The sequence below is a fragment of the Mustela erminea genome, chromosome 5, assembly GCF_009829155.1.
Source record: "Mustela erminea isolate mMusErm1 chromosome 5, mMusErm1.Pri, whole genome shotgun sequence".
Taxonomy (NCBI): Eukaryota; Metazoa; Chordata; class Mammalia; order Carnivora; family Mustelidae; genus Mustela; species Mustela erminea.
In genome coordinates this window covers 65,594,420-65,655,367 of record NC_045618.1, presented here as the reverse complement: position 1 = coordinate 65,655,367, position 60,948 = coordinate 65,594,420, and the positions used below count along the sequence as shown (strand labels likewise).

General features: G+C 40.2%; 2 protein-coding genes, 1 long non-coding RNA gene and 1 pseudogene across 7 annotated transcripts; 1 reads left to right on the top strand and 3 right to left on the bottom strand.

Annotated features, from left to right (window-relative positions):
• Window positions 1-5,108: 5,108 nt before the first annotated feature.
• On the bottom strand, window positions 5,109-18,222 carry LOC116590160 (annotated as a pseudogene).
• A 69-nt stretch (window positions 18,223-18,291) lies between these two features.
• On the bottom strand, window positions 18,292-23,136 carry LOC116590159 (elastin-like). Its single transcript, XM_032341804.1, has 3 exons — window positions 23,051-23,136; window positions 22,399-22,957; window positions 18,292-18,610 (listed from the first exon to the last, which is right to left on the bottom strand). Exons 1-3 carry the CDS (start codon window positions 23,134-23,136, stop codon window positions 18,329-18,331), a joined length of 927 nt encoding a protein of 308 aa, XP_032197695.1. The 3' UTR covers window positions 18,292-18,328.
• SLC30A4 (solute carrier family 30 member 4) lies at window positions 22,697-49,848 on the top strand. 5 transcript variants are annotated; one of them, XM_032343601.1, is made up of 8 exons: window positions 22,702-22,882; window positions 23,012-23,525; window positions 30,721-30,867; window positions 43,331-43,484; window positions 45,580-45,778; window positions 46,494-46,599; window positions 47,385-47,519; window positions 48,475-49,848. In XM_032343601.1, exons 2-8 carry the CDS (start codon window positions 23,135-23,137, stop codon window positions 48,627-48,629), a joined length of 1,287 nt encoding a protein of 428 aa, XP_032199492.1. In that variant the 5' UTR covers window positions 22,702-22,882; window positions 23,012-23,134; the 3' UTR covers window positions 48,630-49,848. The 5 variants fall into 5 exon arrangements, with proteins under 5 accessions (XP_032199494.1, XP_032199495.1, XP_032199496.1 ...); XM_032343602.1 differs by lacking the exon at window positions 22,702-22,882 and having other exon boundaries at window positions 22,891-23,525; XM_032343603.1 differs by lacking the exons at window positions 45,580-45,778; window positions 48,475-49,848 and having other exon boundaries at window positions 22,697-22,882; window positions 47,385-47,484.
• LOC116591023 lies at window positions 23,522-29,168 on the bottom strand. Its single transcript, XR_004285806.1, has 3 exons — window positions 29,028-29,168; window positions 24,426-24,568; window positions 23,522-23,766 (listed from the first exon to the last, which is right to left on the bottom strand). It is a non-coding gene; the product is annotated as an uncharacterized LOC116591023 (long non-coding RNA).
• Window positions 49,849-60,948: the final 11,100 nt, after the last annotated feature.

Here is a 60,948-nt window from a genome sequence, read left to right as displayed (position 1 = left end):
TCCTTTGGCCTAGGGATTGAGTCTCTTTATTTTAGATGTGTTACTTGCCAATGCCCCAGATAAATACGATGGATGAATGAATGAATAATTGGGTCTTCAAATTACAAAGACTCCTATAATTTATAGGACTCTTACACCTTTATAAAGCTCCTATAACTGTATAGGAGACAGATTAAACATTAGAGAAAAGTATGGTCTATAAATATGTGCACAGAGCTGTGGGTATAGGGGAAGCCCAAATGTAGGTACGTGAGGTGTAGATATCAAGATATGTTCATGGAAGGAAACTCCGAGGTGCTGCGGGGGAATCTTGGGGTAGGTATGTGCGTGAGGAGGTGGAGAAAAATGTGGAGATAAAAGATCTGAAATAGTTGATATACCAGGAAATGGAAGGGCAGGTGTGGGACATTGAGAAGCAGTGAGTGTACCTGTGGGTAGTCCTGGCCTTTTGACTGCCCAACTTCACCTCACAGATACTTAGCTATTTTTATTTTATTATTGTTTTACTCCTATGGTTCTTGAAGATTTCTTTGTAAAATGAAAATAGCCCTGAGAAGCTCCATCAGTTAACATTTTAGTTACCAATAAACCAGTATTTAAAAGCAAGAGGGTGTGGTGGTCAGTTTTATATGTTGACTTGGTTAGACAATGGTTTCGCCAGTTACACAATCAAACACTAATTTAGGTGTTACAGTGAAGGCGTTTTGTAGATATGAATTAAATCCATAATCAGTAGATTTCAGGTAAGTAAGAGAGATTATTCTAGATGATCTGAGTGGGCTTGATTCAATCAGTTAAAGGGTTTTAAGAGAAGAACTGAAGTTTCTCTGAAGAGGAAATTTCTCTGTACATTTTAGCTGCTGGCAGGAGTCTCAGTCCTGCCCTACCAGTGTTCCTTGCCAGCTATCACAGTCCTAGAAGCTAGTTCTGTGCAATAAAGGTCTTAATAGCTATCACCTATTGGTTGGCTTTCTGACTGGGGTCTGGGGGCTAGGAGAGGCAAGGAAGGAAGAGGAGGAATAGCAAAGGGAGGGCTGACATAGTAGCTGATAATTCTACCTAAGGCAGGGTATATTCAGGGAAAATAAAGGGTCAAAAAGGACAGGAGCCAGAGGACACTGTGAGTTCAAAGTGAAGAAAGATAAGAAGGGTAGGGACACTGCGCCACCAACTCACTCTTCCGTGGCAGCTTTAATTATTGGCGGCAATAGGGGTGGAGAGGGAGCACTGACCTAATGGAACCCAGCCTCTGCAGATTGCATAAGTTATTCCTCACTTATTCCTCACTTTTGCTACTTTGTGCATTTCTAATCTTTCGTGTAACAAGAGAGGTTCGTGCATACCTTTGCAGCTAATGCTTCCAGACTCATCTGCAAAGTCAAAAGCTCCTGAAAAAGAAAAAGAAGGAAAGAAAAAAAGGAAGGAAGGAAGGAAGGGAGGAAGAAAACAGAGGAGAGAGGGAATTGAGTTCCTTCTATATCTAGAGTGTTTCCCTAAACACCATGAATAATTCCAAGTTTCCAGAAATTTGCCAAGTTTCCAGAAACTAGGTACATATTTGAATAACTTAATAGCAAGAATATAACCTCAAGTAGGTTATTTGGGTAAATAAACTTAAATAAGCAAGTTAGTAAAAAGATAGCAATGTATATAAGCTTTGAAAGAAAGAAAATCACCTTTGACTATAGTACAATCGTCAAGGGACTTTAAAGAGGCAACTACATAGGCATGACAAAAAAAAAGAGGAATAAACAAAAAGTCAGATATCCCAAACTGGACCGACTTAAACTTGTACCAAATATTAAAGGAATTCGCAATTGGATAAGAAATGTAACTTGTATTCATTTGAGAGAGAGAGAGCATACGAGCAAGAGAGCGCAAACAGGGGGAGCAGCAGATGGGGAGGGAGCCACAGACTCCCCACTGAGCAGGGAGCCGGATATGGAACTCGATCATATGGGGCGCCATCCCAGGACCCTGAGATCATGACGAGACTGAGGCAGCTGTTTAACTGACTGAGCCACCCAGGTGCACATCAAAAACACCATGTTTAATGAAAGAAGCCTACGCTAAACAACGTATATTATGTGATTCCTTTTATATAAAGTTCTAGAACAGGAAGTATGGATCTATGATATAAACTTATCAAAGCAATGGTTAATTCTAGGGGATAAGGAAAGGGTTCAACTGGAATGAGCAAGCAGAAACTTTTCAGGGCAATTATTTGCCATCAGGAAAACACATATTAAATGCAAGTTAGAACTACAATGAATTATTCCAATGAAATGATGCACAAGGGTAGGCATATAAATCAATGGAATAGAACTGAGAGTCCAAAAATAAACCCATACATTTGTGGTCAATTGTTTTTCTACAAAATGACCAAGACAATTCAATGAAAAGAGAATAGCCTTTTCAACAAATGATACTGGGACATCTGGATATCCATATGCAAAAGAATCAGTTTGAACCCTTCCTTCACACAATACACAAAAATTAACTCAAAGTGGATTATAGATTTATATGTAAAAGCTAAAACTATAAAACTCCTAGGAGGAAAAAGAAGTCTAAATATTTGTAGCTTTGGATTAGGCAATAGTTTCTTTTAATTTTTTTTTTTTAATCAGATAGAGAGAGTGAGTGAGCACAAGCAAGGGGAGAGGCAGGCAGAGGGAGAAGCAGTCTCCCCGCTGAGCAAGGAGCCTTGTATGGGACTGGATCCCAAGACTCTGGATCATGACCTGAGCCAAAGGCAGATGCTTAACCGACAAAGCCACCCAGGCATCCCAGGCAATAATTTCTTAGCTATCACACCAAAAACACAAGGGAAAAAAAAAGGAAAGAAAGAAATAAAAAGAAAAATACATAAGTTAGAATTCATCAAAATTAAATGAAAAAAACTGACAATACCACATGTTGGTGAGGATTAGCAGTAACTTCTCATACTCTCCTAATGGAGGTATAAAATGGTATAAGCTCTTTGGAAAACCGGCAGTTTCTTATCAAGTTATACATATACCTATCCCATAACCCAGAAATTCTACTGTTAGGTATTTACCTAAAAGAAATGATGGATTAGGGCACCTAGGTGGCTCAGTGGGTTAAGCCGCTGCCTTCGGCTCAGGTCATGATCTCAGAGTCCTGAGATCGAGTCCCGCATCGGGCACTCTGCTCAGCAGGGAGCCTGCTTCCTCCTCTCTCTCTGCCTGCCTCTATGCCTACTTGTGATCTCTCTCTGTCAAATAAATAAATAAAATCTTAAAAAAAAGAAATGATGGATTATCTATGAATGTTAACAAAATTCTTTTTGTGGAGAACGTTGTCAATCAGTAGCCCCAATGCATGGAAAGCCCTCAGGAAGATGACAGCAAGGAAAGTTCTCGTGCTATATGGGGGAAGAGTTAAACTAAGGATCCCTACTTGGAAATCTTTGTCTTTAACAACTTAACTACCAAGATAGGTGAGTAAGCTTTAAAAAAAAGGAGGGGGGCAAACTGATATTTATTGAGCACTTAGTATACGATGGACACTGTGTTACATGGTATGGTTAATCTCATTTAGTTTCCACTGGAACCCTAGTAGTGAATATTACAGTGATGTTGCCTTCATTTTACAAATGGAGTATCCAAAGAGAGTGTGCCCATGGTCAACCAGGTAAATTCATAATTATACACATCATGGCTTAAAGAAGTGAATCTGTCTCATTTATGTTTGGGTTACCAATATCTAGCACAAATTGATTACATAAATGACTGAATGAATCATCTAATGAATGGTAGAAGCACTTGACTGATCTCAGAGAATACACACCAGTGGCTCTATGCTAACTCTAACAGCCCTCTTTTTAAGACCCAAATGTATAATTCAAGGTTTTCTTTTGTTTTACACATAGATACTATAAGAGCTCTAGTGTTGACAAACCAGTGAACTTTATCTTTCAAAATTCTAAATGTTAGCAAGACCCTTGAAATTAAGTTACTGAAAATAAACAAAATGGGGGCACCTGGGTGGCTAAGTTGTTAAGCATCTGCCTTTGGTTCAGGTCATGATCCCAGGGTCCTGGGATCGAGCCCCACATCAAGCTCCCTGCTTAGCGGGAAGCCTGATTCTCCCTCTCCCATTCCCCCTTGCTTGTGTTCCATTTCTTGCCTTGTCTCTGTCAAATAAATAAAAACAATCTTTCAGTAATTAATTAGTTAATTTTAAAAAATCTTAGTAAGTTCTAGAGACCGACTCTACAACATTGTACCTACAGTCAACAATAATATATCAACACTTAAAAATTTTTTGGTAGGAGGGTAAATCTTATGTTAACTATTCTTTCCACGATAAAATAAAATACAAGAAAATGAATCGTCAAAAGGATTATTTTGTGTGCAAAACTACTGTATTTACAAAAATGGCACAAAACTGAATTCAACAGTCAATGCACATGCGTACTTCCTTCACATCTTCAACAAAAGATATTCTGACACTATGGAATGGAATAAGAATACTGGCCTCAAAGGCAGCTGTTAAGCATGAGAGTCATGTAAATTATAGCAGAATGGGCATATGTTGCCCAAGTAAAATTCTAATGTTAAAGTTGAAAGACATTTAGGGCCATTCAAGTTCAAGCACAAAGAAACAAATCTATCAGAGCCTCATCTATTTTTGTTGGAAGAATGTGACCTTCCTTCCATCTGGTTGTCTTAAATTTCTGTTTTACGAAATCCAAAAAGAAAATACAGAAGAAATCAATACAATAGAGGTTATATTAAATAAGAGTAACATACAAAGCTATAATTAAGATGAATTAAAGAAAGCCAAAAGATTACAATTTTAAAACTTGCTTTTAACTTGTTCAATCAGTCCTACACTAGGAGTTAGGTAATATATACAATCATGTTCAAGTAGATTACTTTATGTTGCTCTAACATGTTCTCTTTATCAGCGCACTGTTAAAACTAATCAAAACTCTGCACACGTATATTCCCTTAAAATAGCAGCACACACTACCGCTACCTGCAAAGCTGTCATTCTCAAATGACTTAGTGAGTGAAAGGAAATAAAAAGCAGAGAAGTAACATATTAAGGAGAAATAATGGGAATTAGAAGATTCATGCAGTTCAGCTCTTTTGATCAGCCAGCCACTTGCTAGCCACAAGGGATGGTTTCTGTTGAGGAAGGTCCTATGGAGTGGGAATGTGGTCACCAGTGACTTCTGTCTTATCTAGAACTACAGTAGGAAGCTGCTTGTTCTTCATTTTTGTTGTTATTGTTGTTGTTGTTGTTGTCGTTGTGTGTGTGTGTGTTTAGGTAGGCTCCATGCCCAGTGTGGGACTTGAACTCAAAACCTTGATTCATTTTTGCTTTAACCATGTTATAATCCCCAAAATCAAGATATTTTTCCCTTTCTGCAATTGTTTCCTTAAGAAATCTGAACCTTGGGGGCTCCTGGGTGGCTCAGTGGGTTAAGCCGCTGCCTTCGGCTCAGGTCATGATCTCGGGGTCCTGGGATCGAGTCCCGCATCGGGCTCTCTGCTCAGCAGGGAGTCTGCTTCCTCCTCTCTCTCTCTGCCTGCCTCTCTGCCTACTTGTGATCTCTCTCTGTCAAATAAATAAATAAAATCTTTAAAAAAAAAAAAAAGAAAGAAATCTGAACCTCGATGCTTTTGTCCCAGATGAGGACACCTTGTTTTTAATGTTGCTTCTTCAGCTTTCTCTACACTAATTACTGTATCTTCTATTTCCTTCTGCTCCTCTGTGGAGGCTGCCTCTAGGACTGCACAGACATACTGCTCAAGTCTTAACCTGGCTTCTCCTTGCCAAAAGGATTCAATCAAGTATCAGGCTTAGTCAAGAACCCCAAATCCAGGACTCCAAAGTGTGGGGTGGATACCTTGTTACAATCACAAGATACTGAATTTGGAGATTTAAATCTCACACAACCTTGGTCAAAAAAAAGCAAAGGAAGGAAATCTAACACAAAAAGAAACATGAATCAGACTTGGTCAGCTCTGTTGTGACGTTAACACATGAGAGTGGAATGATTCCATTCACAGACTTCCCCTTTTCTAACGATATTAAGGAACAGTGAATTTCTTCACCACAGTCAGTGTAAGATCCTGACCCTCATACATAACACAGTGCAATCACACTCAGCTCTCCTTTGACAAAAGGAAAAGGGAGAGTAGTCAGAACCACTGTAGCTTTGAAGGTGCAAAACAGTCCATTCATGTTCATGTTCAATACTTGCCCCTTGAAAAAAACCAAACTGTAACCAGAAGTGAAGAGAGGTAATCCTATCACAATCTTTCTCTCCTCCCCACCCCTCATCCTTACACTTTTGCGTCACTTTGATATGTGTCCTCCTAGTTTGGTGTGCACATACACCTGCACACAATATATTTATGCTTAGGTATTTCCTTAACCATGACATGCCGCCATCTGCCTTTTCTACTTAAGATCTGTATAGGTGAACCTCGTGGTTTGTTTTTTGTTTTTTGTTTTTCCCTATTGGCTGCCAAGTATTACATACAACTACTTAAAAATCGCTCATTGAGGGGACACTTTTCATTCTATTTCATTTCTTTTTTTCTACTTTTAAATGACTTTTTTAATTTGTTGAAGTAAAACTTACCCATATTTTTAAAAATTCAGACTGTATTGGGGCACCTGGGTGGCTGTTGGTTAATCATCCAACTCCTAATTTTGGCTCAGGTCATGATCTCAGGGTTGTGACATTGAACCCCACATTGGGCTCCACACTCAGCACAGAATCTGCTTAAGATTCTCTCCCTCTCCCTCTGCCCTCCCCGCCCCCAATCCACTCACACCCTCCCCACCCAAAAAAATTCACATGGTATAGACATGTCTAAAATGAGAAAGAAAAAGTCTCCTTCCTCCCATCCCCACCAACCACATCTCTGCCACACCCATTACTCAGGTTCCAACAAGTTTCTGTTTTAAGTTCTCTCAATTACCACTGAAACTGTATGTGAAACATTTATACCCCTTTTGCTTGACTTATCAACTATATATATTATTTATCAACTCCTCATAATGAAACATTAGGAATGTCTTGTTTAAATTAGTAAATGCAGGGGTGCCTGGGTGGCTCAGTCTGTTAAACATCTGCCTTTGGCTCAGGTCCTCGGATCAAGTCCTGCATTGGGCTCCCCTCTCAGTGGGGTGCCTGCTTCTCCCTCTGCCTGCTGCTCTGCCTGCTTGTGCTGTCCATTTGTCTGTCTCTCTGTCAAATAAATAAACAAAATCTTAGAAAAAAATTAATAAATTCGTAACACACAGATGAAAAGGAAGTAAGGCATTTCGCTATTAGCCTGCTCTAATAATGACTCATCATTTGTGGTAATTCAGCTTGGTTACTACAAATAATAGTTTAATTAGGGAATTATACTAGTTTAGTAATTACTTGGATTTAGATACAGATAAACTCTTCCAGGAATACCTAAGTTCCCATCAGGGTCCTGCTGCTAGTTAACTCTATGGCTATAAACACATGACCTCACCTTGCAGCGTCCTAGTTTCCTATCTCTTTAAATAGGAATGATAACTTTCTCACAGATCTGAATGAGGATTGAATTAATAAATCATGCCCTTGAACACGATTTGTAAAACACAGAGGTATCCTCAGCACCTTTCCCTTTAGCCATCTGTGTCCTTCCTGGGGTGGGTGCCAGGCAAACAAGGCATAAAGTGGGCCGACTGATCAGGCAGCAAGGTCAGGAATCCTCACTGCACCATGCCTCGCTGCTTTGCAGGTTTCAAGCCTCTACAAGATCTGATAGAATGGTGGTTCAGCAGGAGTGGAAGCTGAAGCAGCACTTGAGTCAGCAGGGTCTCTCATGTATCCCAGGAATGAGAAGTCCTAAAGCAAAATGAGAAGCTGGAAGTAGGAGAACCAGATGCCTGTTGCCAGTGGCAACCCACTCAGTCTGGAGCAGGCACCAACCCACTCAGTCTGGAGCAGGATTTAAGTGTCTGACCCAGGACAGGGCGTAAAACTGGAGAAGCCTGTGGATGTCAAAATCAGATGCCTTAGTCTCTGAGACAGAACCCAGAACTAGATCCTGAGGTAGAAGAGCAGAAGGGGAGAATGAGCTCCTAGCTGCAGACAAGAATACGTCACCATCTTGGGTGACCCAGTAGTCTTACATTGAATTAGCTTTCTACATTGTATTCCTGGTTAAGGTAACTTGAACACCAAGGTAACCTGATTTTTAATTTTTCTGGAAATTACCGTCATTTTCTTTATATGTTTAATTTTTTAAAGATTTATCTATTTATTTTTTATTTGACAGACAGAGACCATAAGTAGGCAGAGAGGCAGGCAGAGAGAGAGAGGGAAGCAGGCTCCCTGCTGAGCAGAGAGCCCAGTGCGGGGCTCGATCCCAGGACTCTGGGATCATGACCTGAGCTGAAGGCAGAGGATCTAACCCACTGAGCCACCCAAGTGCCCCTATATGTTTAATTTTTATATTAAGAAAAATTCCAAACACAGAAGTACAGATATAGTAATAATGAGATTATAACATACAAAACATACAGATAGTATAAAATACCCATTACCCAGATTCAATCATTATCAAGATTTTCCCACACTTGCTTCACTTTCTTGCATTTTGAAAAACTAAAATAGTTTAAAGCAAATAATAGACCCAGGTCATTGCATCCCCACTCACTTCAGTATGGCTCTCTAGAACATATGTACATTTTCCCACATACCCTCAATAGTCTGTTTTGTATTTATTAGTTTCTGTGAGCCAAGTTAATGGGAAATGACTATTTTCTTAGGGTGCCAACAAAATCAAGCTTCTGACTCTGATGCACAGGGGTGAATGCCACCGTGATCCAGGTCACCAGGATCCTTCTGTTTGAAATGGACTGTAAGGACTGAACTACAACAGTCCAGGTCCCCTTACTTCTCTTTTGTGTACACATGCACCCATTATGCATACACACACACACACACACACACACACACACACACACACACCTGAGGGGAAAAGGAAGTAGATCATACATAGTATGTACATAGTATGTACATACATACATACATACATTCATACAAATGAAGTAGAACTTTCATACAGTAGAACAGCCAGTCACTGCAGCAATTCTGGTAGGCTTTCAAGATAAATGGGGATGCTACAGAGAACACAATTGCAAAGGTGTCCTCTCTGCTGGCTCAGGAAAAAATAAACAGGAACATCAGAAAGCTAGGAAAGTACTGGCTGTTGGAAAGGGAACTGAAAACCATAAGGCACACCAACAGAGACAGTATGTCATGTCAGGGCGAAATTCTGCTGGTTCCTCCTCACCACTTCTAGTGTATAAGAATCTCTCTCGTTCATCTTCTCTTGCCTTCCTCATTATATTCAATGGCCTCCTCCTGACCTGTGGGCCCCTAAGGCAGTGACTTCTCTTTCTTATCCTTTCTCCCCATCTTTCCTATCTCCACACCCTCCTCCCCAAGTGCCTCTTCCATTAACTCCCCCATGTCTTAATTTAAAACACTAGGGACACATTTTAAACACGAGGGACCCATTTCTTCAGCCTACGGCATGTTCAGCACATAGCACTGAGTCTGGTATACAGCCTCTGCCATGATCTGAATGTTTGTGTCCTCCCAAAATTCACGTGTTGGAATCCTAATGCCCAGTGTGATGGTGGTAGAAGATGGAGCCTTTGGGAGGAGATTAGGTCATGAGGGTGGGGCCCTCATGAATGGGGTTCTTGTTCTTACAAAGGACATCCCACAGAGCTCCCTCCCCTTTCCCACTCTGTGAGGACACAGTGAAAAAGCACTGGCTATGACCCAGGAAGAGGGTCCTCACCAGAACATGACCCTGCTAATGCCTTGATCTTGGACATCCAAGCCTCTGGAACTGTGAGAAGCAGATTTCTGTGAGAAGCAGATTTCTGCTGTTGATATGCCACCCAGCCTGTGGTATTTTGGTATAGCAGCCCAAACAGACTAAGATAGCCTGTTAAGAAATATTGGTTGGATAGATGTATGGATGGTTGGATGGATGGATGGATGGATGGATGGATGGATGGACAGACAGATGGTTTTAAGTGAAAGGGTACAACTTTAAAACCTACATGAGTTCTGATAGAACTTTACTATGACATTGAGGGATCATTTGCCAAAATGGTACCAGTCATGATAGCCGGCTGCTCCCCAGGAGGTTAGAAAAGTGGGAATGTGATACAAATGGCCCCCCCCCCAGTACCACCAACAACCACTAAGCATAAGAAGGGAAGAAAATGTCAGAATGGAATGATGATAGGCACTGGGCTATGACAAACCTGAATGCAAGTCTTGACTCCACCATCTTCTAGTTGTGTGACTTTGAACAAAGTATTTAAAAAATTTCATCTATCCCATGTATAAAATGGGGATAATCATATCTACTATACAAGGTTGTTATAAGGTTAAATTAAAGAACATATTTAACTAAGGGTCTTAGCACAGTGCTTGACACATACTGGGCTCAAAATATTATAATTTTTATTATATGAAAATATGTATTATCATTAAGAAATTTCTGGAGAGAACCCAGGAAGTTATGGTTTACTTGTGAAATAGGCAAGCTAAATACTTAAAATTAACTTAAGAGAAGGATGACAAAATGGTATTTCTCTCTTTTTTTAAATTTGAGAGAGAGAATGAGTGGGAGGAGGAGCAGAGGGAGAAGCAGACTCCCTGCTGAACAGTGAGCACAACACGGGGCTCCATCCCAAGACCCTGGGATCATGACCTGAGCAGAAGGCAGACAACCGACTGAGCCACCCAGGCGCACCAGACAAAATGGTATCTGTAAGGGCCTACTTAGCCAGAGCGAGCCATTTTGTCATTTATGCAGTAAACTTAGATTGGACCTGCCCCTTCCCCCCAAGAGAAAAGGGCTTAGAAACAGAACTGGTGAAATAGGACTGACCAGCGCCTGTTAACGGAGCCCACATACAAGGACAAGTCTGGCCAGGTGGAAACGTCCAATCAGTAAAAGTGCATGTATTACCTTCCTATCCGCCAAGGATGAACCAGGCCAGGTGGAAACGTCCAATCAAGGGAAAGCGCACGTATTACCCACCAAGGAGTGTGAGCCCCGCCTTTTGGGCACCAGACAAAGGCTCCAATTCTAGCCAAGGTCATAGGCTGAATTAGATGACTATCATGGGGTAGAATGTAATTCATTTGGCCACCTGTGTGTGGCCAGGCTCAACCACATGGCCTTTACTCTATAAAAGTTAGTCTGTGAGACTGGGAGGGTCTCACAAGAGACGGCCCTGGCCAGTCAGCTTGATTCTCGATGCTTGGCGCAATATAAAGCTTTGCTTGACCTTCACTTTGTATCAGTCTCATCCTTTTGTCTACGGACCCTTTCAGTATCTTTAAAGGGAAAACTTCCTAAATTAATTTACTTAATTTTTGAGGAAGTAAATCACATATAGGTAAAAGAGAACTGCTTGATATTATCTACCTGAACACCTTAAGAAAACCTTGGACAGGGGCACCTGGGTGGCTCAGTGGGTTAAAGCCTCTGCCTTTTGGCTTAGGTCATGATCCCAGGGTCCTGGAATCAAGCCTCGCATGGGGTTCTCTGCTTAGCAGGGGGCCTGCTTCCTCCTCTCTCTGCCTGCTTGTGATCTCTGTCTGTCAAATAAATAAAATCTTTAAAAAAAAAGAGAGAAAAGAAAACCTTGGACAGATTTCCAAAGGAAAGCCTGAGATAAAAGTCCTGGAAAACTGGAATGTTTCATGAGGCAATGAGGAACTAAGCTCAGAAACAAAAACAATGGGTGGTACCTCCTGATTCCAGCCAGGGGAGGGAACTACAGGGCCCAAGTGACAGATGCTGGAAAGGCCTCTGATGTATGGCGGGCATAGTAGTTACATTTCTAATTCTGGCTTTCTCAAAGGAAACAGTGCAGTCTTCCTCAGGAAGGCGGAGTCCTGTGCACTGAGGGGATCTGACGTAGAGGCATCAGACAACTGTGGGGTTGACATCCATGAGAGGAAGTGGGGCAGGGGCCCATTAATCTAATAGTAACCAAAGCAAGCCAGGTGCCAGTCACATTATCTCATTTATATCACCACAACCCACTGATGGTAACTGTTGTCTCCATTTTACAGAGAAGGAAACTGAAGCTCAAGGAGATCTTATAATTCAAGTTCTCTCTGCTAGTAAGGGAAGGGGCCTGTTATCAAGAACAGTGCCTGCCTAATAAGCTAAGGTCTGCTGTGGCTCTGGTTCCTCTGTTTAACAGATGCTTACTAAGCACCAACTATGTGCCAGGCACAGAGTCAGGTGCAGGAGATAAGACCCCCCCTACGCAAGTCTCACGGAGCAGAGTCTAATAAGAGAGTTGGAAGCAGCCATTAGTCAAATAGTGCCACTAATGAAGATAAAATTGCAAAGTGAGACATGAAGACACATCATAGATGTGTCTAGACTTGGGATGGGAGGGGTGCCATGGGGAAAAGTGGTTCTAGACTTCATCTAGAACTAATGAGGTAAATGAGTGGTGAAGAAAAGCATTCCATTTAAGACTATTGCCTATCATAACTATGGTCTGAGCCCCCAAACAATGCAACTTCAGTGTGGCTACAGCTCAGAGGGGCTGAACTGAGGGTGTGGGGAAGTGTGGGCATGCGATCCAATTTCCATTCTGTAAAGTCCAAGGTATTTAAACAAAAGCCACTGGCACGCTTGGGCAGCCCCAAACAGACCTCTCTAATGGGTTCTGGGACCCCAGCTACATTCCACCTGTATGAAGACAGTTGGAATGTCCAAACGTTGCTGCCTTAATAGTACATTGCGAAGCAGAGATTGATGGACCCAAGTAAAGAGACTGACTCCTCAAGCATCTTTGCTAGCAAGGGGCTCTCTAAGATATGTATATGTGATCAGGAGGAGGCAGCGAGCAGTAAAATCTCTAACAACACTTCTATCTAGTGATGGGTTAGATCAGGGTCAGCAAACTACAGCCCACAAGCCAAATCCAGCCTGTGCCTATTTCTGGGCAGACCTAGAGCTAAGAATGGTTTCTATATTTTTAAATGATTTTATTTTTTAAAGGAAAAGACAACCAATATTTTGTGACATGTGAAAAGCATATGAAATTCACATTTCAGCGCCCATAATTAAAGTCATACTCATTCATTTGTTATCATTTGTGCTGCCTTCACAAGAGCAGAGTTGAACAAATGCGACCAGCACCAAGGTATGCTGCAAAGCTGAAATTATTTATTATCTGGTCCTTTATAGAAGAAGTTTGCCAATCCCTGGGCTAGTCAGAAGAGCCTATAAATCTGACCATGTGGTCAGACAACTGACAAATGAGCTTTAGTGGGAACGAGTGCAAAGTAATGCACTTTGGGATAAAAATATCCTAACTATTTATAAAATGAAGACAAGGCTCTGAGCTATGAGGTCACAACTCAGAAGTCAGCACAACTGGAAGATAAAGGCAGCAACAGTAATATTAAGTGAACTTCCTGCCCTAGATGATAAAAATCAAACACAATGGCTAGAGTTGGTTATCTGAAGACTTCACCAGATGGGGGCCTGGGGAATGATTTCAGAAAGACTAAACTGAAATTCAACTAAGAAGAAAGCTTTTTATTTTTCACTTTCACTTAGAAATTACATATAGATATTGATGAGGGAATACAGGCAAGCCAAGGACAAAGCAGAAGCTGACACCCCACAACTCTGTTCCCACCCCCATAGATGTGACATTCCTCAGATACACCTGGCTTCCCTAAAGCTAAGGAAAGGAAAAACAAATAGTTAATTTATAGAGATCACAATCCTACAAGAGTTGAGTCTTCCTCCGCTTACAAAAAAGTCTTAGCAATTTACAAGAACAAAGCATCTCTATGAATAACTGAGGAGTCAGAAGGAAATGTAGACACAATTAAATGTCCTTATGAACTGTGGCCCTGACAGATCCTAGGAGCAGACCGGGCAGTGTTCCTCCAAGAAAGCTCCCAGCTATCTTCATGTTAATGCCTTGCTAGAGGGAAAACAACCTTAACTTGACAAGGGCAAGGCCTCCAGTAGCCTGTGGGTCGTCTTTAGCATTTGAAAGTCCTGTTGGACATTTGCTTTTTCCTTACCTCCTCCAACTCCCAAGTACATAATCAGCCACCCCTCACAACCCCAAGCAAGCAGCTTTTTCTGCCCCTGGGTCCTGTCCCCGTGCTTTAATAAAACCACCTTTTGCACCAAAGACATCTCAAGAGTTCTTTCTCCGCCATTGGCTTCGGACCCCACCCCACCAAATCTTACCTCTATCCCCAAACCACACCAGATATCAACAGTCTATATGTAATCTGGGGAAAATTAATAATAAAGAATTAGAATGTGTGCTGTGTATACAGGACTAATCTAGGATGGGTTATCATCTAGACTTTGTCTATTTAATTCTATAGTTCCAGTGCCTACTTTAGTGACTAGCATATGATAAACAATACTTGTGGAAGGCAGATAGGAAACAAAGAAAGAAGGGAAGGGGGGAGGCAGGAGGAGGGAAAGGAAGAGGGAAACTGGGCAGAATCTATGGGGTTTGAAAGCTAGATAGCATTTAGCCAGATACCAAGAATCAAGAGGAACATCCCAGCAGGGAACCAGGAGTACAAAAGGCCAGGAAAGGTCCTGAGGCCTATAAATAATGTCATTAAGATCCGCAGTCACCTTTGTTCTAGCTGTAAGGTAACTTGGTTTCTCATATTCATTGGTTTTGTGAAGAGGACATCCAGGGCAGTAAGAGAGTTGTAGCCCCAGGAGATTTAAGTAATCAACCTCACAGTAATTTTGTCAGTCTCCCGGGGCAGTTGGGTATGCAATGATTTCCCCAGCCTCATCCTCAGGCATCATTTCCATACCTGCGAAGCTACGAACTGATTTGGGGCCTCCGTGGCTCTAACAGGTTCTGGTGTCTTGGGGCCTCTGCCTGGCTGTGGCTGGTCTCTCTCTTGGACACCTCTGACCTCTTCCATTTCACTGTGACAGGAATCACACCCAGAGAATTCTGGAGAACAACCAGCCCAGTGTGCCACTGAGCCCAAAAGGAACAAGGTATCCTTCCCAGGGAAGATACTCTCCCTGCCCAGCAATATCACGGTTACAGAATCTATTCTTGCCACAAGGTAAACTCATCCCAGTACACCAAAAGTTCTAGGTCTTGGGAATCCCTTCCATCCCAAGTAAACTGGGACAGTTGGTCACCTGCCAGCTGGGTTTCTCATTTACAATGGGCTTCTTGTCCTGCTCTTCCCCAGACTCCACTTGGGCCGGCTCCACTGTTTCTGCTACCATAAGGCCACTGTGAAGTCCACTTTTAGGCAACAGGCTTGAGCAATGGAAACCTAGGTCAGGTAAAAGGGCCCACAGGGACCACCAAGCTGAATGCAAATAGGCCCATCAGGGGACCCACCTCCAAACAGCCATAAACCCTAGCTGACTTAAAGAGAATTCTATCTGTTCCCACACCTCCTCACCTTCCCCCCTTAACTACAGCCCCGAACCACAGCCCCCTGGGCAGACAGTCTTTCCTTTGCTGTCCTGCCCATTTGTATTCAATGAACTTCTATCTCCTCTGTTCTGCCATGGGTGAATTCTTTCACAGCCCCCACCTCCAGCTTCTACCCAATTAGGTGGCCCCACACCCACCAATCAATATTCAGAGAGCTCCTTCTGGGTCAGGGATGGGAGGAGTAGGGGCTGGGTGGGTCAGTGGGAACAGGATTAAGATCATAGATCTGGAGACACAGCAGAAGGGGTTCCCCGGGAACCTCGGAGATGGGGGAAACAAAGGCAGAAGGAAATGTAGGTACAATTAAATGTCCTCAGATCCTGCAACCCATTGACAAATACTTGATGAAGGGAGAGTACACGGTTCCTCCAGGAGCCTCCCAACCGTTAAGGCCTCTCTAGTCCGGAAAACAACCTTAATGTGACAATAATAGCAAGATATCCCTTCAGTCTTCTTTAGCATATGAAAGTCCTTTTGGATGCCTCCTCACTTTTACCCCTCCCAATCCCAAAGTATGTAATCACAATCCCAGGGTACTAGGCCGCGGCGGTAGCAGCCCTTCCCTCTTTCTGCCAAGGTTTCTGTCCCCGTGCTTTAATAAAATCACTTCTAGGGTTCGTGGGTGGCTTGGTTGGCTAAGGGATGGCCTTTGGCTCAGGTAATGATCCCAGAGGATTGAGTTCTGCATCGGCTCTCTGCTCAGTGGGGAGTCAGCTTCTCCCTCTGCCCCTCATCCCCTCCCGCGCATGCTCTCTGGCTCTCTGTCTCTCCGATGAAATCTTTTTTTAAAAAAATCACTTTAAAATTATTTTGTTTTATTTTATTTATGAGAAAGACTGTATGTGAGAGAGAGCACAAGCAGGGGAGCTGCAGAGGGAGAGGGACCCCCTGCAGAGGGAGAGGGAGAAATAGGCTCTAAGCCTGCAAAATCTGAGCAGGCGGCCAGATTGGGGGGGGGGGCTTGATCCCCGGACCCTGAGATCATGACCCCAGCCAAAGGCTGACGCTTAACCAACTGAGGCACCAGGCACCCCAATAAAATCACTTCTTTTGCACCAAAGATGTCTCAAGAATAATTTCTTGAAAAAAAAAAATTCCTTCTTGGCAGTCGACTGGCTCTGGACCTTACCTACATTCCAATAGGACATCATCAGCTGCTGGAGAGTTGGTCGTTAAGACTCCTGTCTTTCATCGGTGTCTGTGTGTTTCCGTACATACAAGGAAGATTAGACTGTACCTAGTAGGAAAATCCCTCATCATTTCCAGAGTTTGGAGGTGAGGAAGACCTACTAAAGGGAAGGCTGCCTTAAACCCCATCTGTAAGTAAGCAGAATGTGAGTTAGTAAAATATAAATAACAAAAAGGAGGGTAAAACTTTGTGGGTCAGTATTAAATAGCTGTAATAATTATAGTAATTTATATCTAATTACCATGGGGCATCGTGATTAGGAGGCATTATTGTGTCATGTAAATCATACACCAAGATCTTTGTGATTAGGGTACTAAAATCTGCTCATCCATGTGTGCTCCCACAGTCAGTTTAAAACCATTAGAGGATCATCTAGGTTGGCTTAGTCATGGTTTTTTTTTGCTTCAGGGAATACAGGGAGTTAAATAGCAGGTGAATTTGCTACATTTGATTCTGGGAGGACCCATATAAGGATACTTAAAAAAAAATTAATAACATCTTTATTTATAAGGAGTTCTGGGAAAAACTCAAAACACTTTGCAGATTTTAATCTAATTAATCCTCACAATAACCCTAGGAGGGAGCTCTTACACAATGGCCTTCATTGTTTAAAGCCACCAGTTGTTAGAGACCACAGAAGAGTCACTTGTCTGCAGTTGCTTCTCTTAGTTTTAATTCATAAACGTTATAGTGTTCTTTGAAATAAGTCTTGTATAAATATAAACTGAGTATTAGTGTATTAATCATCTCCCGATCAGTATGAGACAGACTAAGCTCACCACTAAGAATTTCTTAGAAACTATAGACCAGCTTCAAGAAATAAGAATGTTTGAGTGGAATTTAAAGTTATGAATGAACTCTCTATGATTAAGACATTTTTGCATATAAATCCACATGAATTTACAAGGCTTCTGCTCTGAGCACAATGTTAGGTGCCCTGGACACAAAAACAACCTAGGATACAAATGAAGTAATAGTAACAGTAATGTGTGTGGTTGTGATCCAGAGATCTAACAAAGTCATAATATGCCTTTCACAAACCAAGGAGTTTCTGGAGTTTCACTCTCCTAGGAAGGGACAGATACCAGTGGAGGCTTCTGAACAATCAGCATTTGTCTGTACCCATGTTTTGCATTTTGGTTCGGATGGCATGGCCTTTAAGAGCTGTAAAGTAGGTAAGGTAAGGGAATGTTTTCACATGCGAAATCTCACTGGATTCTTACAGTGTTCTAGGAAATAGGTACGACAAGTACTATTTTCCACTTTGCAGACAGAAAGTGAGTCTTGAAACAGTATGCTGCAAGGGATCATAGTGAAAGGATGGCAAAATTAGAGATGCCGAACAAGCTTCTCTTGTCTGAGGAAGGATTCCTGAAGCACATCCAAAGTCAGCCTTCCACGCTCACACCATCAGCTCCTGGAGCTTCGCTGCCACCTCCAGGTTCCAGGGCTGGTGTGCTTATGTCTTTAACCTGTTCTAGCATCTATTACCTTTAGTTTTAGCCAGACAGGGTCAGAGAAATTCACAGGTGCATTTACTTCCAAAACTAAGGGAAGATAAAAACAAAGGTGTGAAAACAATGAACTTGTTTAGTGTAGGTTTTGGCTCACATGTTGGTTTGCCTGGCGGGATATATTGACATGGCTCTCTCCTTTATGTCCTCTTTGTCCAAGAAGGAAACGTCCCTCTCCTTGGGCAATTCTCTTACTACTCTGTGTTCTTCCCCTCCCCTTGGAAGAGGGGTTAAACAGAATCTCCAGCTTCTCTGTTACCAGAGCAATCCACAAAAAGAAGAGATTATTAGACTCCCTGTAGTTGTGTGTCACATCACCAACCCTTGTCCATATGAAGCTGACAGCTTTCATCCCCTCCTGAAAAAGATGAGGGGTCACATTCCAAAAACATCCTTTGATAATCTCCTACAATCACCTATTCCAATGGCGAAAGGAGTTCTCAGGAAGAAGAATATGCAACATTTGAGCCTGTCAGTTAAGTGGCAACTTTTCCCATATTTTCATTAAAAAAATTTTTTTTAAGATTTAATTTGAGAAGGAGAGAGAGAGCAGAGTAGGAAGGAGGGGCAGAGAGAGGCAGGCTCCCCGCTGAGCAGAGACCCCCCCCCCCAAAACAGAGCTTGATCCTGGAACTCTGGGATCATGACCTGAGCAGAAGGCAGATCCTTAACTGACTGAGCCACCCAGGCACCACCCTCTCATATTTCCATTTTTGAAAACTTTTCCACTCCCACCCCCTTCCTTTCCAAGGATTTCACAGGGTGATGCTGAAGTCTGGAGGTGATGGCAAATCTTTGGTGTATGGAATGGGAATTTCTTCTAGTGTACTTCAAGGAGTCCAAGTACATTTCTGTTGATCATTCCATTTGTGTGTGGAAACAGACTGAGAGGATAATGTAGGCTAATGGTTGCCAGCATGAGTGGGGAGGAGGGGGAGAAGCAGGTTCTCTGGGATCGTGACTTGAGCCAAAGGCAGATACTTACTCAACTGAGCCACCCAGGTGTCCCTCTACTTTAAAAATATTAATAGTTGGCATTGATGGATCACTTACTATGTGCCAGGAACCATATATGCTATGTTGTTTTTTTAAAAAATATTTTATTTATTTATTTATTTGTCAGAGAGAGAGAGAGAGAGAGAGAGGGAGCACAAGCAGGGAGAGCAGCAGGCAGAGGGAGAGGGAGAAGCAGGTTCCCTGCTGAGCAGGGAGCCTGATGTAGGACTCCACCCCAGGGCCCTGGGATCATGACCTGAGCTGAAAGCAAACGCTTAACTGACTGAGCCACCCAGGCATTTCTGTATATGCTGTTTTACATACTTTATGTGCATGATCTCACTGAATCCTTCCGATAGCCCTGGGAAGTGGGTACTCTCATCAAGCGCCTTTTATAGGTAAGAAAATTGAAGCACAAATTGCTTAAATGGTTTGCCAGAGATTATAGGACTAAATGGTGAAACCAGCACGCACACACATGCAGTCAGACTTCAAGACCCATGCTTTGAATCATTAACTTCCTCATAGTTATGGTCTAAGGATTAAATGAGCCGATATAAATCACGTCTCTTGCAGACGTGCTTGGCACATAAAAAAAGCCTCAAGTAAATGTTAGATATGGTATTATTTTCAGCATTGTCATTTGTTCTGAAAAAGGTCTGGGCCAGAAAACAGGTTTTGACATGGGATATTGGGGCTACTCTAGTTGACTGCCAGAGGTAAGTGTCTTTTAAACGTCAGACATCTACTATTACCTAAACAATTTGTGTATTATGAGTTGCCTGGTTAAGAGACGGGACAAATGGTTAGCAACTTTATCTATTTGCTCATGCAGGAAAGTCCTCCGTACTGGAAAGAACTATGAAGTCTCATAAAAGAATGGCATGTTGAGCAATAGCTGAATTGTAGGCAGGACCAGATTATAAATGATTATATTTCAAAAGTTCATTTGTCTATTGTCATAAATTCTGAATACATAGAAATAAGGTTGCAAATGGTGGTTACATGCCAAGACTATTCACAGAAGTCTATTCAGCCCATTTTAAAGTTCAATGCTAGAAATCATGCCACTAGCTCAAGGCCAAACCTAGGAACAAGGGCCCATGTGATAAAATAAAAAGTCTATTTCCTGGTACAGAGCCAAGTTGAGATTGAGTGTATTAGTTATCTATTGCTCTGTAACAAATTATCCCTAAACTTACTGCATTAAAACAATAAACAATATCTCACAGTCTCTGTGGGTCATCTGGGAGCAGCTTAGTTGGCTGGTTCTGTTCAGGATCTCTCTGGGGTTTCAGTCCACATCTCCTGGGCTACAATCTGAAGGTTTAACTGGAGGATCTACTTCCAATGTGGCTCATTCACATGGCTCTTGGCAGGAGCTCTCCATTTCTCATCACCTGGGCTTTTCTTTGGGGCTGCTGAGTTCCCTGTGACATGGTAACCCTGACTTCCTCAGCACAGCTGATCCGAGAGAGAACAAGCAGGTAGCTGCAGTGCCTTTTATGACCTAGTCTTTTAAGTCACACATTGTCACTATTGTCATATTCTATTCATTCTAGGCCACATGGTATTCATTAAGAGAAGCTCACATTCAGTGGGAGGGAGATTAAGCTTTATTTCTGGATCAGATGAGTATCAGAATTTGTGGACATACATTAAAATCACTATCCAGTTTTTTATCTCCTATCACTCTGTTTAGATATCCAGTGATATAAAATAGTAAAAATAAATTGGGAGGCAGAACTGCAGCCCTTCCCAACAAGGCTTGCCGTAAGTATCCAAAACAAACCATGTTCTGCCTCAACTTTTCTTGAAAACGTCTATCCCCTTTCCTTGAATGGAATTTTATTTGAACAATTTACACCAAAGAAAGAGCAATCACATTCCTGACATATTTGCTTTATTTAAGTGTATTTCTCATTAGCAGAATTTCAGCCAATGAAACAAACTGAAATGAAAAATAAAAATAATTTACTCCTGAGTTGGATGGATTAAGATAGTTGGGGTTAGGAAAGCAAGGCTTAGTAAGCACTGTCCCTTCAGCTGATAATGACCTGAGCTCTCTGGTTATTGAATATCCTAGGCAAGGCTGCCCTCCTTGGTCATGGGAACCATGGCATCTCTGATCCAGGTTTCCTGATCTGACTCCCATGGCTGCAGCTCTGTAGGAGTATGGGTTGAATTCAAGACTGATGGATTACTTGGGGAGTCCAAAAACATTTGATACTCTGGCACCCGTGGGATGCAAGACTTGACAGTACCGTCTGAATCTTCAGAGGAAAAGGATGCTCCATGTGACTTTTTATTGTGTATTTTGTAACCTGAAACTTGGTAATCCATGTAGACTACTGTCAAAATACAACATCCATTAACACAGGGTAACTAGGAGTTTCACTACAATTCAACTCCAAGTGTTAGCTAGGGACTTGCTCTATGTTCCCCTGACAATGTTGCGGTTTTAAATCTTAAAATTTGAGTCTTAAACCCTTTTGAGAATATGATAAAAGCTAAGGGACTTAATTCAAGAAAATACATATAAGCTACGATATTTTGCACAGGAGTTTAAGGCCTCCAGAAGCCCCTAAAACCTATCCAAGGAATCTGGATTAAGAATCTCTTAAGACGTCAAGGGAGAAGAGGAGTGGGGAGGCTTATTGTCATTCCATTACAGCTTAGATCTAAATCGGCAACTACTACTCAGAACTCAGTTCTAAATTTGTAGTTGTTAATAGGACCAAAGGCCAAAACGGAAACCCCTTTTAGATTTTGTGCTTGGGTTTTGTCCATGTTATAAATGGAGGGAAAAGGAACATGGCAGCGAACACCACACAGGACAAGACATATCTGATGAAAAGCAATCGTAAATACAAAGGAGTTAGAATTGCCGACGACCTTGAGAGGGCCTTGCCCTCTCGAAGTTGACCTGACGGTGCAGCAAATTTTGCCAACTTGCCAGAGAAGCAGCAACTCGAGGAGAGAAAGCCGGTTGGTTTCTCACTTGGCAAGAAAGCGCTAAAATCGTTTTCTGCTGCGGACCCGCAACCGAGGTCCTGACCCAAGATTCCAGAGGTCCTCCTCGGGTGGAGCGAGCGAGCTCCGGCAGCAACGCCCAGCCCCGGGCGGGCGGGACCGTTCGAATCTACCCACTTTGTCCGCAGGCCCGGCTTCATCCGCTCCTGCTTCTCCGCCTGGGGTGGCAAGGCTGCGCCGGAGACAGGGGTGTATCCCTGTGAGTGCCCCTCCGGCAGAGGCAGGCGCGCGGGGCTCCGCCGCCGGGACTGGGGAGGCACGGGCGGGGGCTGCGGCGTGCGCGCCCCTGCCCCTCCCCTCGCGGGCGCCGCAGCCCTGCGCAGCGGGCCTGCGTGTGCTCCTGCCGACCCCTCCTTCGCGCTCCTCGCCTGCGGCCGCTCCGGCGCACGCGCGCGGCCTCGCGCAGGGCGGGGAGAGGCGGTGGCCCCCGGCGCCCGGCCCCAAACCTGTCAGACCCGGGTAGCCGGCCTGGAGCTGCGGGCGTGGCCGGCGCGAGGACGGCGCCGCTCCCCGCGCGGCCCCGACCCGAGCTGCGCGAGTCGGCCCCGCCGAGCCGCCCGGGGGCGGGGAGATGAGCGGCGGCCCCGCGGCAGCGCCCCAGGTAGACGCGCCGCCCTCTCGCGGAGCTCCGGAGCCTCCGGGCCAGCCTGCGCCCCCGCCGCCCGGGGCTTCGGAACTTGGGGGCAGTGTTGGGGCGCCTTTAATTTATAACGTGTTTCGTTTTCCGCAGCATGGGGAGGGACGCGCGGCTGTGCCATCAGGAACTGGCGCTCCGGTGAAGTAGGGGCCGCTGGAGCCGCCGGCCGGCCGCCTGCACCGAGCCGTTCCGTGCGGCGGCCGCTCAGCCTCTGCCATGGCCGGATCCAGCGCGTGGAAGCGCCTCAAATCTCTGCTACGGAAGGACGACGCGCCGCTGTTTCTAAATGACACCAGCGCCTTCGACTTCTCGGACGAGGTGGGGGACGAGGGGCTTCCTCGGTTTAACAAACTTCGAGTTGTGGTGGCCGACGATGGTTCTGAAATCCCAGAAAGGCCTGTTAACGGGGCGCACCCGGCCCTGCAGGCCGACGACGATTCCTTACTGGACCAGGACTTACCTTTGACCAACAGTCAGCTGAGTCTGAAGGTGGACCCCTGTGACAACTGCAGCAGACAGCGAGAGTTACTGAAGCAGAGAAAGGTGAAAACCAGATTGACCATTGCTGCCGTTCTTTACTTGCTTTTCATGATTGGAGAACTTGTAGGTGAGTTGTGTTGCCAACTCACTTTCCATTTACCTTGTCCCGAGGGTTTTTGTCCAGCTTTAGTTACACATGATTTGAGGTTGAAACTTTCTTTTCGGGAAGTTTGTTGTTTATCGAGATATTGATCCCGTGATAGGAGGAATCCACACAGTTCCAAAGTGCAGGTCAACATAAGTAAGACAGAAACTTTCAGAGATAACTTGGACTTTTTCATCTGGTTCTCCAAACACTGTGACACCTACTGTAAAGTTAAGGACATTAGCTTCACTGTTTATCACGTAACTTCCTCTTTAAAAAGTTCTGATAAAACAACCAGGTTAGTTTTTGCATCGTTTAAAATAGTAAATGATCTAAGCGTAGAATCATAAAATTTTACAGTGTGAAGTGACCTTACTGAACACCTGCTCTTCCTTCTTTTTCACACAGAAGGAATCTGAGGGACACTTAGCTGGTTAGTGGAAGAGCCACATCCACAGTCTCCAGCTGCTTACTTTTTTCTCTGCATTTGACTTAAGTGGTCTCTTCATACTATTTCTTTTTGCATTTACATCCAAGAGATTTGCAAAATTAAATACTACTGACTGACTTTTAAAGTTTTTCATTATAGTAAGGATCTGAAAGGAACCAGAGGGCTCCCCCAGGGTTCATGAACTTGTTTTCACTTTTTAATTATTCAAGTAATACATTGTCACTCTAAATACATTCTTAGAGGTTAATTTCACAGTCACATTAGTGTAACTGCTAACTTCTCTTAATAACAGTTTACAAAAGTGACAATAAAGCAGGGAGATAATTCTGCCTTGTTGTTTCTTAATGATGAACCATTAGAAACAGAGGTGCCAGTCCAGAATAAGATACTGGCCAGAGGTTATATGTAGGAAAATTATATACATTTCCTACCTCATTTTATACATCTCTTCCCCAGTGCGCACTTCCGCCATGCTGGCCGCCTTTCTCCCTATGACTCACAAAGCTCTCTCCAGTCCATGAGGCCTTCTAACTGGCTGGTTCCTCCACCTCAGTGGCTTTTAAATTTTCTTGACCTAATTATAGTAAAAACTACGCTTAACATTGTGACCCGGGTAGGCATGCATACATACATATGTATGGATGGATGTACACACACATACATATATGTGTAAATATATGTATAACTAAAACAAAAGTCCCATTTCTTGTGTTGCATTCTAGTATTTTTTCGGTACGGCCCCAGCCCACTTAATTGATTTTGTGTTCCACAAGTAGATCAGGGCCTGCAGTTTGAAAAACACTGCTTAACCTGGAGTGCCTTTTCCCAAATATTCTCTTGGCTGGTTTCTTGACATTCATATCTTACCCCAAAAGATACCTCTGAGAGACCTTTTCTGACGGACTGAAGTAAGTATCTCATTTCCCCTATTCTCTCCCCAACTTTAAAATCCCTCAGCATCTTGAAATCATCTTGTATATTCACTTGTTTGATACCTGTCTTCTTCCACTAAAATAAAAGCTACATTCCCAGGAACAGAATAGACCTCCAGTAAACTTTTGTTGAATTAATTTTTATTGTGATAGAGAATTATAAATGCTTAAGCTATAAAGAAAGTAAAAGGCAGGTGTGAAATTGTGGCCAGGTAAGACATAGCCTCTATAAGAGACTAAGATTCAATGACTTGCTCAAATTCACATAGCTAGAATATTGAGTCAGTCAGACTTAGTGATTTTTTTTTTTTAAGATTTATTTATTTGAGAGAAAGAGAGCACGTGCACACACATGAAGTAGGAGGGAGCAGAGGGAGAGGAAGAGAAGCAGACTCCCTGGTGAGCAGGGAGCCCTACCCTTGGCATCTCCATCCCACAGTGGCTGGCTGACTCACCCAGGTGCCCCAGACTTGGTAGTTCTTGAAGTTAATATTTTGTATTTGAAGTTAAAAATCATATTAATCACAATTGTCCCCCTTAAAATAGATTTACTTTATTTTACCTAAGGAAAAATTATTAAGATAAAATTGTCCCAACATACCATTTTTGAAATCTCTTACTTGGTAAATGTTGTTTTGTGAAAGCCAAACTAAGTATTTTATTTAAAATATTGATTTTATTTTCAAAGATAAGAATCTTTCGTTAAATAATACAGAAAAGCTAATGGGGGCACCTGGATGGCTCAGTCTTTAAGCCTCTCCTTTCAGCTCAGGTCATGATTCCAGAGTCCTGGGATCAAGCCCCCATATCACACATCCCATTGGGCTCCCTGCTCAGCGGAAGGCCTGCTTCTCCCTCTCCTGCTCCCCCTGCTTGTGTTCCTGCCTTCCCTGTCTCTCTCTCTCTCTGTCAAATAAATAAATAAAATCTTTTAAACAAAATGCTAATAGGATAAGCATTAACAAATATTCAGGATGTTACATAGAATTAAATTGTATATAGTAGAGCATATATTAAAGTGTATCAAAAGCACTTAGAAAAAAGGCATCTTATGTAGAAAGTATGGAGTAATTTTTAAAAGGAAATAATTTAAAGATCTGAAAGGGAATACTTGATTTTGAATTTTGGCTTTGTGAGACTTGAGATAGGTCCATTCTTTTCTTCCTTTCATTCAGCAAGTATTTTTTGTGTACTTGCTCTATGCCAGGCACTATATTAAGTATTTGGGCTATATAATTGCAGACAAAACTATTATGAAATCTACTGTCTGATGCACTTAGTTTAATGGAGGGCACAGATGTTAAACATATAGACAAATAAATTTAAAATCCATATGGCCTTAAGTGTTATGAAACAGAAGAATAAGGTACTATAAGGTAGAGTAACTAGTGGCACATAGTTTATGTGTGAGCCAGGTGCAATTAAACCAAAAGGTAAGAGTTACTCAAGTAGAGGAGTGGAAGAGTTTTCCAAGTGAAGAGAACAGCATGTGCAAAGGTCCTAAAAACCTTCAATTCTTTAAAAGGACCTAAAAAGAAGGCAAGTTTCACTGGAATATAATAATAAGTAAGAGGGAAAGAGCCCAGACCACCAGATCAGCCAGTTCTGATAGACCATATTATGAGTATAGTTTTTAGGTCTAAGTACAATGAATAGCCAATGAAGGCTTTTAAGTGGAGAGCAATATGATGGGATTTACCTTTTTAAAAGATTATTCTGGGCCTTTTGTGGAGATGGGTTGGAGGGTGCAAGAATGGAAGCAAGTAAACTATTGCAGAGGTCTAGACAAGAAATCATGGCTTGGACTGATGTGGATGGAGAAAAATGTACTGACTGAGAAATATTCTAGAGGTAACATTAACAAAATTGACTATTGGCTTAGATGTGGGGGTTGATTCTGAAGTTTCTCACCTAAGAAACTGAGTGTATGGAAATGCATATCATCTGTTAGGCAGGGAGAAAATACAAAGCAGGATTTAGGCACGGGCTCAAGGGTTGTTTTCGACATGTTCATTATTGCATGTACATAAAATAGCCAGTAAACATGTCTCGTGAGCTTTAGATATGAGTTTATAGTTCAAAAGAAAGGTCAAGTTAAGAGATACAGTGTGTAGTGCTATCGGAATAGAAAAAAACATCTAAAGAGTCTTTTTTGAGGAACTCCAACTTTAGAAGTCAGGCAAAAAACAAACAGGTATTCCAGAATCTAAGAAATTAAAGTATTTCCAAGTGAAAATAAATAAGGTAAAGCTGCTGAGAGGTCTAATGAGATGAGAACTAGACTATCCTTTGGATTTAGTAATAGTTATTGATTAACAATTGCATTTTTATTGGGAGTGAAAAAGCTTGAAGAATGAATGCAAACAGACTTCCTGATAAAGATGGCAAATGAACTCCTATATCTAAATGTACTTTTTCCTGAAGCCTCTCAAACTACAATAAAGGGATTTCTAAAGGTATATATTTTTATAGCCATATATCCATCCACATCTGTGTCTGTGTATGTGTATGTATGTCTGCATAGATGGGGAAAACTGGAGAGGAAATAATAACATAAATTTGGCAAACTAGAAAGGAGATAGATAAAAGAAATAACTGACTTAATAGACCCAAGAAAGCCCCCTGGCAAGCAAGTAGTTGGGGAATGCCAAGAATCAGCCCAGTTTACACTAATTCATCAGAAACACCTAGAGAATTTATTAAAACACACATTGTTGGGTGAGAGCTTCAAATTAAGTCTGGGATAGGGCCCAAGGATTTGGATTTCTAAGTTCACAAGGGATGCTGATACCAGGGACCATACTGAGAACTGCTGCACTTCAGAATCCTAAGTAGGCCCCGAATTGTTTGCACCTGGTACCCCTAGAAACGTGGGTGAAGATGAAAACTAAAATAAGGAAACAAGTTAAACAGATACAATAACTATATAGTTAGTATCCACAGAAATAAGAGATATGTATCTACAAGAATAGGCTGTTTTTAAAAAAATTCAAAATAAAGAGCTTTTGAACAATAAAAACAAAAAACAATTTGAACTCCATAAAAAAGTTATAAGATGAACTAAGGTAATCTCTCAGAGTAGAGCAAAACAATAGAAATGGATAATAGGAGAAAAAACACAAGAAAATTAGCATATCAATCTAAACTCCAGGTAATAGGAATTTGGGAAATTGAGAAAACAGAAGAAAAGAAATTGTCAACAATATAGTTTAAGAAATTTCCCCAGAACTGAAGGGTTTACCTTTCCAGGTAAGAAGAGTAAACAAAAACCCAGCAAAGTGGGCGAAAATAAAGCCATACTGAGGTACATCCTTGTGAAATTTCAGAATACAGGGAGCACATTGTTATCTATTGCTTCAGGCAGCTGCAGTGTTAAACAATTCCCTCTGATTGTTTTTTGACAAACATTTCTTAGGGTTTGCCTAAGGCAGATCCCCAAGTCAAGTCAAAACAGCCTTACTTGTATGATTTTCCAGGGAAGTACCAGGCAGATCAAATAATGATAGTTCTTTGGGAATGGGGCTTGTAAGGAGCTCTAACCACATTTTAACCTGCCAGGCTAGTTTTCACTATGGTTGCTGCTTGTTGGTGTTCAGATCAACCACAGAGCAGGAGAGAGGGAGATGGGTCCAAGGCTACAGAATGTTCACTGTTCTGATGAAGATTCAGTTGTTTTCCTTGAGTGAATACTACCTATAACAGCCTCTGGTTAATTTCCAGAGTTCTAAAAAAGTTGATTTGGACCATTTTCCCTAGGTTCTCATTACTTCCATAGAGGAGATGATTTTCAGAGGTCCTTACTCTGCTATTTTTTGCTGATGATTATCAACACATGGCTCTTTAAATTTAGGTTAACTAAAATTGAATAAATCCCTCAGTTGCCTTATCCATATTTCAAATGCTGAAAAGCTACTGTGACTAGTGGTTCTTCGGACAGCACAGATAAAATATTTCCATCATCTCAGAAACTTACTGGACAGTACAGCTATAAGGTGTTATCTTTATTTTATAGATAAGGAAACTGAGGCACAAAAGTATTAAGTAACTTTCTAAGAGAGTCTCAGAGAGTCCAAAACCCCATGTTATTAGTCACCAACTTACATTTTTCTCAGTGATTTCCAGCTCTTTAATGTCAAGGGAATACATTAAAAAAAAAAAAAGTGGTATTTGTATAGAGCACACTGGAGTAAATGGATGTGATTATAAGATCACTAACTCGGTCTCCTGCTGCTCTTGCCTCTGCATATCATGCCATTAAAGAGGGGAACAACAACTCAGCACACTTATGTGTCATAATACCCTAGTCAGGAAGTTAATTGTAACAGTGATGCTCAAAATTACCAAGACCAGAAGCATCCACATCACCTTGGGAACATGTTAAAAATGGAAATTCTCCTTAAAAAAAAAAAAAAAAAAAAAAAGGAAATTCTCAGGCCTCATCCAGCCCTCTGGAATTAGAAATTCTGGGAGTGGGTGACCTAGGGTGGCTCAGTGGGTTAAGCCTCTGCCTTCAGTTCAGGTCATGATCTCAGGGTCCTCGGATCAAGCGCCGCATCAAGCTCTCTGCATAGCAGGGAGCCTGCTTCCCCCTTCTCTCTGCCTGCCTCTCTGCCTATTTGTGATCGCTCTCTCTGTCAAATAAATAAAATCTTAAAAAAAAAAAAATTCTGGGAGTGGGGCAAGCAATTTGGTGTGTTTAACCAGGCGATTCTGATACACATAAAGTTTTGTTATAAAAAGCTTATTCAGTGAATGGTGCTAGGACAGTTGGTTAACCAATAGTAAAATGACATATATATATATACACACACACACACACACACACACATACACAAAAAGAATTTTATATATTATATATACATATAATGCCTGGAAAATCAACATTAAAAATTTTATTGTAAATACCACCTTTAATCTCTCTGAGACACTGCTGTCTGTATCCAAGGGAATCCATTAATCTTTATCCTTCATTTTGAACTCATGTACTTTTTAAAAATAATTTTTAAATTTTTTATTAACATATAATGTATTAGCCCCAGGGGTACAGGTCTGTGAATCACCAGGTTTACACACTTCATAGCACTCACCACAGTACATACCCTCCCCAATGTCCATAACCCAACCACCCCGTCATGTACATTTAAAAAATTTCTTAAGTTTAATTTTGTGGTCAAACCTTCACAAACAAGTATCTACCTTCAGCCTTCTTGTAATATTTAGATATTATGGTCATTAATTTCACTAATAGTAGGATTAGTAGGTTGAGTAAAAGTTGCAGTGCTAAAACAAAATTTCTATGTGTTAGAGCCCAGTTTAATGGTTCTTAATTTTTTTTTCAAGATTTTATTTATTTATTTGAGAGAGAGAGAGACCATGAGCTCAAGCAGGGGAGGCAGCAGAGGGAGAGGGAGAAGCAGATTACTCGCTGAGCAGGGAACCCGACATGGGGCGCCATCCCAGGACCCTGAGATCATGTCCTGAGCTGAAGGCAGATAGTTAATCAGCTGAGCCACCCAGGTGCCCTGGTTCTTAATTTTTTTAAGGTCATCGACTCTTCAGAGAATCTGTTTATAGAAATGGACATCTTCACCACAAAAATACACACATATTTAATGTTCGGTATAAAATTTCAGGATATCTTGATTTAATTGTAATAAGATAAAGATTTGGTTAAAAGCTGATGTTTTGTAGGATGTTACATATTTTTGGTTTGCTTATGTTTATTATTTTAAACATTATTCTAACTATTCATTATTTTAACTTATTCCTTCTTCCCTCTCACCTTTACCCCAAGGTGGATACATTGCAAACAGCCTAGCAATCATGACAGATGCGCTTCATATGTTAACTGACCTAAGTGCTATCATACTGACCTTGCTTGCTTTGTGGCTCTCTTCAAAATCACCAACCAAAAGATTCACTTTTGGATTCCACCGCTTAGGTAGGTAATTGGGAGTTTCTTTCGGTTTATAAGATTTCATAGTAAAACCACAATGAACTATAACTAGCCTCTGAGTAACTGAAGTCTTTCTGGTGATAACCTATTTGAATAAAGCAGATGAAAATAGATAAACATGATTTATTCAGATACATATACTCCAGGGTACATTCAGTCTAGTCAGCTAAACAGTTTACACATACCCAATAATACAGTAATCACTAACTGTTGTTCCCTATTTCCTGAAGATGTTAACAGAAAAAAGTTTACCTTATAGTTTATTCAACTAGGCAAAACCACATGGGTTTATGCTAATGTGTATTAGCTTCTTTCGCTATACTTTGGGTATTTCAACCAAAGCTACATAGCCCAGATCTTAAGCAGTACTATATGTTTCACATATACTGTGTGGCTAAGCTTCATTGCTGCCATTTTATCATCATAATTCTGTAAATGCTGATAAGGATTCTTTGCTTGACCAAAGTTTAGTCAGGAAACTAAACCTCCCGAGCCCATCTGTGCACTTCTTTAAATAATCCTGTTTTAGCAAGAACCCTGCTAAGTCAGTTGAACAGAACCCACACACTCAGTATCTGGTAGGTCATCTCAGAGGTGATATCTCATTGCACTGGCCTGTCTCTAGTGAAAATTCTCTTAGGTCAGTTTAGCCAGAATCCCCCTCAACCCTTATGTTTCCTCTTAGTAATTTTCCATCCACTGACTTGCCAATAGAGTATTCAGAGCTGAACCCAATCTCTCCCCACCCACTGCAGAGTTCTATTGCACTGGTCCTGTACCTTTCTACATAGCTTCCCCTCTTGAATAAAGTCTTATTTACCATGTGTTGACAAGTGTCATTAATTTTTTTTTCTTTAACAATGTACACGTTTTTATTTTCCTATTTTGAATAAATACTAATATTTGAGAGGTTAAAATCATACATTGTTATCCATACAACTCTTTCTCTGTTACTGTGTTTTTAGATTTTTTTTTTTACTTATTTTAAAAATATGTATGAAACAATTTACTTGAACTAGTATGTGAAATGCCATATGTTCAGATGTCATTTGATTAGAATCCAGAAGTTGACATTTAGTTAGCTTTAATAAAACCTGTCTTAAAGATCCAGAATTAACAACGTGCAGTTTAATTTTGTAGAGACACTGACCTTCTTGGCTAATACATGAGTAAGTTCCTCCCCTTCTTGGTTACTTTTTAGGCTCATCATAACTCAGCATCTAGGTCTTCTAAAATTTAGTCACTGGGCCTTCTATGTAAAACTCCATTGTGCCTGAAAGGCTCTATCTCAACTAGCTATCCAGATCATCAGATTGGGACATTCTCTGGCACCCCACCTTCAGCACTCTGAGCTGCTTGCTGTACCAGAGAGTTAACGCCCTGACGTGTGTCTGTGATTTTTTCCCCACTTCACAGTGCACCCACTGCTTACCAAAGTACTGTACAGTCATTTCTTACCTGATTGCGTTGGGCTTTTTGAGTAAATTCAAGATTACTTTCAAACTTTAATTTCTTGTGATTTAAACACCTTCAATTTAAGATCTAACATTCAATCATAGCATCAAGGAATGGGGGTTTTACCTTCCACCACTGTTTTGAAAGAGTGTTTCATTTTGTCCTGCAGCTCTTAACCTTTTAGGTTATAGACCCATTGGATCGTTAATGAAATTAGTAGAATTCTTCCCCCCCGCAAAGAAACATTCAATAACAGAACATAGAAAGTCCTACATATAATAAGAACACATAATCATGAAAATCCTATTAAATATCAAAGAAATACTTTAGTCACTTCATTTCTTCATACACAACAAGCACTGTGAAAAGAGAGAAAATAGGACTGACTGTTCCTGTTTATCTCTGCAAGTTTCTGTAGAAAGTCAAATATACCTTTTTCCTTAGAAGTACAAAGTTTACAATTATGGATTAGATACCAGCATTTGACTCATCTCTTCTGAGAGTTCATTCAAATAAAAACAGCAGAGAGAAGCAAGTCACCAATAAACACCTTTCGAAGTTAGAAGATAGATGGGAGGGGGCCAAAGGAAGAAACAAGCCAGGAAGTTGCAGCCCAGTGCACACTGAGCCAGGAGCTGGCAGCCCCACACTTCTCCATAGAAGACTCAGGGATAGAGCTGAGCAATAGTGAGGACTGGGGCTGAAAACAAGAACAGTTAATTGAATGACTATAAGTGGGAAACTGCTCACACTTGTCCATTCTGTTCCTACCTTCCTATCCCCACTCAGGTAGCCTGCATTTTCCCCCCATGCAAAATACCATATAGTTCTTGAAAGATCTTGAACAAAATGTCTGGGGAGAGCTGAGGCTTGTAGTGTGGAAGTTGATGTTCCAAAATAAGTCTTTTTCATATTAGAATTCAGGGTTTTGCACATGTAATGTGTGGTTCCCCTCCTCCAAAGTAATACATTTGTTTTAGTCTGCCCTGCCTTGCACCACTTATTAGTAACCATTTTAATTAGTTTATGGCTTATCCTTCCTCATTTTCTTTTTGCAAAGAACCGTTTCCCTGTCCTTCTGCCCTTTTAGCAATAAGAAAAACAGAAAAATTAGTCCCAGAGGAAAGAAAGGTGACTTTAGAAGCAGAAGCAAATGTTTTAAATCATCTTATTAATATACTCAGAATAATAAGACAGTAAAATATTTTGAAAAAGAAGCATATAAGAAAAAGGTCTTTGAAATGTTACTGCTAAATTTTTTCTAAAAATTCAGTACACAGACTAGAAAATATAATCGAAGTCTTAGGATATATAGAACAAAAAGATAAAAACAGGGGGAAAAGTTTAAAGCTTTTATAAAAAAACAATTTAGGAGGTCCAAAGATTGTGCTTATTAAGAACCTCAGGAAAATGTTAAAAAAAAAAATAAAAGGGAGTGACTTCATATAGGCTTCCCTTTGGTGTGATGAGCATGTTCTGGAATTAGAGGTGATTGTGTCATAACTTTGTGCACTGAAACCCACTCATCGGTGGTGCACTTTAAAATTATTAAACTGGAGAATTTTATGTGGGTGAATTTTATCTAAATTTTTAAAAATTATCTTAAAAAGGAAGAGAGTTACTGAGCTACAGGTGGGTGAGTATTTCCCAAAGCTAGGGAGGGACTCAAACCTTTATACTAGAAGGGCCTTATGGGATCTTCATTTTCTTTGTATTGCAAAATTTTATGAGGATTTTGCAGATACAGAACTTATTTCACTTATTCTGCTCTTTGGGGAGGATTAGAGAGACATTAAGGATATGTAGAATTGAATAAAGCTGTAAATCACAGCAGGGGCTGTCTTGTGTTCCACAGAATATACTGCTCCATGAGTATTCTTTTCAAGCTCTGTGAACCTCTAATACCAAGACTTGGGGATTCAGGTCCTAAAAAACGCTGCAGAAAAAATCCCCCTAAGAAACTTCTGGTGTTACTGTTGTTGAATTTTGTTTTGACATTGTGGATTATGGGGGGGAGGTTAGGACAGGAGTTAATTTTTTTCTTTGTTGATCTGTTTTGTAAATATGTAAAACTTATGTTGCAAGAATCAAAAATGAGTTATTAAAAGAAAGGATTTACTCAAGAAGCTTTATTTTCATTCTGTCCCCTCCAACCCATCCTCTAACCCCATTCCTTATTAGTAATGATTTTTTTTTTAAAGATTTTATTTATTTATTTGTCAGGGATAGAGGGAGAGAGAGCGAGTGAGCACAGGCAGACAGAGAGGCAGGCAGAGGCAGAGGGAGAAGCAGGCTCCCTGCCGAGCAAGGAGCCCAATGTGGGACTCGATCCCAGGACGCTGAGATCATGACCTGAGCCGAAGGCAGCCGCTTAACCAACTGAGCCACCCAGGCGTCCCTAGTAATGATTTTTAACTTGTTTCTGGCCTACCCTTCCAGCATTTCCTTTTGAAAGTATAAGTGAATACATACATATATACCGTACTACCTTCCTTATCCCATCCCCTGCCACCCTGTCTTATGCAAAAAGGCAGCATACTGTGTACCCAGTTCTTGACCTGGAAGTGTGTCTGTGGATGATAGATACTAGTTGTACCAATCCTTAAATTTATTTCCTTTCTGTTTGCTTCTAACAGTTTATACATGCCTAATAGGATTTACCACATTTTATAGCTATTTCCATGAAACCGTATCTTGTTCTAGACTATGAATGAAGTAGGGATGGAAACAGATAATATTAAATAAACTTTCTATGTCTGGCAGTAATAAGTGTGCAATATGAGATTATTAGCTGAATTATTGCTTATGCAGGCTAAGTAAATTAATATTATTCTGAGTAAATAAGGACATGAAAAATATGAGGCAGATCGTTTAATACAGCTCAGGAACGTCCAATCACTTGTGTTTAGGGTAAATTAAACCAGTTTCCAAACTAGGAGTAGGGATATTTTTGAAATTTGAGGACTAAAATATCTGGGACTTGAGAACATTTATCTGTAGTTCTGAAACTGTGATCATATTCACAAACTACACTATAAAAAGTTATTTGATTCATAACATAATGGGGGTGGAACAGCCAGTCTTCTCGGTCCCTTCGACTAAGTAAGAAATTAGTTGGGAGTGTTTCCCCCAGATGTCAGTCAAGAACAGTCCTATTTGTTTTGGTACTTTCCACTTTTAAAGTTTTGGGAATAAGTTGTCTTTGGTTCAGATCTGAGATCTGCAGTTTTACTAGCTATATGACCTTTTAGAGATGACTTAATCTAAGTACAAGGTTTTGGGGTTTTTTTGGTAAAATATGAATGATAATACTTGCATTGCAGAATTGTAAACAATACGTAATGTGGTAAGGTCTAAGTACCTGAGGTGGTAGACCTGGCCCAGAATGAATTCCCAATAAAAGTTCCAATCTTGTTTCCTTCCCTCTTTTGCCTGCCAGTATATCACTCTGCCCACACTTTTTGCATCTCTCAGATGCTGCACACCCCAAAATTATATTTCTTCCCTCCCCGCTAATCAGAATTCTTCTCTGAGCATAACTGTCTCAGCTAGGTAGTGGGAGAAAAGTAATGTGATTCACCCTGATGATTAAGCAGCAGTTTTAGAGCTGTGCTTTTAAACTCAGGTCTTTGGTAATTTTTTTTTTTTTTGGTAATATGTTTTTAAGATTTACTTATTTATTCCAGAGAGATAAAGGGGGGAGGTACAGAAGGAGAGGGAATCTCAAGCAGACTCCCCACTGCGTGTGGAGCTCCACATGGGGCTCAATCTCTCCACCCGAGCCAAAATCCAGAGCTAGATGCTTAAGCTACTGAGCCACCCAGGTGCCCCTTTTGGTAACTTTTTTGGAAATGTGACTAAATTTATTTTCACACAAATCATTTAGTGAAGGTGAGAAAGGTGGTTTTAGATTTGAAGGGAGTACCAAATAGCTGCCTCTGGAGTCTGTTCCATTCTGGTAGTACATTCCTTTCCTTCATGTGAACTCACAGATTGTGTAAAGTCATTCAGTTTTTCCTTTTATTAAGTGACAGCTCTTTTGTGGGAAAAGAGAGAGCAGGCTAGAAACCATATATGAGCTATTTTTAAGTGCCTTGATTTATTTGACTGTGGGTATGTCCTCTTACCCTGGAAGTTAATAAAACCTAGAACTTAATGAAACACACTGTAGCAGAAATCCCACAGATCCTTAGGAGGAACAGACTACTTCCCAGACAAAGGGGAATTGCTATTCGAAGGAGAACAGTACAATCCCCTTGCTTTCTACTTTTATTCTGTAGATTATGAGCTTAATTGACTTTTATTTATAAGGCTTTTCTTCCAGTTCTTAGGCTGAAGAAGCTTCAAGGATTAGATAAAGATAGAGATCATGTAAAAGGACTTAGTAAGAGTTGTTTGTATTTGAAATAAAAAAGCGGGATTTACATTTTGGTAATGCAAATCATCAGCCTAGGTTAGCGAAGTAACAGTGCAGAGTGTAATAAGCAGAGTGTAGTTCCACTCAGCAAAGACCTTGGCAGACATGGCTAGATGATGGTTCTACTCCTGTAGGTATACAGTTATAAAGCTAATTCTGTGTCATTTGCTATTTCATTCCCTGTTGCTAAAGGAGCAGAAAGTATTCAGCTAAAAAATTTCTCTTCCCCATACATGCAGCCATGGTTAGTCATTCATTTTAATAACGTCCTCCCACTCCTGACAAGGGTTATGCCAATTAATGATTCACATCTTAGTGAGAATTCATATCACCTAAACATCTGGAAAAGAATAGATACCTCCTAGAAACTGGAGTTTTTGCTGAGACAGAAGGAAGACATGAGTGAGGTGGTCCATGTTGGATAGTCAAGAGTCCATTTGAGAGTGCTGGCCATCTTGGGTATGGCGTAAAGGGAGTGGTGAGAAGCCATTAGAGGGGCGCCTGGGTGGCTCAGGCATTAGGCATCTGCCTTTGGCTCAGGTTCGTGATCCCAGGGTCCTGGGACCAAGCCCTGCATCAGGCTTCCTGCTCAGTGGAGAATCTGCTTTCCCTCTCCCACTCCCCCTGCTTGTATTCCCTCTCTTGCTAAGTCTCTCTCTGTCAAATATATAGAACCTTTTAAAAAAAAAATTGAAAAGATTATTTAGAATAGGAACTGAAAGGATCCAAACATGGCAACCTACTCTTGCCACCGGAATACCAGGCTAAACTGCAAAGTCTGCTTTGCAGTCTGCCACCTGGTATTCCGGTGGCAACAGTAGGCCACTAAAAAGTGATGTCTTTAGCCTAAGTGCATGCAGTAGGATTGTCTGTGGCTGAGTTGAAATACAAATATGAATTCAGAAATCCTAGGCAAATCCAGCACAGCCCACTGATTTTCCTTCTTTTTCCTTCCTATCTTTTACTGGAAGTAGGGAGAAAAGAGAAATAACATAAAAGGAAGTACAGGAGAGACTGTGTCTCTGCTCTCCTTCCCTATTCATTTTTTTAAACCTCTGAAACCTGTTTTTAGATGTTTGCTCTAGTTTTTGAGACAGCAGAAAGACAAGCATTATGGAATTTAAAGGAAATATACTCATTATTGGCATCCTAGCATTAGCAAAGTTAACACTTATGATAGGCCAGTACATTTAGACAGCACTCCTGAACAACAGTATGTTTGGGCTGAGTGTGGTTTATGTAATTGAAGCAAAGGGATACTCATTCACTGAATAGGTGCTCAATATTACCTGTTGATTAAAGGAGTAATACTATAGGTTGGGGAGATAGGCAGTAAATATGTACACAAATGCAGTACAGTTATAAATTAGAGTAAATTCTAGGAAGCAAAGAATAAGGTACTATAATGGAGAGTAACAGGAGGACAGAAAAGGACTCAGCGTTTATTATATGAACCTTGAAAACCTCTAGTTTTGGAAATTTATAGATGTGTTAAAATATGCAATAAACATTTTTTATATTTTCTAGTACTATCAAAACTTGACATTCATCTCTGTTTTCTACCATTTGATTTTTTTCTTAGCATTTATGAGTCATTTAAACCAAAACTGCCTATTCTCTGGATGTGAAATTCAGGGTATATTTTGGTTTTAATAGATCATTGACCATAAACATGTGTTTATATTTCAGCTGAATTAATTAAAAGACCTAAGTGATGTTATAATAAAAAACACATATTCACTCATCTTACTCCCTCCTCCAGTGCTCCAGTTCAGTCAGATGGAGTGATTTAATTATGTTGGAACTACTCTAATAATAGTTTTCTAGAATTTCCATAAAAATCTCTTTCAAGAGTTTTTCATTTATGATAAATTTCCATTTAGTCAAGTTTATCTAAAGTTACTGGGGTCCTAACTTTCATGGAAATCTAGGGTTTCAGTTGTGAAAATTCTGGGTCGTCTTTCAAAGATGAAAAATCCATGCTGTTGTGTTCTCCTTTGTGTTGAAAAACTTTTTGTATGTTATGTGACCAGAGACTAAGCCAGAGCAAGAATGAGAAGACTGGAGCAAGTCAGAATTTGGTTGTTGATGGAAAGCTTCCCTCTCTTTTAAATGTTGGGAGGCAAAAACCTTGCTTGTGTTTATCTACATTCTGTCATGTTAAAAAATACTTTAAAAGGGGTGCTTGGGTGTTCAGTTGGTTAAGCATGCAACTCTTGATCTTCAGCTCAGGTCATGATCTCAGGGTTGTGAGATCAAGCCCCTTATCAAGCTCTGCACTGGGTGTAGATTCTTCTTAAGATTCTCTTGCTCTGTGGGGCACCTGGGTGGCTCAGTGGGTTAAAGCCTCTGCCTTAGGCTCGGGTCATGATCCCAGGGTCCTGGGATCGAGCCCCGAGTCAGGCTCTCGGCTCTCTCTGCCTGCCTCTCTGCCTACTTGTGATCTCTGTTTGTCAAATAAATAAAATCTTAAAAAAAAAAATTCTCTTGCTCTGTCCCTCCCCACACCACACCCCCTTCCTTCTTCTCTTAAAACAAAACCTATGAAAAGAATTATAAATGCTAATTTGTCCCATTCATGATATTTCACCAGTTTAATTTATTCACAGTGAAAGAGCTTTTATCAAAATAAATGATCATATTACTACTACTAGGATTTTTAGCTATGTAGTATTATCTGTGCCTTTTACTTCTCAGTTATAAATCTCAGGCCTAAAAATATACATAAATTTTTTCTGTTTTTGCATTTATCAGTATTCTGTCTTAAGACATTTTGACAGGTGATTAGAATAAAAAATAATAGCCGAATGTCTTTGCTTTTCACCAAGGGGTTGAGACACGAGTCACATTTCTTATTAATTGCTGGAAAAGGGATATCATTGATATCAGCATCCTAATATGTCACTTTGGCAGTTTCTAGGAATCAGCTGAATTCCATTACTATTAACTGTGGGTAGACATTGGGATCCCTTTTATGCTACTCACATGGCTAAAAACTGGTGTGGAAAACTGCAGGCTGCAGGTGTCTAGTGGGCCTTCTAAGTGTGGGAGTCCTCCCTGCCGAGGATCTCTGTTCATGCTTTAGTCTGACTTTCATTTACTTTATTTTGAAATAAGATCATTTTATTTCATTGGTTTTGCTTTATATGAAAGTTCACTAAAAGGTGATTTTAAGTGTTTAGGAAAATTATCACTAGGATATGGAGTTGCCACATTTGGGTGTGTGGCCTGGGAGGGCACACACACATTCTTGCAGGACTCCCAATATGTCTGAAATATTGCATGGGACATACTTATACTAAAAAATTATTCATCTGAAATGCAAATTTAACTAGATATCCAGTATTTTATCTGGCATACTTACTAGTGTAAGTTATCATTTATCATCCAAACCAGCACACTTTTGAGAGTGAAGTAGGGCTCTTTAAAGAATTATGCCAGGACAATGGTATAATTAATAAATTGGGGCTATTCCAGGAAAACTGTAAAGTATTATTAACTTAATTATAGGGAGTTTTGAAAGAATTTTTAATTATTGGTTTTAGATTTTCATAAATAATCACAACTTAAAGACAAAGTTAATGGCATAAACTTATATAGCCATGAATTTTTATAAGTAAAGTGTATTGCTTTATAATTTTATATTAATAATTTGATTAAGTCATCATTTTTTTTTTCAAGATTTTATTTATTTCTTTGACAGAGAGAGATCACAAGTAGGCGGAGAGGAAGGCGGGGGGGGGGGGGGGGGGGGGGGGCGGGGCGGGAAGCAGGCTCCCCGCTGAGCAGAGAACCTGATTCGGTTACTCTATCCCCGGACCCTGAGATCATGACCTGAGCTGAAGGCAGAGGCTTAACCCATGAGCCACCTAGGCGCCCTGATTAAGTCATCTTAAAAACTATCTGACCTCATTGGTAGCTTCAACCTTGACACATGATTAAAGTTCTCTTTTCTGGGAGGGTAGAGGGGAAGAGTTTGAGAAGAAGAATTGGTTTTGTTGTTGTTGTTGTTGTTGTTGTTTAAGTAAATTCTACTCCCAACTTAAGGCTTCAACTAACAACCCCCAGATCAAGGGTTGCATGCTAGCCAGCCAGGTGCCCCAGAATGGTATTTATTAAATACCAGTTTTAAAGGAAATTTCTCTTACCTTGTGAGTAAAATGAAGCTACCACTAGTACATGAACTTCACAGTTTAAAAATATTTTATTTTTTTAATATATGTGTTCTTTACCGTCAGCAGTTATAACTTAAGAGGAGAAATTCCATGCATTTTCTGTCTTGTATTTGGCTTAATTCTTCTCTTCTAACCAATTTACTTACTATTTTGGGGGATTTAGTAAATAACCTATTACTTACATTTAGCCTACCCTTCTTAATTGTATAGCCTTTATCATCTCCCCTTGTTCAACCTACCTAACCTCATTCAGCAAATCCATCCATCAGTATTTGCTACATGACAACCACTCTGTTGAATGTCACAGTAAGTGTGACGTGGAATGGAACTGGTCCTGTCCTCAAGCTGCTGAGAGTCTGCACTTGATGTGGTAGTTTCTCCACAGCTTTGTGTATTTCAGAGTGTCCTTCCTGGGTTTTAGCCGTATGCGTCTTTTGAAGTGGGACAATTAGTATGTCAGAAATAAGTGTACCATGGTTTTGAATAGGAGCTTTATGTTGTATTATGCCAGTGTTTGTTCTGCTAATGCACAGGATTTTATTGGAGTTTTAGCTACATTAGTGAGATGTGTTCAGGAAACAGCTAATAACTGCTAGATAATTTTTCTGTGCTGTAATTTATGCATCAAAATGAAATGTATCAAAGCTCAATAAATTTGAACAGCCTGGAACCTTTGAGCAATGACTTGACTCAGATAACAGTTTCCCAGATTGTTTTACCTTTAACGAGATTACTCTCTGGTTTCTCTAAAGGAAAAATTTTCTTTAAAAGTATTTTCTTGCTTTTATTATTTTGAGTGTCAATAGTTCTTTTATATTATATATATATTATATACTTTTTATATATATTTTTTATATTATAATGTTAATTATTTTAAAATGTAAATATTTTCCATTGTCCTATTATGTATCTTGAAAAGATATGATTATCTCTACTATATACTTATGTGGTAAAAGTTTATATGACATAAAAGCATATATAGTGCAGTCATCCCTGTCTCCCAGTCAGCCATTTTCTTCATAACCAGTTTTTTATCAGCATTTTGTATATCCTTTCAGAGATTGCATGTACAGATATCATGTATAGATAATCTATCTATCTATATATACATACTCCTTTTTCTTTTCACATATAGTAACATGCCATACACACTTTGCTTTTTTCACATAACACTGTATCTTGGACATTACCCCTTATCAGAACATAAAAAGCTATATCCTCTTTTTAACGGCTGCATAGTATTCCATGTTATAGGGCCCTTTCACTTTCTTATTGTTTGCTATTTTATACAGTGCTTCATGAATAGCTTCATAATATACCTCATTTTGTACATATGCAGCTCAGTTGGCATAAATGTGTGTATCATTCCAAGAAGAAGCATTGCTAGGTCAAAGTGCATTCATGAATACTTGTATGCCTTGTTTTTCTTTAGTCTAAAGGTAATATGTGTTTGTGGTAAAACTTAAAACATTTCAAACATTACTGAAAAGAATAAAATGAAAACTAAGTTTCCAAAGCTCTAGTCCCACTTCCTAGATGTAACACTCTCTTGTCTTGTGATTATCAATTTGCATGATTTTTTTTCAACATAAATGGCTTTATGATATTTCACTATATGGATATATCATATTTTATCCATCAAGTTCCTCGTTGGTGGACATTTAAGATGTCTCTAGATATTTTTTGATAATAGTGAATTAATAGTGAAAAACCTTATAGGTATATCTTTGCATATATATCATGAGTTCTATTGAATAGATTCCTAGAATCAAGGAACACATGCATTTAAATTTTTGATTCATTTTACTAACTGCTCTCCAAAAAGATAGTTCCATGTGACATTTCCACCATTATATCCTTGCTAACTATAGCTGTTAACAAACTTTTTAATATTTACCAATTTAGTAAGGGACAAAGAATAATCATGTTCTTATCTGAATTTCTTGTATTGTGATTGATTTTGATAAATTGGTTTTTCTGTTAATTTTCTGTATATTAGTATTTATGTCCTTTATCCATTTTTGTTATGGGTTCTTCACTTTATTATTAATTTGTAAATGTACTCTTTTACTGGGAAATTAGTCTGTGAGCATGCATGTTACCAATAATTTTTTTTCAGTTTTTCATTTTTTTACCATGTATATGGTCTGTTAAATATACACAGTTTGGCCCTAAAGAGATGAGGAGGAAGGTGTGGAGCGGGGAGAATGAGTTAGTGGAGAATCCAGAGCAAACTACTCAACACTTTTTAAATTAAAAAAATAACATGAAAGAAATTAAATACAGTGTTTTTAATCTCTTTGGAGGAAGGATATAAATAAAAGATTGTACAATATTTAGTTTGTATGAAGTGTAATAACCGTGCTACAGATATATTTGTTGTTTATATTTTTCCCCCCAGAGGTTTTATCAGCTATGATTAGTGTGCTGTTGGTGTATGTACTTATGGGATTCCTCCTATATGAAGCTGTCCAAAGAACTATCCATATGAAATATGAAATAAATGGAGATATAATGCTCATCACTGCAGCGGTTGGAGTTGCTGTTAATGTAATGTAAGCTTTATTTTAAATAAAAGTATAAAAGCTTTATTTTTTAGAATAGTTTTAGGTTCACAACAAAACTGAGCCGAAGGTGCAGAGATTTCCTGTATACCTGCTGCCTTCACACACGCATAGCCTTTGCCTTTATGAACGTCCTCCCTCAGAGTGGTACGTTTGTTACAGTGGATGGACCAGCATTAACACATTATCCCACAATATCCCTAGTTTACATTCGGGTCCATTCTCTTGGTGTTGTATATGCTGTGGGTTTGGACAATTTTATGATGATATGTATGTACCATTCTGGTATCGTATACTGTATATTGTTTTCAATTAATATTTTATTAATTTTTAATAAATTAATATTTTTAAGTTCTGTGAACTTAGAGACTATTGTACATGCATTCGCTAATGTGCAGTGGTATCTTTATGTATCTTAAAATTATATGTTATGTTAATTTTTCTTATAAATATTAGTAAAACATTGATGGAATTCTAAATTCCTCATTAGTTTGCTCAGTTATACTGAAGTTTGACAAATAATTTGGAATTTAAGTGGGACGAAGTTTTTTTTTATTATAATTAACAAGACTTTTTTAAACTACAAACTTTTTCCCTAAAAGCTATGAAACTTTTAGGTTATATACTTATTTGGACCAGTAGTCAGAAAACTTTTCTGTAAAAGGCCGGATAATAACTATTTTAGGCTTTGAGAGCCATGTAGTTTCTGTCACAACTGCTCAGCTCTACTGTTAGAGAACAAAAGTAGGCACATTTAATACATTAACAAATGAGCACTGCTGTGTCCCAATAAAACTTTATTTACAAAAACAGGCAGTAGGCCACATAGGGTTTACAGATTGTGGTTTGCTAATCCCTGCCCTACTGGCTTCCATTCCTATTAAAATAAATCAGTCCTGGGACGCCTGGGTGGCTCAGTTGATTAAGCAGCTGCCTTCGGTTCAGGTCATGATCCCAGCGTCCTGGGATCGAGTCCCACATCTGTCTCCTTGCTCAGCAGGGAGCCTGCTTCTCCCTCTGCCTCTGCCTGCCGTTCTGTCTCCTGTGCTCGCTCTCTCTCTCTGACAAATAAATAAAATCTTTAAAAAATAATAATAATAAAATAAAATGAATCAGTCCTTACCACAGCCTTTTAAACAAAATCCTGTGTACCTTTCTCATACCTTAGCGTTCTTGCTCAGTTTATTTATTTTTAAAATTTATTTATTTACTTATTTGTCAGAGAGAGCAAGAGAGTGTACACAATCAGGGAGAACAGCAGGTAGAGGTGAGAGCAGGCTCCCTGCTGAGCAAGGAGCCCCATGTGGGACTCAGTCCCAGGATCCTGGGATCATGACCTGAGCCAAAGGCATATGCTTAACAGATTGAGCCACCCAGGCGTCCCTTCTTAATCACTTTAGTGTAACCACAATGGCTGTCCTGCTTTTTTGAAACAGAGCACATTTTCATCTAAGAGCCTTTGCCCCCGTATTCCTTCTGCCTAGAGCACCACCACATGCTGCTTCCTGACTTGATCCAAGTCTCCGCTCAGCAGGAATCTCAGGCCTCTGACAGACTACACTCCCCAGCACTCTCCATCCCCTCGCAGCGCTTTACTTCCCTTCAAAACGTTTGCATTGCCTGGCAGTCTATTATGTATTTATCTGTTTACTTCTCTGCCTTCTCTGCTGGAACATAAGCTCCATGGGGATAGGAATATGTCTGTCTTATTCACTGGTTTTTTGTTTTTTTAAGATTTTGATTATTTATTTGACAGAGACAAGTAGGCAGAGAGGCAGGCAGAGGCGGGGCGGGGGCGGGGGAAGCAGGCTCCCTGCTGAGCAGAGAGCCCAATGTGGGGCTTAATCCCAGGACCCTGAGATCATGACCTGAGTGGAAGGCTGAGACTTAACCCACCAAGCTACCCAGGTGCCCCTTATTCACTGTTTTGATGCCAATACCTAGAACAATACCTAATACATAATAGGTGCTCATATATATATTAAATGAATGAGTTCCATGTTGCCTCCTTAGTGTCTGATTTGTAACAAATCCTTTTATCAACAATACTAGGAAGAATAATAATGTTTTCTTTTATTTTTGACAGAATGGGTTTTCTGTTGAACCAGTCTGGTCACCACTCCCATTCCCACTCCCTGCCTTCAAATTCTCCTACCACAGGTTCTGTGTGTAGACACAACCATGGGCAGGACAGCCTGGCAGTGAGAGCTGCGTTTGTACATGCCTTGGGGGATTTGGTACAGAGTGTTGGTGTACTAATAGCTGCATACATCATAAGATTCAAGGTAATATGATTGCTACTTTTTCTATTTTAAATTATATTTAATTCCAATATTTAGAATATTAACAATTGTCTTTTATCAGTATACTGGATACCAAAGCCAGTCTTAACTCATTTTGCATTTGGGTAGGCTTAATTGAGCCATCAGTATAGCTCTTTTGCTAGCACTAAACACAATAGTATCATTTCACAGAGTAGCTTGTCTGTAGCTGGCTTCCGGACTGCCTTCACTGGATAACTCAGTTTTAAGCCATGTCACTGAACTGCTAGGTACTGGAATGTACGCTGGACTAGAAATCCAGAGACTGGGGTTCTAGTCTTGGCTCTGCTGTTAATGCTTTGACCTGAGCTAGTCCCTCCTCCTTTGTAGGAGAAGCTTAGACCAGATATGTGGCTGCTAAAAGTCCTTCCAGCTCTGATATTCTATGGTTCTGGGTGGAAGATTTAGAGAAGGCACAGAAGAAAACAATAGAACAAATGATTAAACTTCTGGAAATAGGTCTTAGAAGGAAAGGCAAAAAAAAAAAATTTTTTTTTTTTAAACAGTCTAGGAAAGAGTGAAGATGTTTCTCAATTGCAGTATTCAAAAATAAAGGTATTCTTTAGTCCTGGTATAGAAGACTAAAGAACAGGGGACAGAGTATTGCTTGTTTCTGCTTTACAGTCTATTTTACGTTGGTCTATATTTAATCACACAATTTTGGTCTGTTACCTTTCAGCCAGAATACAAGATTGCTGATCCCATCTGTACATATGTGTTTTCATTACTTGTGGCTTTTACAACATTTCGTATCATATGGGACACAATAGTTATAATACTAGAAGGTAAGATCTCACTTTCATATCCCCAGTGTGGGTTTCTTACCGCCCTTAATCAGATTGGGGGTGGGGGGCACTCTCGAGTAAGAGTCATGTCTTTTCTTTTCTCTTTACTGATGCTTATTGGGCTACGGTTAAACCACTTCATGTGTATATAACATATAAGAATTGATGTACTCTTCCCTCTGTTACCCATTTGATCCTTACAATAGCTAAGGTAGGTAGGTAGGGTGGACATTATCCCCACTTACCGACGAGGAAATTGAGCTTCAGAGGGGTTATATAACTTGCTTACTTAAGGTAATGCTGCTAATAAACTGTGGAGTGAGGACAGAAATACAACTCTTGATTCTTGGTATAATTATGTTTAGTGATTTATTCATTCTCTAATTCCCATTTAACTTGCTACTTTGTTATATTTTCAACATCCCTCCTTACTAATCCTATGACTGAGTGTGTAAGTTCTCAACACCAGGTTCATCATCATTGGATATTCTCTTTTTTCCCTTTTTTTGTGTATCCTAGCTTATTTGTTAAAGGAAGTATTCAGATTTGATATTTCTTTTTAGAGAGAATGAACATTCTAAAAGTTATTAACCTCTTATACATATCTTGCTTTATGTGTGCATGGTTTGTCTTAAGGTATTAAGATATTTTAAAGTGTCCATTTAAAGTGAATTTGATAAAGCCATTTGGTTTCTTTGGGGGAAAACAAAAAGTTCTATCAGTAATGTATAACTTTCTTCCCCAAAATAAACTTTACTTTTAAATGATATATTCTAAACTAACAGGTGTACCAAGCCATTTGAATATAGACTATATCAAAGAAGCCTTGATGAAAATAGAAGATGTATATTCTGTGGAAGATTTAAATATCTGGTCTCTCACTTCAGGAAAACCGACTGCCATAGTACACATACAGCTAAGTATGTTGCTGACAGTAAATGCTGGGGTTGATGGACTTTAGTATTAAACATCTGTGCTTATAATTAAGTAGGAGGACTTTTCTGCTGTAAATATTTGCTTTAAGGGGAGGGACCAGGCTTTTCAAAAGGTGAGTGACAGATCAGTAACAACAGCAGAGCAATAATTTTTGATCTCTAAGATGAGACTTTTTTTTTTTTTTTAAGATTTTATTTATTTGAGAGAGAGAGAGAGAATGCACAGAGGGGCAGAGGAAGAGGGAGACTGCTGAGCAGGGAGCCTGGGAACATTACCTGAGCCAAAGGCAGACACTTAACCAACTGAGCCACCCAGTCACCCCTAAAATGAGACGTTACAAATTGATTTTTGCCTTCAGATTAAGGCATGAAGAATATTTACCATCCTTTTTCTACAATAAGAAAACCTGTTTTTATTTCTTAAAGTCATTTTGCAGATTGATGCTTTTTATTTATTAAAGTAATAGGCAGGGGCGCCTGGGTGGCTCAGTGGGTTAAAGCCTCTGCCTTCGGCTCAGGTCATGATCCCAGGGTCCTGGGATCAAGCCCCGCATCACATCTCTGCTGAGCAGAGAGCCTGCTTCCTCCTCTCTCTCTGCCTGCCTCTCTGCCTACTTGTGATCTCTGTCTGTCAAGTAAATAAATAAAAAAAAACTTAAAAAAAAAAAAGATAAAGTAATGTGCATATGGGTTTTTTTTTTAAGGCAAAAGACTTAATTGATGTCTAGTATTCTTTCTCTACCTGTGAGTGGACTGGAGGGATTGAAATATGAGAAGGCATCCTGGCTTTGGACACTGGTGTACTTCTCTAACAGAGTAGCTTCAAGAGGGGAGAAATCAAACTAATAAAAATAGGTACACTGTATGCTGAGTTTGTTATTCCCCTATGTCATTGTAGCTTTGTACACTGAGTAGTAATGATATTTTCTTGACATTGCAGTTCCTGGAAGTTCATCTAAATGGGAGGAAGTACAGTCCAAAGCAAAGCATGTATTATTGAACACATTTGGCATGTATAAATGTACTATTCAGCTTCAGAGTTACAGGCAAGAAGTGGACAGAACTTGTGCCCATTGTCAGAGTTCCAGTCCTTAACTTTATACATTTTTGGGACTACTGCCTTATTTATCCTGCAGTCACAGACCTGAGAGCAATAAATGCGCACACCTGAATGAGACAATGGAATCCCTGCCAGCTGTGTCCATATCAAGCACAGGTCTCTCAGAACAATCACTCCAGCCGGACAGTGCTAGTTTCTGTTTAATGGTAAAATGAGACTTCACCCTGACTTTCAGAGGAAGATGTTTCCAACACTATTTACAGAATAAGATGTGACTCTACAGATACCTCAAAGAAGACAATCCAAGACCACACTTCATTAATTATGACAGAGTACATGTCTTAAAGGAAGCATCAAGAATTCAGTATTTACATTTAAAAATCCTTTTAAAGACCATTTTTTATCAAGCCAGTGCTGGAAAACTGAAATTTTTTTTATTATGTAATCTTGACATCCAGCTTCTGGAATTTGACACCCAGCTCTCTTTTTACAGAAATTATTTCTCAGCAGATTTCAGAAAGTACTAGACGTTATCCGGAGAGTGGAATAAGCATGTATTCCCATGTTTCAGAAATGTTTTATTTCACAAATAACTTAATATTATTATTATAGTTATACTTTATAAACAGTTTTTGCCAGATGTTATGGGGTTTTGCATCTCAAAGTTAACATTTTTGGGTTATTTGCAATGCTGATCAGAACTAAATCTTTACATATTGTGATCACTGTCACGAGGATTATTTAGGAAATATTTTCAGTACTATTCTGAATGGCAGAAGTTCATCTTAAACTCCAGTTATGATATGATCATGTAAAACAAAATACAGGAGTAAGGATGGAGTGTGGAATGTCAGATTTAAGTCTTCCTGAAATCACTTTTATTGTTCATGGAATTATCTTTACTTAAGACTAGGAGGAGACTGCAAAATGTGAACAGTGATCCTCTGTTCTTTCAAGATCTGAAAGTTTGCTTGGTACCTTGCTTCTGGCCTCCTTATCAGTTAGTCAGTTTGTGCCCTTTCAGGGTAAAACTCTGGAGGACTAAGGGTCAGTTTGTAATGCCCATCTTTCACATGTGTATTAAGCACATTCCTCCAGAGAGATTTTTGTTTGATTATATGAGTTAGGGATTCTCCAGGGACTCCAGAAACCCTAAGATATAATTTTGAGGTTTTCCAATAATACCATAGCAGAAATGCCCAAAGAGATAGGGAGAAGACATTATTCTGAGAAAAAAAAGAAAGAAGAAAAAAGTCAGGGGTTTTTGACCTAGTGTTTGTGTTTTCTTAAAGCACAGGAATAGGGGTGGACATTCAGTCTGTGGTATGGGGAGATTAAACATGAAACTTTCCAAAGGAATGCAACCTAATTGGTAACAGTTGTGTTAAAGAGGCAGCTGTGAATATTCGTTCCATTTTGCAACTGTTGGTTTTGAAATTATCTTTATGCACTTTAGGAGTCCATTTTCACAGGGACAGTTTCTTAACCAAGAATGGCTGTGGCTCTTGGAGTTCTCAGAGACCCAAGAGTAGCGTACAGTGTAGAACAGACAGGTTGTGAATTGAAAGCCGACGTAAACATGCCGATGACTTACAATATCAAAGAAGGATAGAAACAGATTTCATCTTTCTACCAAGTACCTCACTATAAGTAAACTGAAGATAAAACCTGAATTTACCTAAGAGGATTATGAGTTGATGGTATCCCCCCAAAAAGGGTTGAGGAGGGATAATTGTATCTAATAAAACCCAGTAAGTGTTTATGGAATTGAATTTAAAATCAACTTTAGGGGATTCTTACTGTGAATCCATTTAAAAAATAATGATTTGAATTTATCAGAATTTGGGTGGTATATAAACTGTTAATACAAATTCTCATAATAGGAAAGGCAAATAAGAATAAATGAAGAAGCACTTCAGTGGACGTCTGGGCATTTATGGACTTTAGGGTACCTAGCACAAGAAGGGAAAAGAATAATCATTATATACTAATGGATTTTCATATATTTGTAGTTGTTTCTTATGTCTACTGAGCTTGTTTCTTGTAAACTTCCCTTTGTCTTGAGTAGGTATATCTTTTCATATCGACCTGTCCTTGAAAATTTACTTGATAAAAGAGTCTGAAATCCAGTTGAGGACTGAAAAGGAGCTTTGTGTAAAATGCAAGAAACACTGAAAACTTATGTAAATCTTATTGACTGTGTTCTATTTAAAGTGAGGTACACATGAAGTTTCCTGTCTTTGTCTTTTGTAGCAAGGATTACAGATTTTGTACTTTACTGGGTCTGTGGGACTGAGAATTGATAGATTTCACTTTTTATAACTTGACAAAACCCACAAAGGAGGATGTGAATTTAGCAGGTACAACCAGGGGACCATGGTCTGCCTCTGATAAGGAGCCTTGTGTCTGTCCCTCACCTGTTGAGCTGCAACCCTGAGTTACACCCCCAGCAAGCCCTCACAGGAAGAGTTCTCCACCGTCCTCTGACAAGCGGTGGGGATTTGTGGATAAACACCTAGTGTGGTTGATTTTGCACTGGGCAGTTCTTCAGTATAATCTATTTTAATTAACATTTCCAAATAATCAGAGTTAAATTGTGTACTTAAAACCTGTGTTTCACAACTCTGGCCAGAGGTAGCATTTTTGATTTTAGGGAAAGACCTATTTTTCATTAACGACCGTGCTGCCTTAGAAATCTCATGTGAGGAAGAGGGTTGAATAAGGTATCTTTCAGAGGGCTTTGAAATGCCGAATCACAAGCAAATGGAATTCGCACATACACTTTCCATTAGCTGTGCCTCGTGTAATGAATGTGAGCCCAGATTTTCACAGCTCTCAGCTCCCATCAGTATTGTTTGCCAAATCACAGGAGCTCCTGTTTTACTGTTTTCCTTACAAATTTTGGTACTTTATTTCCATTTTCTAAAATGAATTTTCCTGCTCTTAAAGGTCTCAGTATTCTGGTTCTGTCTCTTGAACCCAGGTACTCACTGACAGTGTTTGTCTTTTCAGTAGAATTTTCCCAGACTAGACACACAGGATTAGACACACGAGCTTCCCTTTCATTTTAATGTGAGGAAAACCATCTTTCAGAAACAAAGTATCACTTATAAATGTATTTCTAGGTGAGGAAGAATGCTTTTTTTTAACAGCTGCTTGTCCTGATCCAGATTTCTCTGCACACTGAACTTTAAAGAATAAGTATGATAGAAATAGGCTATACTATAACCATAAGTGAAGATCATTGCTAGTAAGAAGACTCTGGGTCTTGTTTCTCAAACAACCATTCTCATTACTTTTGAAGATACAGTCATTTGCTTCTGAAACAAGCACAATTAGCTAAATTTATTTTCTTTTTTCTTTTTTTTATTTTTAATAGCCCAGTGCAGGGCTTAACTCATGACCTTGAGATCAAGAGTCAGTTGCTTAACTGACTGAGCCCCTGGGTGCCCTAAATTAATTTTCTTTTTATGAATTTATATAAATTGGCTCACCATAATGAATAGTGTGTTCCTACAGAATTTGAGCCCCTTTGGCATAAGGTTGTAGGCAATTCTGCTGTTGACTCTACCTAAAATAAATTTAAAGTTATAGAATATGTTAATTGATACAAGACTAGTTCATTTGGCTCAGTTTGTCTTTGAATCAAGCTCAGTTCATGAGCCAGTTGTGTATTAGTCACAAATGAATAGTGACATCTTGCTGTGTGTTGTGTTGAGGGGAGGTAAGTCTCAATTCCAAATGATTTAAGTTTTATTTCTAACTACAGATCTGTCCTGTGAATCTTGCCAGACAGGGCATGATATTTATTTTACAGCTCACCAATCGGGGTATTTTTGCGATGTTGGCAGGAACGTGCAAATTAGAAGAAATTATCGTGGGGGAATCCCTCAGTATTGAATTGTATATGCGCATTCATGCCATCCTGTAATTGATTTCTCGCTTACAAAGGGTTTATGCTGTTCTTCTAATCATATTGTAAGGACCAACAAACATTTTCTGATTTTTGTAAGACTGGAAAGCATTTATGGAGACTTTACCTCCCAATTAAATCTATGACAGTGTCAATTTATAATAATGTAATTAAGTATATTCTGATGTAACTGCAACACAAAATTGAAATGGCCAGTAGTATGTCAGCTTTGCACCTGGAAGATACTGTATATTTGGAAAGCTTTTGCTTCTCTAAAAAAATATATATGTTATTAAGTAAGCCATATCACAGTTTAAGAAATTGTATATACTTTTCCATTTGCCCTTTCAGAAACCAGGTATTTTGCATATGATTGATTTTGGGAAGATTTTGAAGCTGGGGTTTGCCCACGTAATTTAAGATCAAATTATAGTATATGTATATGTATTTGCAATTTTCAAATTGTAATTTCCTATACATTTATTATTGTTTTGCCGTGTGGTTTATTAAAAAATGAAAATATACAATCCCCCTTAAATCTCTGGGTTTTTTTTTCATTTATTAAATAGTAGTAGGCCGTAAAACAATAATAATCTTTAAAAGCATTAGACAGTGGATTATAACCTAACTAGTCTTACCAACTCCAATGGTAATGCCCTCTTAGACGTTTAAGAAATAAACCTGAAAAAACCTTCCCGATAAGGAGAAAAAGATACTAAAAGAATCTGTTACTTTTTCTGTCTGTCATTTATGATATCCCTGTAGCATCAGCAACAGTGGCAGAAAGGGAAGAGCAAGGCTCCTGCTCCAGTAAGGTTGGTGCGGGCCTTTGTGAAGTCTGGGCGCGCTACCTGCTGACCCTCCGGGAGTGTAGACAAGGGCTTGGTCTGAGCACTGTGCCTCATGGCCCAAGTCTGACCTGCAGCCTGATTTGTGCAGCCCAAGGAGCTCAAAACGGTGTTTATAGTTTTTAATGGCTAAAAAAAAGTCAGAAGAAGAATATGATGTGAAAATTAAGTTGAACTTTATATTTCAGTGTAGGGGGTTCAAACACAGCTCTGCTCCTTTGATCAAGTGTCGTCTGTGGCTGCTTTCATTCTCCAATGGCAGAGTTGAGGAGTTGGGACACGTATAACATATTTGCTATCTGACCATTTACAGGAAGTCTGTCCGCCCCTGGTGTACACGCTGTTGTTCTCTTTAAAGGCTATCACTTCTGGGTGTAGCAAACTTCCAATCTGGCATGGATATTTCTGAGACTGGCTAATATGAAGGTCACCTGAGCCACTAAAGGTTCTTTCCCTCCCTCTATATCCTCCTTGGAGTTTGGGGCAGAAGGAGGAAAAGAGTAGCAAGATTTCAAACATTTTATGCCATATGCCCTAAATGTTTACTAGCAAAGCAGTTTTCTACCCCAAACACCAGGATCGTTTAAGAATACTTTTCAAGAGGCTCCTGGGTGGCTCAGTTGGTTAAGCATCCAACTTTTTTTTTTTTTTTTAAAGATTTTATTTATTGGGGCACCTGGGTGGCTCAGTGGGTTGGGCCGCTGCCTTCGGCTCAGGTCATGATCCCACGGTCCTGGGATCGAGCCCTGCATCGGGCTCTCTGCTCAGCAGGGAGCCTGCTTCCTCCTCTCCCTCTCTGCCTGCCTCTCTGCCTGCTTGTCATCTCTCTATCAAATAAATAAATAAATCTTAAAAGATTTTAGGGGCACCTGGGTGGCTCAGTGGGTTAAAGCCTCTGCCTTCGGCTCAGGTCATGATCCCAGGGTCCTGGGATCGAGCCCCACATCAGGCTCTCTGCTCAGCCGGGAGCCTGCTTCCCTCTCTCTCTCTGCCTGCCTCTGTCTGCTTGTGATCTCCGTCTGTCAAATAAAATAATAATAATAATAATAATTTAAAAAAAGATTTTATTTATTTATTTGACAGAGGGAGATCACAAGTAGGCAGAGAGAGAGAGAGGGGAGGAACAGGCTCCCTGCTGAGCAGAGAGCCCAATGCGGGATTCGATCCCAGGACCCTGAGATCATGACCTGAGCCAAAGGCAGCAGCTTAACCCACTGAGACACCCAGGTGCCCAAGCATCCAACTCTTGATATCAGCTCAGGTTGTGAGTTCAAGGTGGTGAGACTGAGCCCTGCATTTGGCCCCATGCTCTGTGGGGAGTCAGCTTGGGATTCTCTCCCTTTCTCTCTGGCCCCTTTCCCTGCCCTCATCCTGCATGCCTGCATGCTCTCTCAAAAATGAGTCAATCTTTAAAAAAATACTTCCCAATATAAAGTTTTATTTACTTGATTTTATTTTTTCACTTAAGTTAGGACAAAAAAAGGAATTTAAAATGTATTTATGTCGAGTACCTTATGTAGTTTGTGCCAACTGGAAGCTCACAAGTGAAAAATAATATTTTATCTGCTAAATAAGATGAAAATTGGGGAGTTCTGGCTCAGTTGGTTAAGTGTCTGCCTTTGGCACAGGTTATGATCCCGGGGTCCTGGGATTGAGCCCCACATCGGGGTCCCTGCTCAGTGGGGAGACTGTTTCTTCCTCTTCTCCCCATTTGTGCTCAGTGTTGCTGTCTCTGTCGCTCTTTCTCAAATAAAATATTTAGAAAAAGAAAAGATGAAAATTGGTTATTGGGCTTTAAAAATATGTCCTCTCAATTTTCCAGTCAGGGAAAGATATATCTATTTATGAAATATTTATGAAATATGAAATAGATGAAAGATACATCTATTTTTGAAAATAGTAATGAAATATAGTTTAGATACGTTATACTAGGGAGATGTTAGATATTATTTGATTGCTTATCTAGCTAGAGCTATCTAAAATGTGTCAATTTTTTTGGTCCACATCAGATGCTAAAATAAATTCTAAGCTGGGGTAACAGCTTTATAAATTTATTTATGCCAAACTTTCAGTTTTATTTACTATATCAGAATAATGTTCATTTATAATTCATTCCAACTATGACCTATTATTATTACTGGAGGCTATGAAATAGCCTCTTTTTAAATTAATTAATTAATTTATTTGACAGAGATCACAAATAGGCAGAGAGGCAGGCAGAGAGAGAGGAAGGGAAGCAGGCTCCCTCCTGAGCAAAGAGCCCGGTGTGGGACTCGATCCCAGGACCCCGAGATCATGACCTGAGCTGAAGGCAGCAGCTTAACCCACTGAGCCACCCAGGCACCCCTGAAATAGCCTTTTTAAGCAGCATTCTGGTTTAAGGCTCTCATGTGACTTTTATAGAACATGAACTATAAAGTTTGGTCTAATGGGTATTACCCAGTAAATATGGAGATGATACTTCGTAAGTTACCAAATAGCTTCCATGTCTCCTTTCCTGAACTTCTCAAAAATTCATTCTGGTTTGACTTTCAGATTCCTATTGTCTATGTTTTACTTGCCAGTTTCTGCTTGTTGGTTTATGGAGTTTTGTTGTGTGGGTTTTGTTGTTGCTTTCACACTTCTCTTCACTTTAACAAAATGTCATGGAAAAAGTGTGTGGGGGTTGTTGTTTTTTACAAACTATATCGAGCTATTTCTTGGTAAGAAAGCAGAATTTTTTAAAATAGATTTTATTTATTTATTTGACAGAGAGAGAAAGAGGAAGAACGCACAAGCAGGGGGAGCAGCAAACAGAAGCAGAGGGAAAAGTAGGCTCCTTGGTGAGCAGGGAGCCCTATGCGGAACTCAATCCCAAAAGACCCTGGAGTCATGACCTGAGCCAAAGGCAGATGCTTAACCAGCTGAGCACCCTGGTGCCCCAGATATATACTTTACTGGAAATTTTCACTGACCGCATGACTGCAAGGATTACCCCAGGGCAAGTGAGACCTCTGTTCCCTTGACTTCCCTAGGATTGCAGATCTGACCCCACCTTCCTCTCTTACCTTTCCTCTACTTCCTTCCCAGAGAAATCCGGCTGATAGTGTGAATTATTACAGGGATATTTGCCTCTAGACAATGATGCTAGTCGGGGCATGAAGAAGTGGGGTGAAGATGAGAGTTTCCTGGAGTTCCATGCATTAAATCACAGTCACCTGGGAAGGCTATGAGCAAATCCTAGTTTCAATAGGCTCTTAATCACTTTACAGTTTGCCTGGAGTTTCAGCATTATCTGAACACAAGCCCATTCCATCCTCTCTTTGCTTTCTTGTGTAAGAATATTTTCCAGGGGCGCCTGGGTGGCTCAGTAGGTTAATCCTCTGCCTTCAGCTCAGGTCATGATCTCAGGGTCCTGGGATAGAGCCCCACATTGGGCTCTCTGCACAAGCAGGGAGTCTGCTTCCCCCCCGCCCCCCGCCCGCCGCCTGCCTCTCTGCCTGCTTGTGCTATCTCTCTCTGTTACATGAAGAAATAAAAAATCATTAAGAAAAAAAAGAAAATTTTCCAAAGTGCAGCATATTTTTTAAAGATTTTTTTTTTTTTTTTTTTTTTTTTTGGTCAGAGAGAGAGAGAGCGTGAACACAGGCAGACAGAATGGCAGGCAGAGGGAGAAGCAGACTCCCTGCCGAGCAAGGAGCCCAATGCGGGACTCGATCCCAGGACGCTGGGATCATGACCTGAGCCGAAGGCAGCTGCCCAACCAACTGAGCCACCCAGGCGTCCCTGCAGCATATTTTTTAAAGTGCCAAGACAAAGTATTATATATTTTATAGATAGATAGATAGATAGATAGATAGATATCTGGTTATATATACATCCAGATAGATAGATAGATAGATAGATCTGGTTTGAGAAGCATTCTCATCTTTAAGATACCATGATATTGAAATTGGGACGTCTCAAAAAGTTGGTTCAGTTGGTTGGAATTTTTTATAAGATATCTATTTTTTTGGAATTGATCTTTGAAGACCATCTCCTCCCTACTGAACATGTTATAGAAACATGTTAGAATAAAAAATTCCTAAGGATTTTTCAAATTAAACAGGAAAGGAAACAATATTAAGTTTTTGGAGAGCATCCTAGGTCATACCCTTCACTCCTACAAATATAAGATCAAACTCCCATTAGGGATAGCTTGTGAAACTCTGGCTAGTAGGATAAAATCCATCCTCTTGGTAATGATATACAAAATCTTTCTGATTTGGTGACTGCTCACTTCTCTACTGACAGTTCCATCCTTTCCACAACTATTACCCTACCACGCCATGTGTCAGCCATACCAAACCACAGTCAACTTTTGGTTAATGGGGGAAATATGTGTTAACATTTTTTTTGAGATTTCAGACACTGTACTGTGCATTTCATTAGGTAATTCTCGTGATGGTATTTTGAGGAATATTATAATCATCTTACAAATGAAGAAACTGAGACCAGGAGAAGTTAAGTGCCTTGACAAAAGTCACGTAGGTAGAGTCATAATGCAGAAATAGAAGGTCACAGACAACTCTTAAAATTAGTTATAATTAGTAAACAAGTGATACACAAGGGATCCAGTGTAGACTACTGTAGTCAAAATCACAACCAATTTTTAGATAATAGATGTATAAAAATAATGTAAGTATAATAGTTCAGGCGCACTCAACTTTTTACAATTTATATGCATGCTTGGCCAAAAAGTAGCCAGAATTTTACTCTGTTTCTTAGCTGAGTTCTTGATTTTTAAAGCACTAGAATGGTACTAAATCAGGTCTCAGCATATTGTTCTCACTAGCATTTCCTCTCTTCACTCCTCAACCCTCACAGCCATGATGGGGAAGTGTTGGGACCCAAGCCACAGGGGCTGGGCTCCTTCTGGCCTTCCCTCAATAGAGGGTAAGCACTTCCTGCTCCCAGGACAGTGCACTTCCGTGTCCACACCTGGTCTTGTTTGTGAGGACAAGGGGCTGTTTCACATTATAGTCAACATACATGGGGATCCACAGGTCACAGCCATCCCAAAATCTTTTTTTTTTTTTTTAGATTTTATTTATTTATTTGAAGAAGAGAGAGCTCAGGTGCGCACACAGCAGGAGGAAATGCAGAAGGAGAGGGAGAAGCAGATGTCCCACCAAGCAGGGAGTCAAACACAGGATTTGATCCCAGGACCCCACAATTATGACCTGAGCAGAAGGCAGACACCCAACCAACTGAGCCACCCAGGCGCCCCCATCCACCAAATCTTAAGTCAGTGCTTACATTGCTTGGGGAGAGGGAAAGGTAGGTAAATCAAGGAAAAGGGGTTGTGCCCAACAATGGACCATCACCAAGACAGGATTGAAATGACCAAGAAACAGCTGAAGAAATTCTATGTTGGGAAACAACAAAAACACAAGCCTCCAGTAATTCACAGAAATTTCCAGGAAGTCAGTGAACTTCCCACAAGCCATGGAATTATGGGTTAAAGCTGATCTCATCTGGGTTGTGAGTGGGTAAGATCTAGTAGATATCTGGGTTAGTAAATAGGAAGCTCCAAACCAAAGAGATGCTTTCCCTCTGAGCTCACACAGAGGTATGGACTCAGAACAGGCTGTTTAGATTTCTATCCTGACCCTCCCTTCCTAACAGTGAGATTTTGGGAAAACTTATTGAACTTTTCTGTGCCTCAGTGTTTCTGTCTGCAAAACAGTAGTATTAATTGTCCCTACCTCATGTGACTTTTATGAGGATTAAGTGAGCTACCTCGCGGAAGTGCTGAGAATACATCATTATCATCAAAAGTTAATCTCTTCACAAATGCACTGCCTAGGGCAGCTGGGGTGGCTCAGTCGGCGGGCATCATGATCCCAGGGTCCTGGGATTGAGTCCCACATTGGGCTCCCTGCATCTGCCTCTCTCTGTCTCTCATGAATAAATAAAATCTAAAACAAAACAAACAAACAAAAAAACACTGCCTTTTTTTTTTTTTTTTTTACTTGACTAACTGAGCAGTGCTGGTCTTGCAGCTCCGAGAACAAGGCAAATTTGTTAGCCTCACTCCTTTGCCCCTTCTTTATCTGAAAGATCATTTCCCCAACTTCTTTACCTCACAAAACTCATCTCATCCTTAAGGGATCTCCTTGGGCATCATCTCCTCCAGAAAGCCTTCCTTGCCCTCCCTATGTGAATTAGGAGCCCCTCTTCTGTGTCCTCCTCCCCCATTTGGTCGCTGTGGGAGCCACCACTGTCTGATCAACCCACAGGCCTCTTGGGGGAGGGACCTAGGTCTTCTCTTCGAATCTCCAGTGTTGGAGACGCAAGAGGCCTGTGTGGATGTTGGAAAGTATACATCCACTAAATATCTATTTTTGTATGAAATTTCTTAAGTAGCCCTAAGAACCCCTATCATCAATGCTGTAATCTCTTTCCCATAACGTAACTGAAACCTTAGCATAAAATGGCTCCTCTGAAAAAAAATGTTCCAGACTGGCCATCTTCCAATAACAAAGACTTAGTTTCTTTATACTTAGAGTATGTACAATTACAGCACAGCTATTCAAGAACTTCTGATTATTTTCTGTATCGTTTTAAGATTACAAGAGAAATTAGACCCTCTCCTGAAACACCCACAGACAACTGCACAATTAACTGCAACTAAATTGCTGTTAACAGCTAGCAGTTATCATCACTCCCAGAACCTGCTCATCTCCAGGAGTCCAGAGGTAGTAGCAGTTCCTGTCAGTTCCCGTCTTGCTGGTGACGGCTTGTTCCTTTAACAAAGACGCCTTATTTTTAGAAGATGAACAGCAGCTATTTTCATCTTGAAATTGGGGAACAGCTCACACTCCTTTGAAAGTCTTGATGGAGTTTAAATCAATCTATTCTCACTTTACAATGTTATCACCGAGCATATAGGAGCACACTGGAGCAAGAGGCAGAAGAAAAAATTCTGGTCTCAGCTCTGGTAGGCGTGTCTCATTGGACATTTGTTGAGCCTCAGTCTGGCCGTCTGAATACTACTACTACTACTACTAATAATAATAATAATAATAAAACACTGACTGAATGTTAGCACTGTATACGCCAGGCACTGCTCTAAGAGATTTTCGGGTATTCGAGAATCTTACCAAACAACCCTATTTTATTGCCCTGGCTTTACAGATGAGGAAACTGAGACAAGGAGAATTGAAGAAACTTGCCCCAGGTCAGCCAAGAAGTGGCAGAGCTAGGATTCAAATCCAGGCAGGCTGGTCCAGCCTCCACACTCTTAGACTTTCCGGTGAGACGGGAGCTTGGATGGACCTCCTGAATGAGCTCATGCAGAATTTCATGATGCTCTCGGAGCACCCACGGGGGCTGCCTGCATGCACAGCTGTGTGGATGGGATGAACGTGAGGAGGACCACAGCAGGAATGTGCCTGCTTCATCAAGAATTGGGCAACTGGGGACGCCTGGGTGGCTCAGTCAGTTAAGCCTCTGCCTTTGGCATGGGTCATGATCCCTGGATCCTGGGATCGAGTTCTGCATTGGGCTCCTTGCTCAGCAGGAGCCTGCTTCTCTCTCTGCCTCTGCCTGCCACACAGCCTGCTTGTGTGC

Excerpts from the sequence above, each read along its gene's own strand:
- SLC30A4 (XM_032343601.1), top strand. The coding sequence starts at position 23,135 with ATGGCCGGATCCAGCGCGTGGAAGCGCCTCAAATCTCTGCTACGGAAG. Across the intron at positions 46,600-47,384 it reads AATAGTTATAATACTAGAAG|GTGTACCAAGCCATTTGAAT; the intron begins GTAAGATCTCAC and ends CTAAACTAACAG. Across the intron at positions 47,520-48,474 it reads CATAGTACACATACAGCTAA|TTCCTGGAAGTTCATCTAAA; the intron begins GTATGTTGCTGA and ends TTGACATTGCAG.
- LOC116590159 (XM_032341804.1), bottom strand. The coding sequence starts at position 23,136 with ATGGCAGAGGCTGAGCGGCCGCCGCACGGAACGGCTCGGTGCAGGCGG. Across the intron at positions 22,958-23,050 it reads GGCCCCTACTTCACCGGAGC|TTCCGAAGCCCCGGGCGGCG; the intron begins GCCAGTTCCTGA and ends ACTGCCCCCAAG. Across the intron at positions 18,611-22,398 it reads AAGCCGGGCCTGCGGACAAA|GAGGGGATGAAAGCTGTCAG; the intron begins GTGGGTAGATTC and ends CATCTTTTTCAG.